The sequence below is a fragment of the Schistocerca cancellata genome, chromosome 3 (genome assembly GCF_023864275.1).
Source record: "Schistocerca cancellata isolate TAMUIC-IGC-003103 chromosome 3, iqSchCanc2.1, whole genome shotgun sequence".
Taxonomy (NCBI): Eukaryota; Metazoa; Arthropoda; class Insecta; order Orthoptera; family Acrididae; genus Schistocerca; species Schistocerca cancellata.
Genome location: NC_064628.1, coordinates 141,405,588 through 141,477,676, shown reverse-complemented (window position 1 = coordinate 141,477,676; position 72,089 = coordinate 141,405,588).

Genomic DNA, 72,089 nt, shown 5'->3' with positions numbered 1-72,089 from the left:
TCCAACTGAACGAACTGCTGTTACAGCTACTGCGAAACCAACAAGTCTGGAACCGCAGCATCATCGACCCCCGATGCGCCAATTATTCGCCTGCTACAAAGAGGCTAACTAAAGTAGAGAGGTTTATTTACCTCTTTTCTTCACAGTAACGCACGTCAAATAACTGACCCTAAATTTGTCTTCAAGTAATAAAACGCAAAAATACATCGAATCTATGGCTCCATTAGTTTGCGCTTTTCTGATGCTTTAAGTTTCCAGACTTTCTATTACGATCACCAAACCTACACAGATGCAGCTAGGTTCCAATTTAATCAACGCGTTAAACAGCATCAGTAGAAATACTTGTTGTGGACTGGCAAGACAGCCAATCCACTATGACAGGAAGCCGAAAGGCACGCGTTTAAGCTCACGCAGGCTGGCGTGAGGTCTGGAACTGGACAAGGAAATTAGACTTTAGCAAAAAAGGTCGTAGCTGTTGGAATACTTAATTTTAATCCATAATTGGTGAACATCGCTCTTGACGGTACATGTTTTACAGCATCAATAGCAACTGGTAGTGGCGCCTTGCTAGGTCGTAGCAAATGACGTAGCTGAAGTCTATGCTAACTATCGTCTCGGCAAATGAGAGCGTAATTTGTCAGTGAACCATCGCTAGCAAAGTCGGCTGTACAACGGGGGCGAGTGCTAGGAAGTCTCTCTAGACCTGCCGTGTGGCGACGATCGGTCTGCAATCACTGATGGTGGCGACACGCGGGTCCGACGTATACTAACGGACCGCGGCCGATTTAAAGGCTACCACCTAGCAAGTGTGGTGTCTGGCGGTGACACCACAATACTCATCACGGGATGGCTTACAAAGCTTAAAATGCTACTCATATCCTGTAAACACAGTGGCACATGATATACGGAATTACACTGATGTAAAAATCGCAGCACCAAGAAGGAGCTACGTGACATAGTCAAAGTTGATAAATGATGTCTATTCAAATTTCGCGCTGGTGGCATACGAAGAGGGCTAGTAGCGCCTCTATGAGTATGAAAATCGGATTAGTTGTAAATACACGCTGTAACGGTTGTGAGCATTATTTACCTATATGAGATTGGACGTGGTCAGTTGATGTTAGTCAAGAATGTCTTTAAGGCGACAAAGACACCATTATAAACACCTAAACACATAAACGAGGTAGTGTAATAGAGCTACGACAAGCAGGATGTTCTTTCTGCAATGCTGCAGGAAGACTTGACAGGAATGTGTAAGTAGGCTGTTTAGATTTTTATATTGGTAATGCCACGTAGCGCAACGCAATCTGACTTTCAAAAATCCCTACAAAAGAATGGCCCTGACTAACATTAACCTATACCTTTCACAAATCACTTACCTCACAAAAATCTTCGTTACTGGAACTACTGCAATACAGCGAGCGTCACTACTGCCAGCTAAATAAAAGATTCAAACTACTGAAGGCACTAACTACTGATAGGGATAGTTAGCAAATGAAAGATTTTAATAGAGAACAAACACTGTATTTACCATAATATCATCATATATATAGCAGTTCATGACAAATTACAAAACTCCGCCATCTCTCTCCCCACATCCACCACTGCTGGCGGCTCACCTCCAGCTGCGCAACGCTACGCGTTGTTCACATCCAGCTGCCGCTGCCTAATACTACAATGGCAGACAACAATGCAAACTAGCCACAGGCTGCACACAGCACAGCCAGAGCGCTACGTGGCATTACCAATATAAAAATCTAAACAGCCTACTTACAAATGTAGCCACTGTACACGACTGCTGGCAGCGGAGGTCACAGGAATGTACGGTCGCAAGAAGACCGGGCTGTAGATGGCCCCGTGGCCCTACCGAGAGGGAAGACCACTGTGTTCGGTGTATGGCTCTGGAGCATGGTAATGAATATTCATCAGCATTTTGAGCAGCAGTTGGCACCACAGTGAAACAACGAACTGCTACAAACCAGTTACCTAAAGGACCGCTCATAGGCAGACGCCCCGTAGCGTACATTAAACTAACCCCCAAACTACAGCCTTTAGTCAAGTCAGCGATGTCAAGCGGAAACTCATTGGAGGACAGGGTGCACATGTTGCTTTGATCTACTCGATCACCGTACGTGTCTCAAAACAAGCACATATGGAAGATCATCTGAGGTAAACTAGAGCTTCATCCACAACTGTCATTACACGACCAAATGCAACAGGCATGCAGGCGTGGAACTCCATCCTACAGACGTCCGGCACCACCACTCGATAATGCATGCACGTTTGTATGCTTGTATGCATCTTTCTGGCGGATACACCTGTTATTAATGTACTAGCGTTTCAGATTTTCAGTGCTATATCTCACGCTTATATTAACCTCTGATTTTGCAACGTTAATCACTTAAATATGTTACCGAGACAAATGTATTCTAGAGATCTCGTTACTCTGTATTAATGATTTTTGGCGTTGTGGTTTTTTTCCGTCAGTGTATGTTGTAGCTCCAGAAAGTGAAATCGGTGCGAAGGCCTTAGATCATGTAACGCAACAATGAGCGATGTGTTAAAAACGACCAAAGCTCGCGAAGTAACAGAATGTATGTCCGAAGGACTTCGCATTTGGCTGTACACACACTGCTCATTACATACACTCCTGGAAATTGAAATAAGAACACCGTGAATTCATTGTCCCAGGAAGGGGAAACTTTATTGACACATTCCTGGGGTCAGATACATCACATGATCACACTGACAGAACCACAGGCACATAGACACAGGCAACAGAGCATGCACAATGTCGGTACTAGTACAGTGTATATCCACCTTTCGCAGCAATGCAGGCTGCTATTCTCCCATGGAGACGATCGTAGAGATGCTGGATGTAGTCCTGTGGAACGGCTTGCCATGCCATTTCCACCTGGCGTCTCAGTTGGACCAGCGTTCGTGCTGGACGTGCAGACCGCGTGAGACGACGCTTCATCCAGTCCCAAACATGCTCAATGGGGGACAGATCCGGAGATCTTGCTGGCCAGGGTAGTTGACTTACACCTTCTAGAGCACGTTGGGTGGCACGGGATACATGCGGACGTGCATTGTCCTGTTGGAACAGCAGGTTCCCTTGCCGGTCTAGGAATGGTAGAACGATGGGTTCGATGACGGTTTGGATGTACCGTGCACTATTCAGTGTCCCCTCGACGATCACCAGTGGTGTACGGCCAGTGTAGGAGATCGCTCCCCACACCATGATGCCGGGTGTTGGCCCTGTCGTATGCAGTCCTGATTGTGGCGCTCACCTGCACGGCGCCAAACACGCATACGACTATCATTGGCACTAAGGCAGAAGCGACTCTCATCGCTGAAGACGACACGTCTCCATTCGTCCCTCCATTCACGCCTGTCGCGACACCACTGGAGGCGGGCTGCACGATGTTGGGGCGTGAGCGGAAGACGGCCTAACGGTGTGCGGGACCGTAGCCCAGCTTCATGGAGACGGTTGCGAATGGTCCTCGCCGATACTCCAGGAGCAACAGTGTCCCTAATTTGCTGGGAAGTGGCGGTGCGGTCCCCTACGGCACTGTGTAGGATCCTACGGTCTTGGCGTGCATCCGTGCGTCGCTGCGGTCCGGTCCCAGGTCGACGGGCACGTGCACCTTCCGCCGACCACTGGCGACAACATCGATGTACTGTGGAGACCTCACGCTCCACGTGTTGAGCAATTCGGCGGTACGTCCACCCGGCCTCCCGCATGCCCACTATACGCCCTCGCTCAAAGTCCGTCAACTGCACATACGGTTCACGTCCACGCTGTCGCGGCATGCTACCAGTGTTAAAGACTGCGACGGAGCTCCGTATGCCACTGCAAACTGGCTGACACTGACGGCGGCGGTGCACAAATGCTGCGCAGCTAGTGCCATTCGACGGCCAACACCGTGGTTCCTGGTGTGTCCGCTGTGCCGTGCGTGTGATCATTGCTTGTACAGCCCTCTCGCAGTGTCCGGAGCAAGTATGGTGGGTCTGACACACCGGTGTCAATGTGTTCTTTTATCCATTTCCAGGAGTGTATATTACCGACCTGTATTTCATGACGCAGCAAGACAAATGTCTCTCCCTCAGCGGGAATCATGGAATATTTCCGATCGTGGGTCGTAGACACTGTTACATTTCAAAGATTGTGTTGGTCTGGGCATTGGGTGGACGGAGGGGGGTAGGGGGGGTACAAAGAGGTTAAGGCAACCTCTCGCTTGTTATGCGTGATATCCTGTTTCAGGTCCCCGTCCGCTAAGGATTTGCATTTGTCACTAATCATTTGCGCAGCTCATGTGTGATCGTATTCGCAATTTGCGAATACATTTCGTTAAATTTCTTAGTAGTAATGGTCGCCGTTGTGTTCTAACAAGGAGACGGCACGACCGTGGGGTCCGGGATTTGTCCGAAATTATGTGTGGTGAAAGAGGATCTCTAACACCTCACGTGGTTAATATATTAGGACGCACTACTCGGAAAATCCCGAGACAAATCGATCCAAAGTTTCTTAGGTGCCTTATGAGTATAAAATGTTAGTCCGCTGCCGATCCGCCGTCTGGCCTATTCCCATAGCCTGCAAGCACCGATTGATGTGCGAAGGATTGATGCCCGTCTGCAGTATGTGAGGAACTTTTCCTCGAAGCAAGTTATCTTAGTGACGAAATACTAAGCAACACATGTATCACAGCGCGCGACATCATACTTCAAAGGAAGTTAGATGAGGGCACACTTGAAACGAAATTCCTAATTGTGACTGGAAAGCTGTATGGCGGAACATCAACTATGCCGGGCTATCTACAGACGCTATTTCCGCATGGTACGAAACAGTTAACAATGGCATCAGCACCAACGAGAGACTATATGGGATCGGCTTAAACCAGACACACCTTTGTGGAAAATGCAATCTGGTGGATACACTCATCCACAGATTCACCTGTCGTGGCAATGTGCATAACTGGAATTGGATCAGGCAACAAATCGCCTTTCTCACCAGATCCACGACGGACTATATAGCGCCATCGCTCCTCCTGAGACCAGACATGACATACTTTCCGAAATTAAAAACCAACGCCATTAGCTGGTTACTGGGAAAATATGTGAGTTATGTCATCCACGAACTTGGGTCGGACAACGAGATAGGGTTCCGCGTTTACATGAAGTGTGAATATGCAAACATCAGCACGTATCGCAACCACAAGAAGCACTACGGCAACATGCTGAAGATCATTTTTGAAAGAATGGGTGTTGGTTAATTATGTGGAACCACTACAACACCTTGAACGAGAACGAACAGAAGAAAATTAAAAGTCACTTTGTTTCTTAGTAAAAAAAATAAATAAATAAATGGTTAGCGGTCGGATCCTTACGCCAGAGGTCTCGGGTTCGATTCCTGCTCCGGCAATTTTTTTTTCTTCTGTTGCTTGCAAAATTGCAGCGCATTGTTACAGGAGAATCGTGAAATTAATTCCCGGGAAGACTGTATAAAAATTCATTTTATAATCCACCATCACTTATCGTCACCAATATTCCGAGACATGATTCAATATGCCTGGTTTGCCTCAAAATTATCAGAAACTCAAAAAATTTTCGTAAATATTAATGGGGAATATTTTTGTACAGATTTATTGCAAACGCCCAGTGATTGTAAATCCGCTTTTATATGTTGCGCAAGATGTGGCAAAAATTATTGCTTTTTTGTTTTTACGATAATTACCACTACGATTCTTGTTTATAATTATTATATGTACAAAAATTGAATGTTTCCCAATAGAATTTGTCATTCTGATTAAAAACCCAATGATTCTCCTTATATTCTTTACAATGAGAAATCGAAAACCCACCGCCATGAATTGTGTTGTTGGTCAAAAAGATAATAATTTTTATTCAATAATGTAACCAATTTGTTAATGATAATGTAGGTTTGGGAAACTTTCTGAATAATTGGTGGAATAACAAAGACTTCCGGTATAAGAAGTCAGCCTCATTCTGCCAACGGCCTTGTCAAAGAGGGCGGAGGAGCGGATAGAGGTTCAGGGCACTCTCTTGTCCTAGGGGTGGGAAATTGCCCCTAAAGGCGGAAGAATCAGCAATAATCAACGACATGAGGATGCAGAAGGCAATGGAAACCACTGCATTAAAGACACGTAACGTGTATCCACAGGACATGTGGCCTGTAATTGAAGAAGTGTCATGATGATGTCTCCATTGGCAAAAGATTCCGGAATAGTCCCCCATTCGGATCTCCGGGAGGGGACTGCCAAGGGCGAGGTTACCATGGGAAAAAGATTGAATAATAAACGAAAGGATAACGTTCTACGAGTCGGAGCATGGAATGTCAGAAGCTTGAACGCGGTAGTGAAACTAGAAAATCTGAAAAGGGAAATGAAAAAGCTCAATCCAGATATAGTAGGGGTCAGTGAAGTGAAGTGGATGGAAGACAAGGATTTCAGGTCAGATGAGTATCGGGTAATATCGACAGCAGCAGAAAATGGTATAACAGGTGAAAGATTCGTTATGAATAGGAAGGTAGGGCAGAGGGTCTGTTACTGTGAAGAGTTCAGTGACTGGGTTGTTCTAATCAGAATCGACAGCAGACCAACACCAACAACGATAGTTCAGGTATACATGCCGACGTCGCAAGCTGAAGATGAACAGATAGAGAAAGTGTATGAGGATATTGTAAGGGTAATGCAGCATGTAAAGGGGGACGAAAATCTAATAGTCATGGGCGACTGGAATGCAGTTGTAGGAGAAGGAGTAGAAGAAAAGGTTACAGGAGAATATGGGCTTGGGACAAGGAATGAAAGAGGAGAAAGACTAATTGAGTTCTGTAACAAGTTTCAGCTAGTAATAGCGAATACCCTGTTCAAGAATCACAAGAGGAGGAGGTATACTTGGAAAAGGCCGGGAGATACGGGAAGATTTCAATTAGATTACACCATGGTCAGACAGAGATTCCGAAATCAGATACTGGATTGTAAGGCGTACCCAGGAGCAGATATAGACTCAGATCACAATATACTAGTGATGAAGAGTAGGCTGAAGTTCAAGACATTAGTCAGGAAGGAGCAATACGCAAAGAAGTGAGATACGGAAGAACTAAGGAATGACGAGATACGTTTGAAATTCTCTAACGCTATAGATACAGCAATAAGGAATAGCGCAGCAGGCAGTACAGTTGAAGAGGAATGGACATCTCTAAAAAGGGCCATCACAGAATTGGGAAGGAAAACGTAGGTACAAAGAAGGTAGCTGCGAAGAAACCATGGGTAACAGAAGAAATACTTCAGTTGATTGATGAAAGGAGGAAGTACAAACATGTTCCGGGAAAATCAGGAATACAGAAATACAAGTCGCTGAGGAATGAAATAAGTAGGAAGTGTAGGGAAGCTAAGACGAAATGGCTGCAGGAAAAATGTGAAGACATCGAGAAAGATACGATTGTCGGAAGGACAGACTCAGCAGACAGGAAAGTCAAAAAACCTTTGGTGACACTAAAAGCAACAGTGGTAACATTAAGAGTGCAACGGGAATTCCACTGTTAAATGCAGGGGAGAGAGAAGATAGGTGGAAAGAATAAACTGAAAGCCTCTATGAGGGTGAAGATTTGTCTGATGTGATAGAAGAAGAAACAGGAGTCGATTTAGAAGAGATAGGGGATCCAGTATTAGAATCGGAATTTAAAAGAGCTTTGGAGGACTTACGGTCAAATAGGGCAGAAGGGATAGATAACATTCCATCAGAATTTCTAAAATCATTGGGGGAAGTGGCAACAAAACGACTATTCACGTTGGTGTGTAGAATATATGAGTTTGGCGATATACCATCTGACTTCCGGAAAAGCATCATCCACACAATTCCGAAGACGGCAAGAGCTGATAAGTGCGAGAATTATCGCACAATCAGCTTAACAGCTCATGCATCGAAGCTGCTTACAAGAATAATATACAGAAGAATGGAAAAGAAAATTGAGAATGCGCTAGGTGACGATCAGTTTGGCTTTAGGAAAAGTAAAGGGACGAGAGAGGCAATTCTGACGTTACGGCTAATAATGGAAGCAAGGCTAAAGAAAAATCAAGACACTTTCATAGGATTTGTCGACCTGGAAAAAGCAATCGGCAATATAAAATGGTGCAAGCTGTTCGAGATTCTGAAAAAAGTAGGGGTAAGCTATAGGGAGAGACGGGTCATATACAATATGTACAACAACCAAGAGGGAATAATAAGAGTGGACGATCAAGAACGAAGTGCTCGTATTAAGAAGCGTGTAAGACAAGGCTGTAGCCTTTCGCCCCTTCTCTTCAATCTGTACATCGAGGAAGCAATGATGGAAATAAAAGAAAGGTTCAGGAGTGGAATTAAAATACAAGGTGAACGGATATCAATGATACGATTCGCTGATGACATTGCTATCCTGAGTGAAAGTGAAGAAGAATTAAATGATCTGCTGAACGGAGTGAACAGTCTGATGAGTACACAGTACGGTTTGAGAGTAAATCGGAGAAAGACGAAGGTAAAGAGAAGTAGTAGAAATGACAACAGCGAGAAACTTAACATCAGGATTGATGGTCACGAAGTCAATGAAGTTAAGGAATTCTGCTACCTAGGCATTAAAGTAACCAATGACGGACGGAGCAAGGAGGACATCAAAAGCAGACTCGCTATGGCAAAAAAAAGCATTTCTGGCCAAGAGAAGTCTACTAATATCAAATACCGGCCTTAAGTTCAGGAAGAAATTACTGAGGATGTACGTCTGGAGTACAGCATTGTATGGTAGTGAAACATGGACTGTGGGAAAACCGGAACAGAAGAGAATCGAAGCATTTGAGATGTGGTGCTATAGACGAATGTTGAAAATTAGGTGGACTGATAAGGTAAGGAATGAGGAGGTTCTACGCAGAATCGGAGAGGAAAGGAATATGTGGAAAACACTGATAAGGAGAAGGGACAGGACGATAGGATATCTGCTAAGACATAAGGGAATGACTTCCATGGTACTAGAGGGAGCTGTAGAGGGCAAAAACTGTAGAGGAAGACAGAGATTGGAATACGTCAAGCAAATAATTGAGGACGTATGTTGCAAGTGCTACTCTGAGATGAAGAGGTTAGCACAGGAAAGGCATTCGTGGCGGGCCGCATCAAACCAGTCAGTAGACTGATGACCAAAAAAGAAAAGAAAGAAAATGAAACTGAATAAAAAAAAGTGCCAGAGGAGGAACAGAACCCGAGACCACTGACGTAAGGGTCCGAGCCCTAAACATCTATGCCAGACGGCGTCTCGGCAATGGATTAACGTTTTATACTCGTAAGGCACCTAAGAAACTTTGGACCGATTTTTCCCGGGATTTTCCGGGTAGTGCGTCTTAATATTTTACCCACGTGAGGTAGGGATCCTCTTCCACCACACAAAATTTTGGACAAATACCCGAACCCAGGCTCATGCCGTCTCCTTGTAAGATAAGGTGATGACAATCAGTCCACGCCATTTTCCGATTTAGAGAGCACCCAATCGTAAGGGTAGTCTAGGAAAGCGGGATTCAGTACTTCAAGCACAAATAGAAGTGCTTTGTTATCCAATAGTGTGTTCCAAAGCCAGCGGAATCTCATACAACAATTCCCACCGCGTTTCTGTCCTAGACTGACAGAAAAGTTAGTGCAATTAAATAATGTTCAGATTACGACCGAACTGTTTTACTAGCCGCAAACCGGGCCAGCCAGAAGGGCAGGTTGTAAGTAGGCTGTTTATGTTTTCTTTATGTAAGTAGGCTGTTTATATTTTCTTATTGGCAACGTTACGTAGGGCTCTGTATGAAAATCACTGGCTGTGCTGTGTGCAGCCTGTGGCTAGTTTGCATTGTTGTCTGCCATTGTAGTGTTGGGCAGCGGCAGCTGGATGTGAACAGCGTGTAGCGTTGCGCAGTGGGAGGTGAGCCGCCAGCAGTGGTGGATGTGGGGAGAGAGATGGCGGAGTTTTGTAATTTGTCATGAACTGCTATATATATTATGACTATTAAGGTAAATACATTGTTTGTTCTCTATTAATATCTTTCATTTGCTAACTATCCCTATCAGTAGTTAGTGCCTTCAGTAGTTTGAATCTTTTATTTAGCTGGCAGTAGTGGCGCTTGCTGTATTGCAGTAGTTCCAGTAGCGAAGATTTTTGTGAGGTAAGTGATTTGTGAAAGGTATAGGTTAATGTTAGTCAGGGCCATTCTTTTGTAGGGATTTTTGAAAGTCAGATAGCGTTGCGCTAAATAATATTGTGTGTCAGTTTAAGCACAGTCTTGTATATATTGTTCTAAGGGGACGTTTCATATGGCGACCCTTAGCCTAGGATACCTCACTGGAATCTTCTGATTTTTTCTTGTAGTTTGTGTATTTAGTGAAGCTTTTGTTTATTGCTAGCGCGTAATTATAGAGAGAATTTCCTTGGTAGTTGTGGTTTTTCATTGTTGCACAGTAAAACAGTTGTGGCATGCATGTAGATTTGCACCAAGTATTTCGCAGCTGTGCTTGCAATTAACTAGATTTATTTTCAGTTCTATGTTAATGTGTTCTCTTATTTTTGCTCTTTAAATTGTGTCTTTTTGTGTTGTCGTGTGAAATATTGTGACAATAATGGCGTGTGAAAAACGTAATACTAGGCTCCAAAGTAAACTGAGAAATGACAGTGAAGACGAAAGCAGTGTGTTAGCGCCACCGAGTAATGAATTAATTAATGTTGAAAGTAGTAATTTGGTAATTGTGCATAGGGAAATGGAGCGGGCGGCAAACAATGGTGTAGACAGTGAAACAATTAGTGAACAGGGAAGCATTATCGATCGATCGGTCTGCAACAGCTCCCCTCAGGAATCCGAAATGACAGAACACAATATTGCAAATACTGTAGACTTAGGTTTTGGGTCCTCACCGTTTTCTCAAATGAGCTAAGACACATTTTCTGCTTGTAAGAATGTGAATGTTGCTGGTGCAAATGCACTGCCGAAAAGCGTAGAGGAACAGATTCCAGACACTAATGCATTGTTATTACAATTAATGCAACAAATGGAACAAAATCTTCAAAAGTTAGACACAATGGAACAAAATCTTAAAAAGTTAGACACAGTGGAACAAAATCTTAAAAAGTTAGACACAATGGAACAAAATCTTAAAAAGTTAGACACCACACTTGAACAAACACGTGAATATTTAACTACTGAGTTACATAACATCGAATCGAAATGTCAAAAGGTCTGTAATGACGTAAAAACACAAATTTGTGAGCATTTTCAACCTATTTTTTCGCGTCATGAAAATGCATTACAGAATCACGAAGCAGCCATAAAAGAACTGCAAACTATTGTTCATGAAAATCATGAGACCTTGCAAGCTAAAATTGACTCAGTTGCATCTACCGATTCCGTTACGCAACTTGCAAAAACTCAGGAAAATTTAAAGGACACAGTAGATACGCTGAAAATTGGTTCAGAAAGACACATGGAGGAAATAAGTACACTATCAGAGAATATAGCCGAACTTTCGGATCAGGTCACTAACTTATCTACAAAGGTAGATGATGATCTGAATGACACAAGACCCGTAGCCTTCACTGACACAGAAGAGTATGAAGAAATAAGAAAATTCAAACAAAATCAAAATCAAATCAATACACAGTACAAAAGAGAAATCCGGGAAGTACAAGGTCAGCTGACACAGGTAATACAAGAATTACGTATGTCAGAGGACACTCGCGTCCCAATATGGGAAGAGGAACTTAGAAATACAGAACAGCCACAAAATAATAATTCAGGGCACTTTGGAAATTATGAAAGAAATTGACAAGGTACACCGAATTTTGAGATGGAACCGCCGACACGACGTAACAATGACCGATATGCTACTCGCCGACACGATGATTTAGACTATAAGCTGTTCATTACTACACGTAAATTCAAAACGTTTAAGAATTCTGCCAACGACATTCATCCACAAGCGTGGCTTCATCAATTCTCTCATTGTTTCCCTCCTAACTGGTCATTGGAGCACAGGTTAGAATTTATGTGTGGCTGCTTAGAGAATGAACCAGCTGTAAGAATGCGATCGGTCATTCACGATTGCCACAGTGAAGGAGAATTTTACCATGCTTTCCTCTCAGCATATTGGTCTCAAGCCACACAAGACCGAGTAAAACATGGCATCATAATGATGAAACATTTCGAACAATCTGAATTTTCCAGTCTTGTGAAATATTTTGAAGGCATGTTGCACAAGAATCAGTACCTGTCAAACCCATACAGCCCCTTAGAACTCATCCGCATTTGCTTAATCAAACTGCCTGAACATTTACGACATATTATTTTAGCAGGATGTTGCAAAGACGACATTGAAGCTTTTCAGGGACTGTTACAAGAACTAGAAATTGACACTGACAATCACGTAACGCGAAAACAGGAACACAACAACTACAGGTCACATCCGTCGCAATTCCGCGATGAAAGAAATAATAACTGGACATGACAAGACTATTCTCACAACACAAATCGTGACCAAAACAGACACCACCCGTATGACAACCACTGGCAGAGTAATAGTTACAGAGAAAGATCGCATTTCCGTAGTAATGAATATGACAGAGACAATCATAGAAACAGACAATTTGGCAACCAGAACTATTATTATCACGGGAGACAGAATAACTTCAGACGCAACGGTCCAGCGCGCAGTTACGATTCAGGGAGAAATTCTCCACCACGTGACTGACAAACAAGAAACTATGTAAACTACCGACAAAACGACAGACGTGAATTTCATCAGAACTGGCGGGGTTCTAACAGAGCAGAGCCCTCTCGGCAAGGCGAATTTGTAGAAGTTAGGCCTCCTAATCCCAATAACGACGCGCGCCAACAAAGGAACAGACAATGACTCGCACCGCAGGCAGCCACCTGCGCCCGCTGGCTCAGGGAAAAATAACATAGACGCTAACCTTGAGAAATATTTCAGTATTCTTTACCGACGTATACCACATGATAATTGCGTTGAAGTTGAAACTCTGCGTACTAGGAAGAGTAAAGGACTGCACCACATTTCACATGTAAAACCGTTTATTGAAAGATAATCTGCTTTTTAACTTTGTCTTTGCCATAAAACATTTCACTTTACGTTACTAGTATGCTTTAAAAACTGTTACCATGCAACAATGTTTGAAGTTAAATATCCAGTCAAGAACCAAGAGAACTTATTTAAACAGACATTACAAATGCATTGTTATTGCGAACAGACGACACAGTGTAATTGTGTGTGTACATTCTTGCTTGTTAGTTGCACGATTAGAACATTTACCAGTACTACTAATGAGATTTTAATGCAACATTTTCGTTTACTTGAAAATATATTCTGAATTAAAGTACTTTCTGAGAGATACCAGATGACACAGTGGTTAGTTTATGTGACAGCTACACGATTATATCACGACGTTACTAATGAGTGGCAATTTACAATGTTGCTTTTGCGGTGTATCTGTTTAATATCTGCACAGTATTTCTGAATTATTCTGGAAAGTAAAACATGTTTTAGTAGTAATTTTTGTGGTATACAGGGGGGTAGGGGGTACACGTTTACTTTGTGTACCATGTGTTTGGCAAGGACAAGGAGCCCTAGCTAATATGGTATTTGTTTATACAACTTTACACATCGGTACCATATTTCTCTAAAACACAAATTACACAGCTATCTGATCATTTAACTGAGAGAGACAAACTTTTTTACTATGGCAGTGACAGATGTTTACGTAATTACACCATTGTATAACTTCACACTTACGAAATTGTATTTTGTCTGTACTTTGTGAACTGTTCATATTTTTTTGGTACCATTGTGATACTATGAGAGCTTTGAATGATGTATTTGGTAAGGGAGCATGATTTTAAAGTACGTTTGAGGCAGATGACACTTTTGACATGAGCAGAGAATTTTTTTAGGTTTTGAAATTATTGCAGAAAGCTACGACGTTTTTGAGATTTGACTGAAGTGTTATGATGTTATTATTACGATGACGATGTGTATTATGCTGCTGAGGTATGTTTATGATTAATAGGCTGATGCTATATGAGTTATTTGATTATGCTACTTATCTGTTATGATGCAATATTGAAGAAGTGTCGACGAATAAGGTAAGGAGTAATGAATAGTGGTTAGGGACGCTGACTTGTGAAAAAGGATGTTGGAAACCAAGAATCGTACTTTAAGAGTTATGAAATGTGTGTAAATGCGTGAATGTATCACAATGCTGGCGAAAATTTTTTGGACAATGTTATATTCATAGGATTTTGTTTCTACACATTTGCAATGCAAATTCTTGACCTGTGAAATATTTTTATATGAGACTGTCACTGTAGCAGAAACTGCTGTCGTAAATATTTCCGTAAGAAAGTTAAGTGACCACCTGCACATAATGCGTCGTGTGCACCCAGGTGTGTCAGACGCCTGGAGAACAAGCCATTATTGTGAGTGCCTCGTCAGAAGCACAGGTAGAAAAAAAGAAAGGGGAGGCCATTGTCCTCACTATTGACATTTCCTTGTTGAAAGCATACTGTGGAGCTCGTAATTTATGATATTTACTGATTGCCTAATGAAACGATGAGAAACATTTCACGGCTATTGTCTTGCTAGTTGAGAAAAATGCCATATGGATTGCTTTATGTATTTATTTACACATTTTGTTTAATATCAAGTTTTTAGCTGCACTGCAGCATTGGTTAAAATAAAATTTAATATATGTACTAATATAGTTATTTTATGCCTACAGATCCAGTCAATAAGAAATTTATGATCTACTTCCAAGAAAACGAGGGCACATAAATAGACATTTCCCTTCACAGGAATTGCATAAATAATTTCTTTACGATTTGGTAACTTATCTGCTAGTGTAAGTTCTCGTAATGCATCACTCTGGTGTTAAGATGTGACATAGGTATTAGACATGGCCATTTTAGTGTAATATTTTTTCTGCTTAAGCTATGTCATGTTTAGGTATAAGTTACTGCTGTTTGCCAGGCATTGTGTTACTGAATTTGACTTTGTGTTACTCTTCTAAGCTAGTTTTACTACTGTTTCATTTTTCTTGTTTTCTGCACAGTGCCTTATATTAGTTGTAATATTACAATTGCTTTGCTAATTTCTTAATGCTGCTTGCTTCGCAAATCTGCGTTTTTTTCATTGCTGTTTATATTAATTGTTTTATGTGATGCTGCATTGCCTCGTCCCTTGGTATATATATCTGAGCTCAGTAGATTTAACTTAGCTTAAGAGGGGTAGACTATATAAGAAACTAACTATGATGACTTGGAAGAAATGTATTGAGAAGCTATATGAAAATAGTTTGGGAAAAAAAAGGATACTGTACAGTGGAGAAAAACTATTTTTGACAGAGTATGTGAACAGAATACAGAAAGCAGGCTTAGATAGGACTTTTGGGAATAATGATGAACGAAGGGAGATCTCCATGCAAAATACTGCAGTTAAACAAACCCTGTCCTTTCCTTTTGTGTTATCCCACTATGTGTTTGTGTACCCTTGTGTATTTGTTTTCTTCCTGTCTCTGTGTAGTTTCATAGATTTTCTTCTTCTTCTAATACTAAGCTATATTCACTATGATGAGGAATACTGTTATCCTCAAATATAATTGGCATTAATAATATGTTATTTACCTTGTAAAGATGCTTAGACATTATTTATTGTGTTTTGTTTTAATGCTCATGTGTAAAGTTGTTGTTTCAAAAATTATTCTGATCGTTTATGTATTTACTTATGTCATAATTCCTGTAACACTGATGTATATGTTTATTTCTATTCTGTTGTAAAGCCTGTACTACAAATGTTATCTGTATTGTTATGTTCTTTAATGATGTATTTTGTACCTTTGTAATTGTATTCTCATGTTATAAAATGGTAATTGACACCAGTTCATCATATTAGTAACTTGTAAGTTACATTTCACTGCACACGTTTCCGTTGGTCATAGTATATGGACAATATGTGAGAAGTAGGGAGTGTTAGTGTTAGCACGTGTGTTAATAATTCAGCAAGGGACTGGATAACAGCATTGCTGGTTCTAAGGACTATTCCAAAAACTTAGTGAGTGCACAAGTGGTGGTTTATGGACTTGCTATATTATCTGCAAGACTCTTCAATGGCGATTGTGCACCTGCACAGTCACAACAGATGGCTGCTGGCTATCTCTACAAGGAGTACAGTGGGTCTGCATCATTGATGGCCCACCAATACCATTATTTCTACAAGGACTGCAGTGGGTCTGCGCCTCTGGTGGCCCACCAATACCATACTCTCTACCAGGACTACAGTGGGTCTGCTCTGTGATGACCTACCTACCAATATTCTTCAAAAGTTCGAATGACTCTGCTGTGGGTTTGCTCTGTTGTGGCCCATTACCTGTCTGCATGTCAAGAGTCAGCACTGTCTTTCCGTTGGAAGGACAACACTACTTCTTCAAGACTGCATGGAAATCCACTACTTCTGTGTGCAATTTCTTTTACTAATGAGACTTTGTGAAAAACAAAAACTGTAATTACTATTATGATGAATGATCAGGACTGTCTTTATGGACTTTGAGCAAATTTTAGCTTTTGACCAACATTGTATCAATAAGTGTGTGCATTGGATATCTTTGTTATTGTAATTATGAAAAATTTTTTTTCAAATCATTATTGGCCACTGCCCAAAAATATTTTGTAAAATTTTTTGTGGGGAGCATGGGGGCTATGTAAGTAGGCTGATTATGTTTTCTTTATGTAAGTAGGCTGTTTATGTTTTCTTTATGTAAGTAGGCTGTTTATGTTTTCTTTATGTAAGTAGGCTGTTTATATTTTCTTATTGGCAACGTTATGTAGCGCTCTGTATGAAAATCACTGGCTGTGCTGTGTGCAGCCTGTGGCTAAGGCTGTCTATGTTTTCTTTATGTAAGTAGGCTGTTTACATTTTCTTATTGGCAACGTTACATAGCGCTCTGTATGAAAATCACTGGCTGTGCTGTGTGCAGCCTGTGGCTAGTTTGCATTGTTGTCTGCCATTGTAGTGTTGGGCAGCGGCAGCTGGATGTGAACAGCGTGTAGCGTTGCGCAGTGGGAGGTGAGCCGCCAGCAGTGGTGGATGTGGGGAGAGAGATGGCGGAGTTTTGTAATTTGTCATGAACTGCTATATATATTATGACTATTAAGGTAAATACATTGTTTGTTCTCTATTAATATCTTTCATTTGCTAACTATCCATATCAGTAGTTAGTGCCTTCAGTAGTTTGAATCTTTTATTTAGCTGGCAGTAGTGGCGCTTGCTGTATTGCAGTAGTTCCAGTAGCGAAGATTTTTGTGAGGTAAGTGATTTGTGAAAGGTATAGGTTAATGTTAGTCAGGGCCATTCTTTTGTAGGGATTTTTGAAAGTCAGATAGCGTTGCGCTAAATAATATTGTGTGTCATTTTAAGCACAGTCTTGTATAAATTGTTCTAAGGGGACGTTTCAAGGTGACCGCCTCGGCCAGCTGGCGACACGAGCGACAGCCACCAGCGCGCTGCACGATTGCTTCCCGGAGCCAGTGGTAGCAGGGAATGTAATGCCTGGCTGGAAATTTACGGCGCGGTGCTAGAATTCCGGCTGGACACAGGCGCGTCAGTGTCCGTGATTAACGTGGACGCGTTCCTGCACGTCGGCTCCTCACAGCCGCAGTTTCCCCAGCGCAGAGGGGTCGCCTACAGAGGAGAGTCGATCAGGTTGCGGGGTTAGATCTTGACCGAAACTAAGTACAAAACTGTCTCTCAGCAACTAAACCTGCTGGGAGAAAACTCTTGGAAGACAACTACAATTTTTGGTTTAGGCGCTCCTGTACATTTTCGTTTCCACATTAAAGGCCAAGTGAATCTACTCTCAATCGTGATTCCACCTATAAAACATTATGTGCACGATATAAGTAATTCTTGGAACCCACATTGGGTTGTGAAAGGTGCATCCAAGCCTACGTATTCTTAAATTAATGATTAGGGCTCAGAATTTGTAGAGCACGTCCAGTGCCTTCCCTCACAGGCCATCAAATTAAAGCGGAATTAGACTGCAACGCATGGGAGCAACATCTGCAGTATCGTCTAGCCACGGGAAAACGCTCTTGGTAGTAGTTAAGAAACAAAATGCAGGTATTCGAATTATTGGTGACTTTAAACCCACCGTTAACACTCGGACAATTCTGTATCCAGTTCCTACGTCAGAGCGATTGTTGACAAAATAGGCTGGGCGCCGTTATTATTTCAGTGTGATACCTGCTTTCTGCTGCCTGCTACTGATTAGACTAGTTATTAGTGATCAACATACATTCGCTATATATCACTCTCAATGGTACCCATCTGGGGGCACAAGGCCCTGAGAAACTCATCCCAGATATTTACAATTATTTTAATTATTTAGATGACTTTTTGATTACTGAGGCCACGCAGCAACAGCATCTCCAAAATCGACAGAAGTTGCTCGAGCGGCGTCAGTCCAATGGTCTGCATCGTCGCCTCGACATCATATAAGCGACTCAGGCATGCAGTCCCATGAGTTCAAAAATGGTTCAGATGGCTCTGAGCACTATGGGACTCAACATCTTAGGTCATAAGTCCCCTAGAACTTAGAACTACTTAAACCTAACTAACCTAAGGACATCACACACATCCATGCCCGCGGCAGGATTCGAACCTGCGACCGTAGCAGTCCCGCGGTTCCGGACTGCAGCGCCAGAACCGCTAGACCACCGCGCCCGGCCCCATGAGTTCGGTAGGGAAGTGCATGAGTCATAGTTTGCGCCGGCACCATATACGGACGTCGTTCTTTCATGGCTTTTGCGACTAATTTAAGGGCTGTGCAGTAACGGAACACGATATGCCACAATGTTGTCCAGCACTACTGTCAGAATAGATACTGACGGAAAAAGTCACAACACCAAAAATAGAAAATGTAGAGTATCGAAATTTCGAAGATACATTTGTCGACGTAACATATTTAAGTGATTAACATTGCAAGATCACAGGTTAACGTACACACGAGATAGTCATTGCAAATGTGAAATGCTGGTACATTAATAACGTGTGTAACCACCAGGAAATTGAATGCAGGCATGCAAACGCGCATGGATTGTGTTGTACAGGTGCCGGGTGTCGGTTTATGGGCTTGAGTTCCATGCCTGTTGCTCTTGGTCTGTCAATACAGGGACTGTAAATGCTGTCTGTGGAGGACGCCGGGGCTATCGTCCGATGATGACCAATATGTGCTCGATTGGAGACACATCTGGTGATCGAGCAAACCAAGGCAACTTATCGACACCCCGTACAGCATTTTGGGTTACAACAGCGGTACGTGGGCGAGCGTTATCCTATTGGAAAGCTCCCCCTTGAATGCTTTTCGGCAGCACAACAGGTCGAACCACCAGGTTGACGTACGCGTTTGCTGTCAGTGCGTGGAATAACAAAATGGTTCAAATGGCTCTGAGCACTATGGGACTCAACTGCTGCGGTCATAAGTCCCCTAGAACTTAGAACTACTTAAACCTAACTAACCTAAGGACAGCACACAACACCCAGCCATAACGAGGCAGAGAAAATCCCTGACCCCGCCGGGAATCGAACCCGGGAACCCGGGCGTGGGAAGCGAGAACGCTACCGCACGACCACAAGATGCGGGCGTGGAATAACAGCGGAAGTACTCCTGATGTCGCACGACATCGCACTCCAGGCCATAGCTCTAGGTACAGGTCCAGTGTTTCTAGCATGCAGACAGGTTGGTTGCAGGCCTACAACTGGCTTCCTTCTAACCAAATCATGGTCATCACTGGCATCGAGGCAGAACCAGCTTTCATCAAAAAACACAACAGTCCTTCACCCTGCCCTCCAATAAGCTCTCTCTTGACATCACTGATAAAGTGCGGTGGCTTAGGGTCAGTGTAATGCATGCTACAGTGTGTGTGGCTCGGAGCTGTTCTTGAAGTAACCGATTTGTACAATTACTTGTGTTACTGTGATTCCAACTGCTGCTCACATTGCTGATAGAGGTGGAGGACGATGCACCAAATACGTATTACGAATTCGATGGTCTTCCCTCTCGGTAGTGTCACGTGAGCGACCAGAGCCCGATCTTCTAGCGGCTGTATATTCCTGTTACCACCGCTGCCAGCAGTCATCAAGTACAGACCCTACACTCTTGGCAAGTCTTTCTGCGGTATCGCAGAAGGAACATCCGTCTTCCCGTAGCCTTACTACACAACCCCGTTGAAATTCAGTCAGGTATTGATAATGGCGTCTTAGTCACCCTCTAGCTATACTTCACTAACATCAACTCACCACGTCCAGTCTAAAACGCAACTAACGCTCACGAACGTTACAAAGCGTATTTAAAGCAAACGTGAGTTTCATTCTCATAGCGACGCACTCTTGTGCGACTGTCGCGAAATTTAAGTAGCCAACATCTTTCAGATGAAGAAACACTATAAAAACTTTCAATGTTTATAGTGTAAAACACTAAGATTGACGCGTTTCGGAAGTCAAGCTCCCATCAACAGAATAATAAAAAGTAAAAGAACCTGTTAAAACTCGCTAAAATGGAACATGCACCAAGCACAATGAAATTGATAATAAAATTAAAACATCGTGGCTACTTCCCTTGTTGCAGCCGTATCTTCCAAGGTACATCTCCACATAGTCGTCAAAATATAACAAACTCTAAAATGGTGTCGCCTATGGTGTTCAACATCTAACCACATGGCTCTCTCCTCTATCGTCGTAAACCGCCAGTGCGTTTTCGTTGATACCACACACCACGTAGCCAAACGCGACACTGAAACGCGAGTGAGCTCACACGCAAGTAAACACGGAAGTCACAGAGATGCCTATACAAACAGATAACGTATACATGTTCCAAGGACCTCATGAAATGATGGTATCCTGCCAATTGCTAAAAATGTAGTTACTAAAAGAAACCAGTGAAATGTTTTAAAAAGTTATTTGTATCACCAGTTACCTGTTCATTCAGTGTGTTCTGATTATCCACGCTATGTATCGTAATTTCCAGCAGTTCTAGTAGATCCAGCTTTTCCCCTTTGTCCTGTGTATGTAAAACAGCGAGATCCTGATCTATTCCCAACATAGGGTGTCCCGTTTTCCAAATTTTAATTAAAGCTTTAAATACGCTTTGTAACGTTCGTGAGCGTTAGTTGCCTTTTAGACTGGACGTGGTGAGTTGATGTTAGTGAAGAATAGCTTGAGGGTGACAAAGACGCCATTATCAATACCTGACTGAATTTCAACGTGGTCGTGTAGTAAGGCTACGAGAAAACAGATGTTCCTTCTGCGATACTGCAGAAAGACTTGCCAAGAGTGAGGGTCTGTACGTGATGACTGCTGGCAGCGGTGGTAACAGGAACATACAGCCGCTAGAAGATCGGGCTCTGGTCGCTCACGTGACACTCAAATAACATACTGTCAAAGTCACAGTTAGGATTTCTAAAGGGGTCTGATATTGAGAAGGCTATCTACACTTACAGTGAAAATGTGCTTAATTCATTAGATAAAAAATTGCAGGCAACTGGAATATTTTGTGATCTGTCAAAGGCATATGACTGTGTAAATCACAATATCCTTTTAAGCAAATTAGAATATTATAGTGTAACAGTAAATGCTGCAAAGTGGTTCAAATCTTATATCTCTGGCAGGAAACAAAGGGTGTTATTAGGAAAGAGAAATGTGTCAAGCTATCAGGCATCATCCAACTGGAAACTAATTACATGTGGGGTCCTACAAGGTTCCATTTTAGGGCCCTTACTTTTTCTTATGTATATCAATGACCCTTCATCAGTAACGTTACCAGATGCCAAGTTCGTTTTGTTTGCCGATGATACAAACATTGCAATAAATAGCAAATCAAGTGAAGTCTTAGGAAGATAAGCTAATAAAATATTTGTGGACATTAATCACTGGTTCCTAGCCAATTCTTTGTTACTACACTTTGAAAAAACACACTACAAGCAGTTCAGAACTTGTGAGGGATGTCCCACAAGTATATGCCTAACATACGATGACAAGCAGATAGAAGAAGTGGACAGTGTTAAATTCTTGGGATTACAGCTTGATAATAAATGCAACTGAGAAAAGCACACCACAGAACTGTTAAAGCGTCTTAACAAATCTCTATTTGCAATGCGAATTGTGTCAGACATAGGGGATATAAAAATCAAAAAGCTGTCATACTATGCTTACTTTCATTCCATAATGTCATATGGAATTATTTTCTGGGGTAATTCATCAAGCCAAACTTAAGTTTTCCAGGCACAAAAAGTGCAGTAAGAGTTATATGTGGTGTGAACTCAAGAACATCCTGCAGAAGCCTGTTTAGGGAACTAGGGATACTAACTACTGCTTCTGAATATATTTATTCCTTAATGAAATTTGTCATTAAAGATATATCACTTTTTCAAACCAACAGCGCAATTCATGGAATCAATACTAGAAATAAGAATAATCTTCACAAGGATTTAAAGTCACTTAGTCTTGTACAAAAAGGTGTGCATTATTCAGGAACACACATTTTCAATAACTTGCCATCTCCCATAAAAAGGTTAACAACCAAAGAAATTCAGTTGAAGAGAAGCCTAAAGGATTTATTGTGGCCAACTCCTTCTACTCCATTGATGAATTTCTCAGTAGAACCAACTGATTATATATATATATATATATATATATATATATATATATATATATATATATATATATCAGTTGGTTGCAATGAACCAACCAACTGGTTCTATTGAGAAATTCGTCAATGGAGTATATATATATATATATATATATAAGCACAATATAACTTCTGCACAATTTCAGTGCAGTAATGTGTTCATTGTAAATAAGTATTGTAGTAGTTGTAGTACACGCTTATTACATTATAAATAAATAAAAAAACTTTGGCATTAGTATTTGTAAAATGATCCTTTCATATAGTGTTCATTAAAAAATGACAATCATTCCACTTGGGACCTTTGGAATGATACGTTAGCTTATTTGTTTGAGTTGTAAATATTTGTCATGTATTGTTGTTGAAAGGTCCCCTCTGAAAAATTATATACGTGATTGTGCTTAAACTGACACACAATTTTTTTTTTTTTTAGCGCAACGCAATCTGACTTTCAATAATCCCTACAAAAGAATGGCCCTGACTAACATTAACCTATACCTTTCACAAATCACTTACCTCACAAAAATCTTCGTTACTCGAACTACAGCAATACAACGAGCGCCACTACTGCCAGCTAAATAACAGATTCAAACTACGGAAGGCACTAACTACTAGTAGGCATAGTTAGCAAATGAAAGATTTTAATAGAGAACAAACAATGTATTTACCTTAATAGTCATCAAAAGTCATAATGTATACAGCAGTTCATGACATCCATTTTTACAAATTTCAAAACTCCGCCATTTCTCTCCCCACATCCACCACTGCTGGCGGCTCACCTCCAACTGCGCAACGCTACGCGCTGTTCACATCCAGCTGCCCAACACTACAATGGCAGACAACAATGCAAACTAGCCACAGACTGCACAAAGCACAGCCAGTGATTTTCATACAGAGCGCTACGTGGCGTTAACGATATGAAAACCTAAACAGCCTACTTACATAGCCCCCATGCTCCCCACAAAAAATTTCACAAATTGTTTTGGGCACTGGCCAATACATATTTGCTAAAATTTTTTTTCTACAATTACAATAACAAAGAAATCAAATGCACACACGTACTGATACAATGTTGGTCAAAAGCTAAAATTTTCTCACAGTCCATAAAGACAGTCCTGATCATTCATCACAGTAAAATTGCAGTGTTTTTCTCAAAGTCTGAACAATAAAAGAAAATGCACACGCAGACAGCACACAGCACAGCCAGTGATTTTCATACAGAGCGCTACGTGGCGTTAACAATAAGAAAACTTAAACAGCCTACTTACATTGTTTATCTAACATGTTCTACGTCCTGGAGAACCTCCTCACTACGGATCAATTGGAATGAAAGTAAATCTAATCTAATGTAATCAAAACAGATGTAAGATTCGCAGTGTCTTCAAAACGTGTAGAAAACTATCTTTGTAATTCTTCCCATGCCTCAGTTTATTCTTCAAACCAAGCGTTATCTTTAACACCAGTGAAATTCGGGAACAGGAATGTTTCTGTCAGAATCTATCACTTTTTCAGTGCGATTTTCCTGTTTTTCACTTCGCAGTCTTAGTTGCGGCCAGTATTCAGTCACGACCATTGTCTGCAATCCATGTTTTAATTTTCACTCCTGAACTCCTTTTGCCTTCATAAATTCAACAAAAGCCGATATTAAATCGGAAAATCGTCCAGGCATGCCCCTCGAATGCTAATGCAGTAATATGTACAGCCTCCGTATTCTTCACTCATTTCCATCGAAAACTGTTACAACCGACTTCAGATATTTTACTGTTGATACCACTAGTACCTACATATGCTCAGTTTCTGAAAATTTAGCATAAATTGCTTCTTGAAGTACAGAGCAGTGAATCCTATCTGTCGATCGTTTAATTCTTTTCTTTAATTGTCAACTAAAGCCTTAACGTATGTCTATATGGTGTTGTAAGGTCGTTTCATACTAAACCTGTAATATCCGTCGATTATGTGACTGCATTAAACATATTGAGAATTGTCATCCATATCTCTGTCATTACCATTCATTTTCAATGGTTGGGATGATAGGTCGCTTCACTGCCTCTTTTAGTACTAACAGCCACTGCACCTGTCAGCGATCATCGCAATAGTAAATGAAACGCCGCGTGGTACCGAGTACTTCAGAGAAGGACCGAAAAAAAGAGAGGCTCTTCTCGGCCCACATGTGGCCTGCACATCCGGCTCGCTTGCTGTTTGACAATCAGTGTGCAGCCCTGGTCTACAGAGTTCAGCCTTGTGCAAAACACTGCTTTTAACGGACCTACAAATCTTTAAGGAAAACCACTTTTACAAGCACAAAATACATTGCTGCGACTTTATTTCAGAGTATTTCCTGAGTAATGTTCATGCTCCACTGCCAAAGAGAGCATCCGATAAACCGGATGAAGTTTCAAAAAACAAACAGCTGTCGAAGATTCAAAGAGTCGATTAAGGCGTTTCCTTTTAGAACTTTATAGCATTCTCAAATAAACGAAAATACTGACGGCACATTTTTCTCGACTGTTCCCTCACATTCTTTAAAATAAGAAATCTGAGTTAAGATCGACAATTTATTGATGGTTACTGGAGGCACAACTACTCCATTACACTTTGCAGTCGGATAAACTCTGTTTCTTCTTTTTGGGACCCGGCGGGCAAAGAAGCAAATGAAATTCGTTTGCTGGAAAATTTAATTAACAGAGATAACGGTCTGAACCTGAATAAATGAAGGAAGCTGAGCCTTTCTTCAAAAGACTCCCAAATACTTCGCTATAGTGCACCTAATAATTATACGTTGATAGCCCAGCATGGGTCGACCGCATAGTCACAGATTCAATTTATGCATACTCTTTATCATGAAGGCGTACGTTGTTTTGAAGCCTGAATGGCGACGGGGGGGAGTGGGGGACCTGCCGCCGTTTTAAGTAGTCCAAAATATTAGCTGACAGCTTACGACTGCTTTTTGTTCGTTCTTTCTGTCGTGTGCGCGCAACAGCTGTTTTAAATACTAATAATTATAGAGTTTACATGAATAACATAGTGTCAGGAAGGCAATTTAGAATTTTTTCTGTGCTTGAATGCGTATTTGCTCTAGTAATACCACACATTTGGTCTCCTTAACTTGTTTTTGTTGCTATATTTCGGATAACCAGAAACAGAAGGAAGTGTTATAAAACGCATGCTTTCGTAACCCATTTACTTTCACTTTTACTGTACTTGCATCGGTAGCAAATGAAACTGTAACTCCGAAATCAATGCTTGTTTGCTTACTGGTATCGGTACCGCTTCTTGTTCATTATATTTACATCTTTCAAATCGTACGCATAATATTTTTAGTATCGACGTTCTCAAAAAAAAAAAAAAAAAAAAAAAAAAACTTACTACCATTTACTTGGTAGCCCATAAACGTGTGCGATGAGGAAAGAAGCAAGGTATGGTATGGTATAGTGTGCATGTTAAAGAAGTGTATGATTATTGAAATGTCAAAGAAACAGAATTGTGTAGAGGTATACCTCCATGCAGAGTGCAGTTCTTATTTCATTGGATTGACAATGCAATAGTCTCCCTGTAGTTTACCTATCTTCTAATTTTGAAATCCTGCCTATGATCCATCATTCAGTGTGTGGCCCATAATAGCAACTTTCAGGGTAAGAACAGCGAAAGAATTTTTTAAACCTCAGCCAGCGTTGGGGATGGCTATAAATCTGATGAAGGGAATGATCTAAGACTTCTTAAAATTGATATTTTGCTTTAACAGGTTTGTGAGTAACCTTTTACTAATGATAGCCTAACCTGTGTAAGATCTGGCCTGTCTTTCCAACAGTAGCCTATTTGCTTCATTTTCCGGAATATTTCTCGCCAGTAACTCTGTCAGTTTTTCTGAAATAAGCAAACAATGCGTAATTGTAATATATGTCTACTTTCATCATCTTCTTGATATTACTGTTGAATTTCATTTAGACGATTTCAAAGTGTACAAGTCTACACCATGATTTGTTGTGTACCGATAGTTAGTTACCCAGTTACATGTTCTATGTATCAATTGCACCATAAATCGAAATAATATGGAACGAGTCATTATATGTTGACATCATTTTTTTTCTAATTATGCGTCCATGCTGCTCATTTACTAGTTTTTACGTTTTTTAATTAAAGTCAGATATACGTTAGTCAACAACTCCTACCCATCACCATTTACACATTAGAGTAATACATAATCTTCTGAGGAACCGGGGAGTTATCAAAGCGAAACATTTGCAGTTTCGCTTCTAATTTTACTTTGCTGTGTGTCACCGATTTTTTATCAATGGGTTAAGTGATCAAAACTTTTGGTGGCTGCATCATGAACCTCTGTTAGTGCTACAGACAACATTCATGTGGCGTAATGAAATAAGTTTTTTCTTCTGGTGTTGTAATTACGTACATCATTGTTCTGCTGAAGCGCTGTGGATTATTTACTACAAACCTCGTGAAGCAATAATCATACTGTTAAACGGATAAATTACTACTCAAAGTCCGAGCACAAAGGCAGGCACTACGAAAAGAGTGTTCACATAAATTTTCAGCCAAAGCCTTTCTCAGAAAGGAAGACCAGCACACACACACACACACACATTCATACAATCATACACACAAAACTCACTCACACATGGCATTCTTTGCAACCACATCGGATTTCTAGCCAGAGATACGAAACTTACTTGTAACGCATCGATTAATAAAATTTATTTGCCTACTGGTCAACCTTTTTTACGTCACTCAGCAGCAGATCCACATTTATATCCACTCCTTCGTTTTAAATTAATACCTCAGGAGGAATAAAGGAGCGATTATATCGAAACCGTTGTGAGTTTTGGACGAACTGTATTTGTTTAGGTTACTGTTATGTTTTTACTTTACAGCGATGTTTTTCAGTTTCGCAAGGCTTTGTCTCTCAGTTCCCGACTAAGCCCACACACGTTGCCAGATATACAAGTGGTGCAAAACAATTTATGAACATACAGTGCCAGCTTTCACGGCCGGTATTGTCTTCACTTAAAACTTCGGGCTGATAGGCCGTGGTTGATGTATGAAACTCTGCCCTGACGTTTCATCTCCGACTGCGGGAGACATCCTTAGAGGTAAAGCCTCCTTATTTCGGAGGATGTCTCTCGCAGTCGGAGACGAAACGTCAGGGGAGAGTTTTATACATCGACGTCGGTACAGATACGCCGTTTACGTCAACGAGTAAATGTGTTTGTTACGTTAGTGTACGTTGCGCAATAATTAAAATCTCGTCTCACTTGTCTGATTACTTTTACTTCCATGGATTTTTAAACTAGCTGTTTTTTAAGTTTATAGTTCAAACAGGCTGACTGAATAACTTCAGCTTCTACTTTTCTCACAAATTCTTCTTGTTTTGTCCCAGGTACCAACCACCAAGTGTAGAGGTGAAATTAATTACAGCTTAGAAGGTTCATTCTGAAAACAAGGTGAAACATAGCTTAGTTATTCGTTTCCAGGTACGTAGTCAAAGTTCATCTCGTGTATACAGGATCACAGTGATAGAGTCGCGACTGAGAGGAGACATAGTCGGTACTCCAGGAAGCCCGCCAGACGACTCCCCCCCCCCCCCCCCACTCCGGGCCACGACGACGCGACTTAATCACGTGGGGCTGCATCCTGATTGGCTCCGTCGATTCCAGCGGTATGACTGCTGCATCTCTTGTGGTGGCCCCACTGTGGGCTCTTTGATGTAGGCCTCGCTGCTGCCACTGGAGCGTTGGCACATGGAGCTCGAGAAGGCTGTGACCAGGTCTTAGGTGCGGCGTCCGCGCTGTATGAACGCATGGCACAACACTTTTGTTTTGAACTATTTTACCGTCATAAAAATTTTACTGAATCTTAGTTACAGGCTAAGGAAATCTGCTAATTCCTTATGGAATGAGTGACAAAATTCAGTCTTGGCCATACTTGACCGATGCTGTTCCAGGTGACGGACGTTCTCAGCGTGGCAATTTCGGGTTTACGAAAAAGTAACATGATTTGCGTTCCAGAATATAGATTATGGTACATAAAAGTTGAGGAAATACCAGCGAGGAAGGGTTATCGAAGATGTATTTACTGGCATACTTCAGATGCAATAAAAAGGGGAGAACGATTTTCTCTGGACAATATGGTCGTTTTCGTAAGTATCAGACCGATATTTGGCGTCGCTTCGCTATTTAGGTTGAGTCCACCACTTCATGCATTGAACGAACTGAAGTAGGGGGACATAATTAGCCCTGAACTCCACCACATTTGCCAGAAAGAACAAGGCCCGTGTTTGTTCAAATTCTTGTTATCTGTTACACGACAAAGTCGAAACCGCTGATTGTCAGAGACTAGGCAAGTCATCTTTAGCAGCTGGACACAAAATAACCACAAATATAATCATCTCCCATCGTAATAATTCCCTTGAGTTTTGTTTAATTCTTTTCATGTTATGTGGAACATATTCACAACAGTTCATCTTGATGTCTAACATGTTAGTAGGTTTACAAATGACATACGTTTTCCATGAGCAGACATGGCTACGTTTGAATCATTTACATACAACTTGATCCTGTATAACAGTAAGATTAAGTTGTGGATACTGGAGGATATTTTTGTTCCTAGTATTACATTTACAGACACTACAATTATTTTAAACTCGCGCTTAATTATTCACAAAAAAATTTATAAAGGAAAATAAATTCTATGGTTGTTGTTAGTATGCGTAATATTTCAGTTACCTGAATGAATGTCTGACATTAACGCCACATATTACTCCCACAGTCCGTGTCTATAAACTGAATACTTCGTGTCTGTGTGTAGAAAAGACTCACAGAATTATTCCATTTGATGTTAGTGAATGGCGATAAGCAGTTCAAACCGAAATTTCTAATTTTTTCATCACTAAAATCAGCAGTTACACCCAGAAAAAACATTGCTGAAGTCATAGTTTTCAGAAGATACATAACACGTGATGCCCAATTCCACTTGTGTGCAGTATGCACACCCAGTAATTTCAACAATCAGTTTTAAATATCTCCTTCTCTCTGTGATGTGTTGATGATGCATATCTTGCCTTGAATAGAAGTGAATAAACTGTTTCCTGAGTTATCTGACCATTTACAAAGAATCAGTTGCTGTTGTTGTTCTGGTCTTCAGTCCTGAGACTGGTTTGATGCAGCTCTCCGTGCTACTCTCTCCTGCGCAAGCTTCTTCATCTCCCAGTACCTACTGCAACCTACATTCTTCTGAATCTGCTTGGTGCATTCATCTCTTGGTCTCCCTCTACGATTTTTACCCTCCACGCTGCCCTCCAATACTAAATTGGTGATCCCTTGATGCCTCAGAACATGTCCTACCAACCGATCCCTTCTTCTAGTCAAGTTGTACCATAAACTTCTCCTCTCCCCAATCCTATTCAACACCTCCTCATTAGTTATGTGATCTACCCATCTAATCTTCAGCATTCTTCTGTAGCACCACATTTCGAAAGCTTCTATTCTCTTCTTGTCTAAACTATTTACCGTACATGTTTCACTTCCATACAGGGCTACACTCCATGCAAATACTTTCAGAAACGACTTCCTGACACTTAAATCTATACTCGATGTTAACGAATTTCTCTTCTTCAGAAACGCTTTCCTTGCCATTGCCAGTCTACATTTTATATGCTCTCTACTTCGATCATCGTCAGTTATTTTGCTCCCCAAATAGCAAAATTCCTTTACTACTTTAAGTGTCTCATTTCCTAATCTAATTCCCTCAGCATCACCCGACGTAATTCGACTACATTCCATTATCCTCGTTTTGCTTTTGTTGATGTTCATCTTATATCCTCCTTTCAAGACACTATCCATTCCGTTAAACTGCTCTTCCAAGTCCTTTGCTGTCTCTGACAGAATTACAGTATCATCGGCGAACCTCAAAGTTTTTATTTCTTCTCCATGGATTTTAATACCTACTCCGAATTTTTCTTTTGTTTCCTTCACTGCTTGCTCAATATACAGATTGAATAATATCGGGAAGAGGCTACAACCCTGTCTCACTCCCTTCCCAACTGCTGCTTCCCTTTCATGCCCCTCAACTCTTATAACTGCCATTTGGTTTCTATACAAATTGTAAACAGCCTTTCGCTCCCTGTGTTTTACCCCGCCACCTTCAAAATTTGAAAGAGAGTATTCCAATGAACATTGTCAAAAGCTTTCTCTAAGTCCACAAATGCTAGAAACGTAGGTTAGCCTTTCTTTAATCTAGCTTCTAAGATAAGTGGTTGGGTCAGTATTGCCTCACGTGTTCCAATATTTCTACGGAATCCAAACTGATCTTCCCCTAGGTCGCCTTCTACTAGTTTTTCCATTCGTCTGTAAAGAATTCGCGTTAGTATTTTGCAGCCGTGACTTATTAAACGGATAGTTCGGTAATTTTCACATCTGTCAACAACTGCTTTCTTTGGGATTGGAATTATTATATTCTTCTTGAAGTCTTAGGCTATTTCACCGTGTCTCATACATCTTGCTCACCAGATGGTAGAGTTTTGTCAGGACTAGCTCTCCCAAGGTCGTCAGTAGTTCTAATGGAATGTTGTCTACTCCCAGGGCCTTGTTTCGACTTAGGTCGTAAATAATGTTTTCTCAATATTTATGTTCGTTCTATTGTTGTAGCTCTGTCGGAACCGATAATGATGTTTGCGTCATCAACAAGATGGGACGCATTTTACGAGGTGCTGACAAGTTACGTTTTCATAGTCACCCTGACGACGAACGCATTTATCCAAACGAGAGATCATTTAGTTGACACCATCAATGCATAACGTTTGTCTTTGTCCACGTATCTATGACATAATCTCTGCTTCCACCGCTTCACCACTATCCGCGAAGGCGTTCTATGAGTTTTGGAAACAGATGGAAATCGAATGGGGCGAAGTCGAGACTGTAGGAAGATATGGAGAATGATCGATGACAGTGAACCCAAAGGGTCAGATTGTTGCAACTGTCGCAGCGCTCGTGTGTGGTCTGGTTTTATTGTGTTGAAGGAGAGGATGCACCATGTGTGGACGACCATTTCGAATTCGAAACTCTACTACAGTACTGTGTTTCTCATGCACTAACATGGTTACCTTACACACCACCATGTTACACGCTGCAATTTAGAGTCCTTTAGCGACAGAGAGCTGCATGTCTGTAGACATGAAGAATAAAGATGGACGGTAGAATGTTAATAATGTCTGTTTCGAAACTTCCTGGCATATTAAAACTGTGTGCCGGACCGAGACTCGAACTCGGCCTTTGCCTATCGCCGGCAAGTGGTCTACAATTTGAGCTATCCAAGCACGACTCACGATCCGTCCTCACAGCTTCAGTTCTTCCAGTACCTCGTCTCCTACCTTCCAAACTTCACAGAAGCTTTTCTGCGATCCTGCAGAGCTGGCACTCCTTAAAGAAAGGATATTGCGGGCACATGACTTAGCCACAGCCTGGGGCATGTGTCCAGAATGAGATTTTCACTCTGCAGCGGAGCGTGCGCTGATATCTGCCAGGAAATTCCGTATCAGCCCACATTCTGCTGCAGAGTAGAAATCTCATTCTAAAATGTCTGTTTCATTTAAGAAGTTTTAAGGATTTTCACATTAAAAAATTGGGAGGCATCCATTTTCAGCATGCCCTTGTACGTACATAAAAGGATCAGGAGTAGTTCCAGAACTGAATTCTGCGGAACTCAAGTAGTAATATGTCCCGAAACAAATATCACTATTATAGCTACATGAACAATCTAACATGGGCGCTAGCCTCAAACCCGTCAGTTTGTCCAAAAGAATTTTGTGACTTGCACAGTCGCAAGCCTTGGATAACCCCCCCCCCCCCCCCCCCAACCCTCACCGCAAAGAAAAGTGATTGTTGAAATCTTGTCATACAGAGATTTTGACAGACATACAGTGAAATCATCAGTATCATGCTCAATGGAGATGCCCGTTTGAACTCCAAATTTTGTAGTTACTAATATCTCTCCTACTACCTTTTGTGGAGAGTGGTCTAACAATGGTATACTTTGCTCAGGAAAGAGATATTGATGCATTAAATGTACCACTTGGTGCAGTATGGTAATAGAGAAACATACATTTAATATGTTGTTGCAAAATGTGAAGTGGCTTGTGAACCATGCCAGCCCATATCTGCGTATCGATATCTAAAAGTCTTACCGTGAGTGTGTTGTGGGTCTCATTCTCTGTGACCGAGACGGAAATGCAGAAGAGTCGTCTGGTGTTACCTCTCAATCAGGAGTCTTCCTACAAATGAGGGGAAAACATGGTACGCTGCAGTGCTATAGGTAGCAATCAGCTTGTGAAATGGAGTTCTGGCCATGACCACGAGCAATGAGGACAACCCTGAGTCGTGGCGCTGAGTGCAGGTTGTCTGCCACTTCCCGGTGGTGTGCAAGCAATACGGCACGCGACTGGATGTTGTGGTGTAACTGGCACTGAACGCAAGCTTTCTGCCTGCCATTACTTCGATGCCGTGTACCAAATACGATGTCCGCATGGACGCTGTAGACTCATTTGCAATGGGTGTAAGCTGCTACCTTGCCACTTTCCCTCTTGTGTGGTACGGCAGGTTACTACCACCAAGTTCTGTAAGGTTTTTTGCACCAGTTGCGCCAACGCTATGTGAAGACTTCGACGTGTGTTATGGTCTAACTGACTTTTTTATTCTCTGTAGTTTCTACATTAACATTTATTTTAAAGAGTTTGGTGATTGTTTGTAAACGCCTTTCACGACTCACAAGCTGAAATTATCGCTGTTTGTGAAGTTACATTTTATATATAATGTGCACGAGATATTACAGCTGACACATTTAGCTACCAGCTGTAAAGCTAGGTATTGATTTTCTTATGGTCAAATGTCATTAAGCGTATTTCGAGGCCGGCCTCTGTGGCCGAGCGGCTATTGGCGCTTCAGCACGGAACCGAGCGACCGCTGCAGTCGCAGGTTCGAATCCTGCCTCGGGCATGGTTGTGTGTGACGTCCTTCGGTTAGTTAGGTTTAAGTAGTTCTAAGTCTAGGGGACTGATGACCTCAGATGTTAAGTCCCATAGTGCTCAGGGCCGTTTTTGAACCATATTTCGACTTCAGGCTCTGTTGTTAACATTTCTTGAATGGCGACCAAATGTGATTAGCTGTACTTTGAGATCAATCTGTTTTGATCACCTAGGGTGACGTTCCTCTTATAATTATTTATAATGTTTAGATAGGTCTTTTATTAATAAACGATTAACTGAAATTTGTCCAGCGAAAACCACCAGCACTATCCACTATTCTACTGTCACGTTCCCTGCCGTGTCAGCTTCGTAGTCTCTAAAGTGTGTTGCGTTGTATGAATTTTGGTAGAAGAATTCTATTCACCAGATCTGGAACTCTCTCACTTACAGTTAATCCCACATTAAGAAGAAACTATTGCTGGTAAATGATTGAGCTTAATATGTGGCAGCTGAACATTTTACAACTCTCCTAAAATCGAAGTTCAGCCACGAAACGTATTGCAAAAATTTCTGACAAAGGGAAGTAGGAAAAAGGTCTCGTTCGTCCAAATAAATAAATCTCTCACTATCAGACGTCAGCTTATCTTTTGCAGCTGCAGTTCACAAAGGAATAACCTCCGCGTTTTGAACGTATGGTGCGACAGTAACCCGAAGTAATCTGTTGTATGTTATTTCCCGAAATAATTTAGACTGATAGAAGATGGGCTTATCAAAGATTATTACGTTAATGGCTTTCCCGCCAAAGAAGATTATTTACTACTCTATCTCGACAGATGAATTCTCAAAAGAGGAATAAGTCATTCGAGCGATGTTATTTTCGGTCGGACCTTCGAACAAAATGCTGCTCTAGGTTTAGTTTTCTGTCTATCTGTTGATAATTAATCGTTTATTTTCACATATATCGCATTAATTCTCACACATGGAGCATAGAATACTAAAACTAAATCACGAATCAAAGAAATACACATAGAATTATGAGTGCATGGAATATTTAAGTAGACTACCACTGGGCTTGTCGTCGCGGTGTGATACCCTACATGACTCCCCCACCCAGAGTCAACGGTTTCTAAGATTGAATAGGACATGCCGTTCCGCATGTGTTGTTACAGTTTTTCCGGGATCTGGTACCTTGTTGCTGAAATCGGTGGTACCATCGGTTTGTAAGGAAACTGTACTCGGCGTAATTTTGTTCATCACGGCACCCGTCTGTTGTATTTTGTTGGCGCTATGTTAGACACGTGTATCTTCAGGTACCTCATCTTTATGTTCACTGGTCATGGGGCCAGCTGTCTTCATTGAATCTTCTGGATCGCGGAAGGCAAGTTTGAGTCTGTCAGTGGTAGGCACACCCCTGATGTCTACCGCACAACTGTTGTTGCTTCTATAAAGTACTGTATACAACACTTCACATGGCAGTTGTGGTGGCTTGCGAACCATCAAATAACTTATTATCAAGAACACAGTTTGGATTTCTGAAGGGTTCTGATATCGAAAAGGCTATTTACCCCTACAGTGAAAATGTACTTAATTCATTATATAATAATTTACAAGCAGCAGGTATTTTCTGTGATTTGTCGAAGGTATTCGATTGTGTGAACCTCAACATCCTTTTAAATAAATTAGAATTATATGGTGTCACGGGCAGTTTTGCACAATCGTTCAAGTCATACCTAACAGGAAACAAAGGGTGTCAGTGCAAGAGAGTAGTGAATTAAGTCATCAGTCATCATCAGAATGGGAAGAAATTACATGTGGTGTCCCACAAAGATCCATCTTAGGGCCACTGCATTTTCTTGTGAACATAAATGATCTCTCATCAGTTACACTGCCAGAAGCAGAGTTCGTTTTGTTTGCAGATGACACAAGTATTGCAATAAATAGTATGTCGAGTGTAGTTCTAGAAAGATCTGCTAATAATATTTTTATGGATATTAATAAATGGTTTAAAGCCAACTCACTGACATTAAACTTGGAAAAGACTCACTATATGCAATTAAGAACCTGTAAGAGGTTTCCACCCAGCATATGCAAAAAGTATGAAGAAGAGCAAAAAGGTAGGAATTTAAGGAGATGGGACCTGTATAAAATGAAAGAACCAGAGTTTGTACAGAGTTTCAGGGAGAGCATAAGGGAACAATTGACAGGAATGGGGGAAAGAAATACAGCAGAAGAAGAATGGGTAGCTTTGAGGGATGAAGTAGTGAAGGCAGCAGAGGATCAAGTAGGTAAAAAGACGAAGGCTAGTAGAAATCCTTGGGTAACAGAAGAAATATTGAATTTAATTGATGAAAGGAGAAAATATAAAAATGCAGTAAATGAAGCAGGCAAAAAGGAATACAAACGTCTCAAAATTGAGATCGACAGGAAGTGCAGAATGGCTAAGCAGGGATGGCTAGAGGACAAATGTAAGGATGTAGAGGCTTATCTCACTAGGGGTAAGAAAGATACTGCCTACAGGAAAATTAAAGAGACCTTTGGAGATAAGAGAACCACTTGTATGAATGTCAAGAGCTCAGATGGAAACCCAGTTCTAAGCAAAGAAGGGAAAGCAGAAAGGTGGAAGGAGTATATAGAGGGTCTATACAAGGGCGATGTACTTGAGGACAATATTTTGGAAATGGAAGAGGATGTAGATGAAGATGGAATGGGAGATACGATACTGCGTGAAGAGTTTGACAGAGCACTGAAAGACCTGAGTCGAAACAAGGCCCCCAGAGTAGACAACATTCCATTTGAACTACTGACAACCTTGGGAGAGCCAGTCCTGACAAAACTCTACCATCTGGTGAGCAAGATGTATGAAACAGGCGAAATACCCTCAGACTTCAAGAAGAATATAATCATTCCAATCCCAAAGAAAGCAGGTGTTGACAGATGTGAAAATTACTGAACAATCAGTTTAATTAGCCACAGCTGCAAAATACTAACACGAATTCTTTACAGACGAATGGAAAAACTAGTAGAAGCCAACCTCGGGGAAGATCAGTTTGGATTCCGTAGAAATACTGGAACACGTGAGGCAATACTGACCTTACGACTTATCTTAGAAGAAAGATTAAGGAAAGGCAAACCTACGTTTCTAGCATTTGTAGTCTTACAGAAAGCTTTTGACAATGTAGTCTGGAATACTCTCTATCAAATTCTAAAGGTGGCAGGGGTAAAATACAGGGAGCGAAAGGCTATTTACAATTTGTACAGAAACCAGATGGCTGTTATAAGAGTCGAGGGGCATGAGAGGGAAGCAGCGGTTGGGAAGGGAGTGAGACAGGGTTGTAGCGTCTCCCCAATGTTATTCAATCTGTATATTGAGCAAGCAGTAAAGGAAACAAAAGAAAAATTTGGAGTAGGTATTAAAATCCATGGAGAAGAAATAAAAACTTTGAGGTTCGCCGATGACATTGTAATTCTGTCAGAGACAGCAAAGGACTTGGAAGAGCAGTTGAACGGAATGGATGGTGTCTTGAAGGGAGGATATAAGATGAACATCAACAAAAGCAAAACGAGGATAATGGAATGTAGTCGAATCAAGTCGGGTGGTGCTGAGGGTATTAGATCAGGAAATGAGACACTTAAAGTAGTAAAGGGGTTTTGCTATTTAGGGAGTAAAATAACCGATGATGGTCGAAGTAGAGAGGATATAAAATGTAGACTGGCAATGGCAAGGAAAGCGTTTCTCAAGAAGAGAAATTTGTTAACATCGAATATAGATTTAGGTGTCAGGAAGTCGTTTCTGAAAGTATTTGTATGGAGTGTAGCCATGTATGGAAGTGAAACATGGACGGTAAATAGTTTGGACAAGAAGAGAATACAAGCTTTTGAAATGTGGTGCTACAGAAGAATGCTGAAGATTAGATGGGTAGATCACATAACTAATGAGGAAGTATTGAATAGGGTTGGGGAGAAGAGAAGTTTGTGGCACAACTTGACCAGAAGAAGGGATCGGTTGGTAGGACATGTTCTGAGGCATCAAGGGATCACAAATTTAGTATTGGAATGCAGCGTGGAGGGTAAAAATCATAGGGGGAGAGCAAGAGATGAATACACTAAGCAGATTCAGAAGGATGTAGGTTGCAGTTGGTACTGGGAGATGAAGAAGCTTGCACAGGATAGAGTAGCATGGAGAGCTGCATCAAACCAGTCTCAGGACTGAAGACAACAACAACAACATGAAGAAGAGCAGATAGAAGAGGCTGACAGTCTTAACTTCCTGGGATTACAACTTGATAATAAATTCAGTTGGGAGGAGCACACTACAGAACTGCAGAAACGCCTTAACAAATCTGTATTTGCAATTCGAGTGTTAGCAGACATAGGCGACATAAAAATGAAAAAGCTTGCTTACTTTGCCTACTTTCATTCCATAATGTCATTTGGTATAATATTTTGGGGTAATTCTTCAAGTCAAACAAAAGTTCTCAGAGTCCAAAAGCGTGTAATACGTATTATTTGTGGAGTAAATTCACGGACATCCTGTAGTAACCTCTTCAAAGAACTGGGTATACTAACTACTGCCTCTCAGTATATTTACTCCTTAATTAAATTTGTCCTAAATAATATATCTCTTTTTCCAACAAACAGCTCAGTTCATACATACAATGCCAGGAACAAAAATGATCTGCACAAGGATTTAAAAGCACTTACTTTAGTTCAAAAAGTGGTCCATACTCAGGAATACTCATCTTCAATAATTTGCCAGCAAACATAAAAAATTTTGTTACAAATAAAGATCAATTTAAAAGGAGACTTACTAGTGGCCAACTCCTTCTACTCCATTGATGAATTTTTTTAATATAAACAAATGATGTATTATATATATTCATAATATTAGTATTTTATTTCAGCTTAAAAAAAAACAAACAAAAAAAACCTCACACCAGGCTGCATACAACGTAACTACTCTAAGAATCAGGAGAAGGTCTTAATTTTGAATGAAAGGTGGAAATATTGGCCAAGATTCGGTATATTCTGAAGTCGACAACTACGCGTTCACTGCCAAGCCCTTGCTAATCCTAATACAGTCATGCACAAACCCTTTTATTCACGTTAGCAAGTTTATGGTAACATATTTCCCGAAATCTGAACAGCTACTAAGCATGGATCGCTCTTAAATGAAAGTGCTCGCCATACTATTTAGTTTATCGGTGTCTAATGTACTCAAGTCTTTAGTCATCGATCTACTGTCTTTTCTAATACACAAAATTACTTTAAAAATCCGTGCTTTCTATAAAAAAATACCACTGTGATGCCTTCATTTAAAGCACTTTTGAAGCATGGAGTATAACTAAAATTGGCAAATTATAACTTCCTTCGGAGCTCATACGACCTTATCATTCAAAGTCTGGGCTCCAACTCTTTAGACTTCTGTAAGCATTCTGTATCACCAAGAGCAAAGACGTGAGGAGAATACTCCATTCTCATTGGTCAATTTTTCTTTAAGGCCAATAGAAAAAGTTTATTCTCCCGCGTTAGACCGCGCTTTTCATGACTAACTAATCAACAAATAACACACTTTCAAACTGTATTTTTTCCGGATACAAATATTTAACATTCTGATGTTTTCTTTATACTTTACGTTATTAACTACTTTCATTTGCACTCTCATTAGCTTTCCTTTACCAGTAAACTGACATAACATATTATGATACAAAATTCCCCATCGTGCAGCATTCATCAGTAGAACAATGATCTACATATTTACTTTAGACAACAATCGCGTATCATTCACACCACTAAAAGCATATGCAACACTGTACGAACATAAATAAACAAAAAAGCCTTCATGAAATAAACAGAACAATTCACAATAACATTCTCTTGGCCTGTTTCTTGAATAACTCTCTGTGCACTACTGTCCTCTAGCAGATGAAAATGAGAACTATCGGTTGAACCTGTCTCAGACCATCTGTTACCACGCACGCATGAATAATTCTCCTGATACACAGGTTATAGACAAGAGCTATATAAGACGCTACGCCTCAAGGTCCTCGAATACGAATGGGTATCGTCCACTTTGTTCTCTATGTGCCACTGGCCGGAGTTGTCGGATGTGCTATCTTACTCCGGTGACAAACTCTGGCGAATAGACTGTATCATTCGTCACATTATGCATGAACTCCCCTGGTAGGCCAAGTATTTGTCCATGCACTAATTCACCTGCTGTAGCTTTCAGGTCACTCTTAAATAAAATATGGAGAGCAAGGAGCACAATGGGTAATGTGTCCATCCAATTTTGTGTAGAGTGACACCGAAGCGCTGCTTGGTGTTGGCGATGAAAGCGTTCCAATATGCCGTTCGCTTTCGGATGATCAACAGCAGTGAGAATGCTTTGCATAAATATGCTTCGAACTGGCGTCTTTGATCTGTCGTAACGCATATCGGTACACCATACTGAGCGACCCATCTGCGGAAAAATGTTGTGCTACCGTCTCAGCTATAATGCCTTTCATAGGGAAAGCTTCAAGTCATCTTTGAAAATATATCCACGACCGTGAGGCAGTAGCTGACTTGGTGCTAGGAATGTGCATGACGTTGTCTTGACGTGCAGAGTTATTTTATTTTTCTGGGGCGATATGCATTAAGTGAAAAACGTCTTACAGTAGGCATCCATTCCTGGGCAACCGAAACTCTGTTTGTCTAATTTCACCGTTCCTCAGACCCCTGGATAGGCAGGATGTGCACGGATGCTTGTCAACGAAATTGGTGAGGTACGGACGGTCGTGTTTTTGCCCCACACATGTCACAGCACAATATGAAGTTTGTTGCTGGTACAGCCACGTCTTGTAACTTTAATCCCGCTGGGTGATCCTATAACTTGCGTAGCTCATCATCATGATGCTGCGACTGAGCGACGACCTCTTGATCAATTGCAGTGATTATAGCTCCAACACGTGAAAAATCTCTGCTGGTACATTCAGATTTCCTTGTATATAGACACTGGGAGTCGTAAACTGACTGATATAGAACAAATGCCGAAGTTGCCTCGGTGATGCTTTCACTGATTCATATTTGGAACTGTATGTCAAACTGGTTCAAATGGCTCTGAGCACTACGGGACTTAACTTCTCAGGTCATCAGTCCCCTAGAACTTAGAACTACTTAAACCTAACTAACCTAAGGACATCACACACATCCATGCCCGAGGCAGGATTCGAACCTACGACCGTAGCGGTCGCGCGGTTCCACACTGTAGCGCCTAGAACCGCTCGGCCACTCCGGCTGGCGAAAGTGTATGTCAGCGGTTTATGGTCCGTGTGTACGGTAAAGCGTCGACCTTCCAACGAGTTGCGGAACTTCCCAACCGCAGCATGAGCGGTGTACATTTCTCGATAGTAGCTGTGACGGTGACAAGCTTGCTATTAAAGAACGTGAGTGGCTGTCAACTACTTTCAGCTTGTTGCTGAAGTTTAGCGCCAACAGTGGACTCTGTGTCATTGGGTGAGCTAATTTTGCAGCCTTTGGTAATGCAGTTTTTGCAGCTTGGAAATCAGTATCTGTTTCGTTTGTCCATTCAGTTTCGATGCACCCTTCCGAAGCTCATTGCCCAATTGTATATGATTCTTTAATAAAAATTAATGATGCCGAGAAAACGACGAAGCTCCATAAATGAAACGGGGTGAGAATACTTGACTATGGCTTCCACCTTGTCTTCACGTCAGATGCCAAGGGCGTCGACTGTACATCCAAGAAACTGGACCTGTGTTGGCCCAAAGGTAAAATGTTTCAAATGGCTCTGAGCAGTATGGGTTCAAAAATTGGCTCTGAGCACTAAGGGACTTAACATCTGTGGTCATCAGTCCCCTAGAACTTAGAACTACTTAAACCTAACTAACCTAAGGACATCACACACATCCATGCCCGAGGCAGGTTCCACACTGTAGCGCCTAGAACCGCTCGGCCACTCCGGCCGGCCCAAAGGTAAACTTTGTACGGTTAATAACTAAGCATTGCATACGCAAACGATCCAATATCTTGGTTAAATGTTGTAGATGTTCCACTTCTAACGCAGACGTGACTACAATATCGTATCCGTAGACATAACATAAAACTGTGTGTGAGGATTTGTAACTGCGTCAGGTCTGTGTGTTTTCGCCGTTCTCCATGTTCGCTGTTTGTCTTAGTCCCTTCGCTGCATGTGTTCCTGTTTTTATGCGTTTGGGCGCTGATGACCACGCTGTTTAGCGCCCGTAAACTTCAAACACACAGACACACATAACATAAATCCAGACCTCTTGTGATTTCTTCAATAAGGCGTTGAAATGTCTATACTGCATTACACAGTCTGAAAGGTATTCTCACAACCTCAAAATCGACGAGGGGTATTGTTTGAACTGTCTTGTCTATGTCTTCTGGCGCAACAGAAACTTGATAGTATCCTCGCACTAAGTCAATAGCAGAGAATATTTCCTTACCGCGTCTGTTGAAACCAAAGTGTTGTGCGTGCGTCACCGAATACCGATCACGGATGCTCCTGGCGTTGAGTTGGCGGTAATCGCCACATGGGCGCCGTATGTTCTTCTTCTTCCGCACTACGTGTAACGGGACTGCTCAACTGCTACTGGAGGCTCGGCAGTTACCTTGTGTGAGCACGCCACAGAATTCCTGCTTCAGCACTATTCATTTTTCCGGTGATAGACGCCTAGGACTTGGGTGGGCTGGTGGCCCTCGTGCGGTAAGGATATCATATGCTATGGTATGCTTCACTGTGCTAGGACGTGCGGTTGTTTTGTGACCTTAAGCAACTTCCGTAACAGTTGTACGTACAGAGTATCGGCCTAAAACCGGGTGAGCTGTTACCAGAGTGAAACAACATACCTTTCCTCGACTATCCTGGTTAATGATAATAGTAAAAAGCTATAAGTCGCTGATGCCGTAGATCGGGGACAAGGCCGTAAAAGGGTAGCAAATCGGCTCCTAGAATGGACTGCAACACATCTACTACAGTGAACTGCATTCGAATCTGCGATGTAATCTGGGATTCAGTAATGGCGTCACGTGCCAGTATGTCGTGATCTTCGACTCGTTGACGGCAAATAGGTAGTAATTTTCTCAGTTGCGGCGTGGTAGTCGAGCTGACGGTACACTGACACCAAACATTGATTTTTCGTGTCACGGTTCGTAACGAAAACGTGAAGTATTCTATCGCCATAACGAGCTGCTGCCGATAAGGGTTCTGCTAAACGCTTTCACTTGCAGGGTGGCGTACATTTCCGGAAATCGTTGACGAACTTTTTTCGGTATCAGCAGATATTCGGCTTAGCATGTGATCGACTGCGTCTTTACGATGATCGACGACGTGCTTCGTTTGCAGTACAGTGACTTGTATACTCAGGTAACAGCGAGTGCAGGGATGAGTGAGTCATACGGGCAGGTAACCTTGTTCTAAGACTAATGTTGGCACACTATCGAAGGGGTACAGTTCCACACTTCTGTCTGCTGTCTGTGTTAGCGAGCGCAAATCACCGGCGTAAACCGTTAAAACGTGCGTCTACTTAGCCGCGTGGTAACGTGTTCGCCTCCCATGCAAGAGGACTTGAGTTCGATTCCTGGTCGGGTTGGAAATTTTTCCGCTCTGGGACTGGGTGTTGTGTTGTTCTCATCATCATTTCATCCTCATCACCGACGCACAAGTCGCCCAATGTGGCGGAAATAAGACTTGCACTTGGAGCCGAAGTTCCCCGGATGAGGCCTCCCTTCCAAGAATGCCATATTCTCATTTCATTTTACCGTTAAAATTTGGCGTATCGAGAGGTAGGCGAGGCAACCAAATATTTTGTAGTACGTCGTCCCTTACTGCATTACTCTCTGACGCCAGTAGACGTAGGAGAAGCTGCGATGGGATTCATAAAAAGTATCCAATCGCTTGGCCTCTGGTTGGGATAGGCGTTTCACTAAAGCGTTTTTGTTAGATGCATACCGTTCGGTGTTGGGCGCTCCGGCGAGGACGTCTTATACTTCAGCAGCTGTATGTACATTTAGTGCTACGACGACATAGCTGTATTTGGTTCCACCTGTTGGTATCTGTGTTAACACGCACTGGCCTTCAGATTGCGCAGACCGTTACACCGGGTCATGCTGCCAAAATGGTGGAGTTTTGATCGTGATTCTGCTGATCCCGACGCTTGCAGCGGAATCTATGGTTTCTGGTGAGACTCCCATTTCCAACGTGAAAACAGCGCTCCGCGGCTGTCGCGGAAGGAACTAGCATGTTGCGATGCAATACGGTTCGTCGGAGCCGGCACGGATCTGCTGACGAAATGTTACGTCGGTGTTCAGCAAATATATGGCTGTCTGTTGTTATTCATAATTTATTTCCACATATATTTCATTAATATTCGCAAGTTATGTTCTCTAATACGGATAACACTCGTTTCACAACATTTCCCGCATTCGCGACGTCATTTGAACGTCACGCGTAATATCGACGAACTCAGGAACTGCTATAGGCTTGCGTTACCGTCCGATCTGGGCCCATACAAGACTTCGTACAAGCGTATCGGGGAATTAAAAAAACAGTTAATTTTTGGAATTATTTATTATACATAATTATTGCTATAATTAAACTTCACATAATGAGTTATCTACGTATAGTGCGTTCATACAGAGTGACAGTTATTTATCTAATAATAAACGTAAATTAATTATAGACATTTTGTTCAACTTGTAAACGTCACTACAAAGATTCAGAGTTAGGTTCCGACTTGTTCAATATGTCCGCCATCTTGGGGGTGATGTGGCCGCAAACGAATATCGAAATTCTCCATGACCCGCTGCAGTGTCGATGACCTCCTGAACGGCTGTTTCAGCTCAGCAATAGTTTTGGGGATATTGCTGTACATCTTGTCTTTAATATAGCCCTGCAAAAAGGAGTCGCATGTGTTCAGATACGGAGAATATTGCGGCAAATCGAGGCCAATGTCAGTGGCCCTTGGGTACCCCAGAGCCATAATGTGGTCCCCAAAGTGATCCTCCAGGACATGAAACACTCTCCTGCTTCGATGGGGCAGAGATTCGTCTTCCATGAACCACAACTTACCGAAATCAGGGTCACTTTGGATAATGGGTATGTAATCACCTTCGCCGGCCGCGGTGGCCGTGCGGTTCTAGGCGCTTCAGTCCGGAACCGCGAGACTGCTACGGTCGCAGGTTCGAATCCTGCCCCGGGCATGGATGTGTGTGATGTCCTTAGGTTAGTTAGGTTTAAGTAGTTCTAAGCGCTAGGGGACTGATGACCTCAGATGTTAAGTCCCATAGTGCTCAGAGCCATTTGAACCATTTGAACTCACCTTCCAAAACTTTCACGTACCATTCGGCAGTCACCTTGCAATCAAGAAATACCACACCGATTATTCCGTGACTGGACATGATATTGCACTCCAAGACAGTCACCCGCTGGGGGTGGAGAGAGTTTTCGATCGCGAAATACGGTTCTCGGTCCCCGGCATGCGCCACTTTTGCATAGTGACGAATACTAATTCTCATCACGCCCCGAGACAACCGTGCAGTTTTAACGCCCCAGCGCAAACAGTTCAGAAATTATGACGATTTTATTTCATAGAGTTCAATAATTGTCGCCATGCATACCCGTGCTCTATCAGGAGCGAGTCGTTATCGTCAAGAATTTAAAAATCAGGCATGAAACACTCTTCTATTATAATTTGCAGTATAACGTTTTAAGCTGACGGAGCTTCGGAAATTTATTAAAAACATTTCATCATTATCTCTAAACGTCAGTTAATAATGCATCAATAATACAAGCCTTCAAGGAATACTCTGATAATCAAGACGAGAGACAATTGTCACACGCGTAAGTGCTAGCATAATTTAAAAAAAAAGCGTATTGGGTAACGTTGTGGTTTCTGGAGTCGAAAGATGTGTTCTTTCATCTTGCTGCATCCAACTACTTTTCCTCCTTGTCAGTGTTGTAACACATTCTGGGACTTTCTTACTAATGTAATAAAGTCTGTTCTGTTATATTCGATGTTATTTAGATGTAGACCGCAGCTCGTGGTCTTGCGGTAGCGTTCTCGCGTCCCGCGCACGGGGTCACGGGTTCGATTCCCGGCGTGGTCAGGGATTTTCTCTAACTCGAGATGACTGGGTGTTGTTGTGTCGTCTTCATCATCATCATTCATCCCCAGTAAGGTCGGAGGATGGCAATGGCAAACCACCTCCGCTAGGACATTGCCTGGTACGGCGGTGCTGGTACTCCGCAACGTCCCCTCCGCTCCTGGAGTATGGTCATCATCATCATCATTTAGACATTCGTCTGATATAAAAAAAAGAATGAAATAAATATTAAGCGATTTCCGAGTGTCTGGTTAGGCAAGAACCTAAGAGCACAGCTTAAATTGCTACGAGTGAAATGAAGAGCAATAACACTGACATTGTCCCTTATCACAAAATCGATAACCGATCGCCTGTCGTCGATATTGTGCGTGGCGTCAAAATGACGTAACGTATGCGGGATGTGTTGTGAAACGAATGCCGCTTCTCAGTTATATGGAGCACGGAACACTAAAACTAAATCAAGAGCCAAAGAGTAACACACAGAATCAATGAGTGTCATGAAATATCTTTGTACACTGCCGCTGTGCTTGTCGTCGCCGTGTGATACCCTACAGGTTCTTTCGTCGTCGAAAATATTTCTGTTTTCTTTTATTTATTGTATATGAGGGTGGTTCCATTAATCCTCGTGAAGTATCTGTATAAATACAAACCAAAAAAAGGAGGAATTCTTAGGAAGTCTGAGATAATACGGCGTCAGGAAAATGTGTTCGTTGTTTCTCCACTGCTATTTTCTCATCTGAAGCACTTGAAGGGCTGTCAGTGGGTTTTATTCACCGGCTTTATTAGAGAACGCGGTAGAGGAATTTTCTATTCCCGCGGCGCGTCCACAACGCTGAAAGTTTCCCAGAAACAGTCACTGAAAGATTAAAATTCATGCAGAACAAACGACGTCCTCACCTCGTGCCGCTGAAGCGAAAATACACTCCGCATGCAGAAAACAAAGCTTAATAAGCGCCCATCATGTGATCTGCATCGCTGAGAGAGCCGTCGTCGTGTGGATCTCATGAATACCAGAGAAACGGGAAGCTCTCCTCAGCAGTTCTTGGGCCTACCAATTAGAGAAGCGCTTTCAGCAGATCCGGCATCCCACGCAGCAATCTCGAGCTGCAGGCAGTCTCCTACACAGACACTCAGTCTCAGTGAATCAACTATATTAGGTGTTTTATCAAAACTCTCTTCAACAGAATAGAGTTAATAAACAAGGAAATCGTAAAGGTAATTATTTCCTCTTTGTCCTGCAGCTTTCTGTCGTATAGTTTGAAGTTTCAGTGACATGTACTGAATTAGCGAAGTACATTATTATATGAGTGTATGACGTGGGATGAGATTTGTAGTATTCAGAAAAATAATTTTTAGAAGCAGAACTTAGTTTTTCGTAACTTACAGCTATAAGCCCTAGAAACTGATCTATTTGTACTGTAGTAAAGAAGATTCATACCTGTGAAATGTAATATTTCTGCTCAGAGGCGAAATGCTTTTCATTGTTTACTTTTTCGGCTGATCAACTGTATTGTCCGGCACGTGGCTTCCACTCTGGTAATTCAAAAATAATTTACTTTCAGTAGCTTTATCAATTTTTAGCGAATCTGCATAGAAATATACGCAGAAGCTGTATACAGTAAGAGTATGGTAACCATAGCACAGTAGTTCCACTGGATGTATCATTTTATGTTAACTTCATTTGTTCTACTGCGATTCGTAGTCACAGTAGTTCATCTCGTTGCCTCGTAAACGGGGCTGGATTTAAAAGAAGGTGCTCCCAGGAGTCCCACAGATTTCAGTCTTTGGTGATTTCCTTCCTGTATATAGCTGATAGGTTGATAGTGTCTCTGTACTGGATTCTTCTATTTATCACTCATATGCCTATGTACTTAGACTGTATCATTGTGCTGGTCTTATGAATTTGTGATCATCGTTTTAATGGTTAGATGTATTTTCGTTCTGCTAGATCCAGAATGAGGAGATCTTCGAGAAGATAGAATGCGTCAGAGAAAGAACCATAGGATAATTCTTACGCTATTGTAGTCATGCATCTTTAAATAGAAAATACACTTTACAATAGTTAACTAAAATGATCGCATTACTGCACAGAAATTTGTACAAAAGTAAGATTGTACAGATACTCGCATTATTTTACATTATTGGTAATATATAAACTTGTCGCACGGCTCGTGACAAGGCGCCCTAGACCGCTCGGCTACACCACGCGGCAGATCTTGGCTACCATCAGTTACGGTGGACTCTGTACAATAATGAACTGTTACTACAGTGCTCAAAAAACACCACGAAAACCATGCGCGCTCCTTTTCGTCGTTCCCTTTGCGGGTAGAGCGACGTCTCACTCTTGTAGCGAAGGGGCGTCCCCGCAGAGAAACTAGGCCTCACAATTAGAATTCAGTGGACGAATCCCGACTAGACCCCCAGGCTGCCACGCTGACAACTGCTCATTCATGGCTGTGCGGGCCACGTGTCGTCTCTAGCTGGGCTGATCGCTAATGGTTGCGATACCTCCATTTGTCACTGCCTTAGAAAAAATTAACAAGAAATACGAATCATCGATTACCGAAATTGGTTATATCATGTTTTATTGTAATTAATTGTTGTCACTATTTCTTCGTCGTTCATTACGTGAAAGAACACGTGTGGATCCAACGCGTATTTCATTTCTTCATCGTCTGTCACAGTATATGATTGTCTGGTAAACACGGATATCTAAATAAACTAGACGGTGTGATCCTGAGTGACCGAAACGCTAAAAGCATGTAGGACCTACGAGATGAAAGTGCAACTTCTTCCTGTATGGTAAGCTTAGCAGAGTTCTCCAACTGTCAGCCCAGGAATTTTCTAGAAACGGTATTCCGTGGGAGACATGGAAAACAGAGCGTTAACAGAATTTTTGTCGGGGTTAGATTGTCGATAAACAAAAGGACAACTACCACTGTAGTTGCGTATGTAGTGTCGCCGAACGAATGGAACCGACGTTCATAGTGTTCTTTTGACCTACTCTCCGAGTGAACAAGTTTCTGTCTTAAACTAAATGTCAGCTATCAAGTCACGCTTAATGTGTCAGCACTTGAACTATTAGACAATAGAAGGAACAGTTACTCGAACGAAGTACATGAGTTGGGAGAGATAATTGTGAATATAAAACTCTTGACTAACATTCCACATCAGAGTAGAATAAAATCTCAAGCTTTCGCAGTATAATTCCTATAACAGTGATTTCTTCTACATTTAGTTACCTGCTTCTTATTTAGACGAACGAATCAAAAGGAACTATCTACGACAGTGAGTAAACGCTTGTCGTCCAAGAGAAGCAAATTTAGAGACTGAGATTCTGAGGATGACACACCTAAGAACACCAGTGTGTTCTGAGTATGAAATGAGACTGTACCTAACGAAAGGAAAACCAGGAAGCGAGTTCCCTAATATGTTGCTTTCCTGGTCGATATTACGGTAGCATTGCTTTCCAAACTTTAATAGGTTGGATCGCAAAATTCCTCTAACAAGGGAACCTCCCCATCGCACCCCCCTCAGATTTAGATATACGTTGGCACAGTGGATAGGCCTTGAAAAACTGAACACAGATCAATCGAGAAAACAGAAAGACGTTGTGTTGAACTATGAAAAAAATAAGCAAAATATACAAACTGAGTAGTCCATGTTGCCTATCTTGCACGTGGACTACCCAGTTTGTATATTTTGCTTATTTCTTTCATAGTTCCACACAACATCTTCCTGTTTTCTCGATTGATCTGTGTTCAGTTTTTCAAGGCCTCTCCACTGTGCCAATTTATAACTAAATCGTGAGGGGGGTGCGATGGGGAGGTTCCCTTGTAAGTATATTTTGAGCAATTAGTCCAGGAGCTCTAACAAAGTGTAACTGATAGCAGTAACATACTAGACCTCTTAGCGACAAACAGTCCCCAGAAAATAGAGATATTCGTGACGGTTCTGTTGAAACGAGTTCACAGGTAGATGCAGGTAATGGACGAAAGGCACCGCGCCGCCGCACATTGTGCATCTGGACCGGAAAACAGTTAAAAAGCCGTAGTACATTGAATCCGTGCTAGAGAGAAATTTTTGTGAAACACCGTATAGTGAACGGATAATCAAAAATTTAGTAAACCGGTACACGCCCGCCCGGTTGGCCGTGCGGTCTAACGCACGGCTTTCTGGGCGTGAAGGAGCGCCTGGCCCCGGCACGAGTCGACCCGTCGGATTTATGTCGAGGTCCGGTGAACCGGCCAGTCTGTGGATGGTTTTTAGGCGGTTTTCCATCTGCCTCGGTGAATGCGGGCTGGTTCCTCTTATTCCGCCTCAGTTACACTATGTCGGCGATTGCTGCGCAAACAAGTTCTCCACGTACGCGTACACCACCATTACTCTACCACGCAAACATAAGGGTTACACTCGGCTGGTGTGAGACGTTACCGGGGGAATCCACCGAGGGCCGAACTGCACAATAACCCTGGGTTCGGTGTGGGGCGGCGGAGGGGTGAAGCGGACTGCGGTAGTCGTCGTGGGGTTGTGGACCACTGCGGCTGCGGCGGGGACGGAGCCTCTCCGTCGTTTCTAGGTCCCCGGTTAAAATACAATACAATAGAATACAAACCGATGCACGCGGAATTTTGAACGGAACCCGTTTAGAGTCGCCAGAGAAACTTCCAAGAACGAAGAAGGTGTTAAACAGTGCCGGCCAGAGTGGCCGTGCGGTTGTAGGCGCTGCAGTCTGGAGCCGAGCGACCGCTACGGTCGCAGGTTCGAATCCTGCCTCGGGCATGGATGTGTGTGATGTCCTTAGGTTAGTTAAGTTTAATTAGTTATAAGTTCTAGGGGACTGATGACCTCAGAAATTAAGTCGCATAGTGCTCAGAGCCATTTGAACCATTTTGTTAAACAGTCACAATAACAACGGGGACGCATCGAAGCAGCAGACGGCGTCATAGCGATATGAATGAGCAACTACAGTACGGTAGGGTAGCGCTGCCAACTTATAGGACGAGCGGGGATCCTGAAACTGGTACGGCAAATGAAGGAGGTCAGACTCACTGTTTCACCACGCCGAGGCTGCAGCATTCAACGAAAAGTAAGTTAAGTTTGTTACATTTGTTGTGTGTCTGTGCGTGTTGAAGGTCTGAGTAACAAGTAAAGTGATAAAAATTTTGTAAATACGATAAAAGCGGATGAAGTCTCATTCACTGTAAGTGCTTTACGAATTAGTACGCCTGAACAGGTAGGAGGAGTAGATGTAAAGTAAAAGATGAGGTTTTTGACGTTATTTCTGTTTCATTTACGGACCGTGCAGTAGAATCTGCTTCAAGAATGTCAGTTAATGTAACTAATGGACGTAATACAAATCCTGAAAGTGATATTAAGCATGAAATCGGTAACATCAAATTGTGTGATGACAGCATTGTTAGTGTCTTACTGAATCAATTGTGTCAAACGTGGATACCAAATTTGGTATAATACCAGTGGAACAAAGAAACAGTAATGCAGAAAATAGAACCTGGAAGTATGCAACAAATGTTGGAAGCATTAATGGGTTCAATAGGAGATGGAAACAAACAACATACTAATTTGGGTTAAACAGTTGGTCAGAAAATTAGTAAACTTCATGACAAAATCGAAAATCAGACTGCTGTTTTAAAATACATGTGGAAAAATGGTTTTAAGTCGTTAGAAAGTAAAGCGGATTGCAAAATTTCTTGAGTTGAGAATAACTGCCTACAATTCTTTAAAGGTGCAAAAATTGAAGTAACAGATGCATTGAAAAATGTTGCTATTTGAAACAAACAAAGTGTAGATTTGATAAAAGAAAGTGTGCAGGAAGTAGAGGTCAAAATAGCGGCGTCAGAGTCTGTATGTGTAAATGATCACAAACTATTAGATAGTAAAATCAGTTCTGAATATTCTAAGTGTTTGAATAAAGTAAAAAGTGGGTATGACCGAACTGGTGAGTCTGAAGAAAATGTTCTTCTGCTAACTAACCAGGTAAAATAAGTTGAAAATAAGTTGGATGAGCATAGCTGGAGATTATGCCAAGTTGAAACTAACTGCAGATGTGTAACTAACAGTATTAGGTGCAGTTTTGAAGCATAATCGTTTGAAACATCAGATGTCGCCAACAGGCTGATTTACGTTTTGATCGTACAGCAAACGTACATCCAAAAGAATTTTTGAATGACTCTGAAGGTGTTCTATCTAGTTTGTGGTCAGACAGACAAAAAATCGGATTTTTTACGTCTAAATTTTTGGGAGAGGCTAAAACGTAGGGGGTTATAGCTGCGGAGCATTACGATACTCTAGATGAATTTAAAGAGGCGTTTTCAAGAACATTGGAGCAAGCAAAAACAAATAGAGTTGCTAAATAGCTTCTGGGATGGGCAAAAGTTTAATTCTAGAAAGGAAAGAGTAAGAAAGTACGCATTAAAGTGTATGGCAAATTTTTCATATTTAAACAATAAAGTCGAGCCAGAACAAATTGTTATGGGCTTGGAAGGTAAACAGCCCATGAACTGGCAAAACAGAATTATTGGAGCTCCGAGGGATGACGTTTATAAATTCATTAGTTATTTGGAGAGAGTTGAGAAGATGTGACATGAGGAGGAACATGCAAATCGTAGTATCAGAACCGCGGCAGAATGTAAACGTTAACACAACCGGAGTGTTTAGCGGATATAGCAGGAGCAGAGGTGCCGGGAGGTGACGCTATCCAGCAAATGATAGGCGAAATGATGGGGAGCAGGTGCACAGTTATTGATCGTATTCTCCGGTGCGAGAGGATGATGTTCGCCAAGGCGACAGCAAATGGGGGTAAATGTAAGATTTGGTACAGAATCCTAGAATGCATTAAACTAAATTCTGTATGCGAAACGATAGCGTTTACAAGACGGGAAGTAGTATTTCGAACCCACTAGCAAAACCCTTTGTAAGTGTTAGCACTAAACCGACAGGGATTATAAGTGAGGATCAGAAGAAGGTAGTAACAACAGACAAAACGAGATACATAAAAATTTGTACATTTAACCGATGTTTAGGGGATTTTTTGAACAGTCATAAACAAAATAAGCACTGTATTGCAGAAGAAATGGGTGATATCTTAGCGGGAAATGTGACAGAACCTGATTGCCAGAAAGTCTTCAGGAACCAAATTGAAGTCGAGTCTTGTGCTGGGGAAGGAGAAAGTACAGAAGCTACAGAATTAAAGGAGATTAGTGATGTCAGTGTAGAAGAAATACTAGCGTCTATAAGTGACGATAAAATGGGGGTCAGTCAATTAATTGTGGAAAAAGGAAGAGAAAGAGGAAAGGAAGATGGCGAAACGCCGGAAAAAAATTTTGAGCTGCCATCAGTGGACAGAATAGTTAGTATGGGAGAGAAAAGTGATGAGGGTAATTCTGCAAAAATATGTGTACTATCTTGAAACAGGGAAGGTATCGATAGAAGGGAGGTTGTGAACGATTTGTTGGAGGAGGCTTCTGACACTAACAATGAAACGTAGGTATTGAATTAGCCAGTAATTAGTCTCCAAATATGTAACGAAGAAGTACAGTGTTTAAAAGATAGTGGTGGTGATTTATATGCTGTGAGTGAAAGTTAGAATCGTTGCCTAACAGAAATAAACTTGTAATAATGCCAGTAATAAGTGTGCAGATAATTTTACCTACAGTAAAAGTTAAAAAACCTGTTAAATACGACGTTTTGTTGACAGTCAAAATAAATGGTGTGCAACTACTCCATAATATCCTTATAATATCTGATCTATGTATAAAAAGGCTAACTGGCGTAGATTTATTTAACCAGTACAAAGGGAGATTAAATTTTAATGACAATTTTGAAGTAAATGGGAAAGATGTGGTTGTACCATATTTTAGAAAAAATAATTTGACCAAAGAAGAAGTAGCCAGTATATCAATGGGAGATGTAGAGGGCTCAATGAATGTGAGGATTATGTGAGGGTGGACTCTGAGGAAATGAATGTCGTACAAGAGAAAATATAACTCGTACTAGTCAAAACAAGGGAAAAGTAAAAAAGTATTACTGCAGTAACGAAAACGTTTACGGACGAATATATGGGTCGATTTAGGATTACTGAGAAACAACACCCTAAAGCATATAGATTACTATACTGGATCTCGGGGAAACCATTAGTCTAAAGAAATGTTATCGATTTGAAAAGATACATTAGTCCAGAGTTAGATGTGAACTAAGCTTGGAGGCCTCAGAGGGCGTTGCAACCCATGCAATGCTAGGTGTTTGACGAAAACTAGGTGCTCGAGTTAGTTTGTTTCTTTTCGTATTGTCAGTCTTCCTCTTCTGTCTATCTGAGTTGAATCTATCATCTTTACTTTTCTTCTCTATCAGTGAACGTAAAGTGTTTGAGAGCCTCAGAGGAAAGCATGGTGTCTTCTGACAAAATAAGTTTTATGGTGAGAGAAACGGGCGTCAAATTGCAATGGAGTGAAGTGACGACATAAGTATGGTGACTTAGGAAAGTAATTAAGGTACGAAGGCAAAGTAGAAAAAGGATGCATGGTCCTGCTGAAAGCTGACAGTATGGATTGACTTTAGTAATAGGAGAAGTTATTCCATGGTATGTGGAAATGTATGGAAGCATCAATGTATCAGTTAAAATAATTGCAAATAGTATGTAATATACTGTTCGCATATATAAAAATAAATTGGGGGCTGAGTGAAATGGAGGGAAATAAGAGTAACCAGATATCACAAGTGCATTTAATAAAGGAAATGTTGATGATGAACACTAACGTGTTTTGGTCAAGAAAGGTCGTGTTGTAATGAAGGAAAGGGATATACAGTGGCCACATAGGTAAAGGAAAAAATACCTGAATAAAGATGAAGAACATTCAGAATTAAATATTCGCTCTGCAGCGGAGTGTGCGCTGATATAATACTTCATGGCAGATTAAGACTGTGTGCCAGACCGAGACTCGAACAAACAGGAAGCAAATTTTATTGTATATATATATATATATATATATATATATATATATATATATATATATATATATATATATATATATATATATATATATATGTGTGTGTGTGTGTGTGTGTGTGTGTGTGTGTGTGTGTAGCAGATTTGATGTTGCTGATTAAAGTAAAATAAAGAAGCAACACTCTGTTAACTCACTTTCATTTGAAGTCAAGTTAAACGAAATATAAACATTGTAAATAATTTCTTGTAAATGATTGCATATTAGAATTTATGTAAAGAAAGTGGTATTAGCCAGAAGTATGGTTTCAGGGACAATGTTGCATGTAAACCCAGGACGGGCAGATACTCGTATATAGAGAACGGAGGAATGTTATGGACGCTATAATACAAAGGTGACATATTCAAAAACCAGGGAAATGTAGGTGAAGAAAAGACGATAGTGATATACTGGTGCTAAGGTAGGATAAAATACCATTATTAAATGGGAGGACACAAATTGCAGTGCCTTTAAATGAAAAAGTGAACAAGTAGTTAACTTCAAATGACTTTCATGAAACATGGATTTAAAAATGTTAAAAAGTTATTAAAATGTTGAAAATTTGTTTTGAAAATTTGCATCAGTTTTGTCAAGTAATAAATGATTTTTCAAAAAGAAATTAAAAGATTAGGCTAGGTTAGTTGTAGACTGCCAAGTGGGGGTGGGGTAACAAATGTGTAATTTTAGTTTATAAGAATGAGAATTTTTTGAAGAATTTAAAATTTTAAGCCAGGATCGATAATTTGTACAATTGTAAAATTTTTGAAAAAAAACATTATAATCATAGGGAGTGTGAGGCGGGCGTCTTATATCGCTCCTGTCTAGAGCCTGTGTACAGGGAGAATGACTCACTCGTGCAATGTGACTGATGGTCTGAAGCGGGTTCAGTCGAGTACGTGGTTCTAATTTTTATCTGCTAAAAGACAGCAGCGGATACCAACATTCAAGAGGCAGGTCAAGAGAATGTTTTTGTGAATTGTTCTGCTTATTTCTTGAAGGCTTTTTGTTTATTTCTGTTTGTACTGTTTTTATACGCTTTTGGTAGTGTGAATGATGCGTGAATGTGGTCTAAAGTAAATATGTAGGTCACTGTTCTACTGATGTACGAACTAGTGTAAGAAAGTTTTAAGACCGTGTGAAAGCAGACGACGGGGAATTCTGTATCATAATATTTTAAGTATGTTTATGGTAAAAGGAGAGCTAGTTCGAGTGCAAATGAAAGTAGTTAATGACGTATAAACAAAATATCAGAACATTAAATATTTATTTCGTGAAAATGTGCAGTTCGAAGGTGTGTTATTTGTCGTTTGGTTAGTCATGAAATGCGTGGACTAACCCAGGAGAATGTTTTTCTATGGGCCTTAAAGAAAACTGACCAATGAGATATGATTATTCTTCAAGTGTCTTTTCACTTGGAGATATAGAATGCTTACCGCAGTCTAAAGTGGTCGGAACCCAGCCTTTCAATGATACGGTCGTGTGTAGTATAAGCTCCGAAGGTAGCTGTAATTTGCCGGTTTTAGCTGTGCTTCATGCTTCCAAAGGAGCTTTAAAATGAAAGCATATTCATCCCGGTGCGTGTTTTAGTAAGTATGGATTTCTTAAGTAATTCTGTATATGAGAAAAGACAGTAATTCCACGTGGCATATTGAGAAGGTCGGTAACTAAAACCTTGAGTGCATTAGACACCGATAAACTTAATAGTATGACGAGCATTTTCATTTAAGAAGAATCCGTCATTAGTAGCTGTTCAGATTTCGCGAAATACGTTACCATAAACTTGCTAAAATGAATAAAAGGGAGTGTGCATGACTGTGTTAAAATTAGCACGTGAATGTGTACATTACCAAAGTTAAGAATATACGGAAGTTTTGCCAGTATTTCCACCTTTCATTCAAAATTAAGACCTTTTCCCGATTCCTGGAATAGTTACTTTGTATGCAGCCTTGTGCGAGATGCAGTACAGTAGGTTCCTGCTCGGCTTTCCTACCGGCGATCTGCTGCAACGAGTTCACAGGCAGCTGCAGATAATGGACAAAAGAACCGCTCTGCTGCCACGCCAACAGACAAGAAAGGAAATAGAAATTAAATGACATTGTCAGATGGAGAGTGAGCTCTTTATCAGTGTCTAAAAGCTTCTGCAATAGAAGTGCTACTTCCAAAGTCCTCAGATGGTCGGACCCAATGGGTGGCTCATTTCCATCTAGCCACTGAGAACATAAACTCACAGAAAAGTCACTGCCATGCAACGCTAAGTACACTAAAATAAAAGCCGTAACTGTCTCAGCAAGAGACAGAAGTATTAGATGCATCAGACAGAGCACATCCAATGCTATCAGATGTGTATATGTTGATAACCGGTGCCATACGCCATGTCTAAATAATTTTCCAATTCATTTTCATATTCGGATAACTTTACTGTACTGTAAACGACAGCATCGTCTGCAAACAATAGAAGACAGTTGTTGAGATCGTGTCCTAAATCGTTTTTACAAATTATGAATAACAAAGGGCTCATAGCTCTGCCTTGGAGACCACGACATCACTTCGGTTTCACTAGATGACAACATCTGTCCTTTCTCATGGAAAATCACGAAATAAAATCACGCAAATGTCATAATACTCCATACCCATGCACTCTGCTTAGAATAACCTTGTGAGGAACTGTATCATAAGCCTTCTGCAAATTTAGAAAGTCTAGCAAACTGAAATCATACCTCGATTCCAAGCCTATAGCTTCCGTCACGTCTTCTGCAGAACCAGTTGTGTTTCACAAGAACGATATTTTCAGAGTGTGTAAGGGTTATTTGTCGATAAATAGATTTCCTCTAGGTATTTCGGAATCTTGTAAAATATTTTCTGAGTGCTTGCTGGTTATTTTATAATGAGTTGCTTTCTTCAAGGAAATTCATAGGGTCAGGTCAAAGTTTATCCTGCTGCAATTCGATGTCACTGATATCAGCCTATAGTTCAACGAATTACTTTCAACGAATTACTTTTATTTCAGTGCAAAAAACCTTCCGAAATAGAAGTTTTATTGCCCAGATCGCACTTGATGCACACCGGAACACTAGTTTCAGCAAAGTTATATTGCCATCCTGAGATTATCAGATACCTGAATTATACAAATCCCCAAATACGAAATGGAAAGTGATTTACACAAACAATCTGCGTGGTGCGATAAGTGGCGGTTTACCCAAAACAATAAAAAGAGTAACGTTCGCCAAATAATTACTGCAAAAATTCCATTGCATTTCAGTGGCACGATAACACAAACATGAAGACTGATGGTTTTGCTAAACACCTAGGGATTACACTTAAATACAACTTAAATTGAAATCAGCAGAAAGAAACGTCGTGGGGAAAACGAATCAAGATTGCGTTTTATTCTCAGAACACGTAGAAGATATGGTAAATCCACTAAAGAGACAGCCTACACAATGCCTGTAAGTCGTTATCTGGAGTAGTGCTGCGCAGTATGGGCTCCATATCATATAGAATTGACGGAGGAAATCGAAAAAGTTCGAAAAATGGCATGTCATTCTGTATTATAAGGAGTTTGTAACGAAGATGATACCATGTTGGGACCTCAGTCTTTAAAAGAAAGGCGTTCCTCGTTGCACACAACTTTAATCACCATCATTATCCCCCGGATGGGAAAATTTTCTTGCTTGCCACGTGCATTGCGAGAAAAGACCGTAGTGATAATATACGAGAAATCAGGGTTCGCTTGAAAAGACTTTGATGTTTATTTCCCCACTTCCTATTCCAGAACGGAAAGGGCTAGAAATAGTCTGAAAGTGGTTCTATGAGCCCTCTCGCAGGTACTGACGTGTTTGCAGACCGTAATAATTTGTGGTTTCAGAAAAAGAGAGGGCAATAAGTTGTACAAAAAGGAATTATATTCTACTTTTACGCTATTATTTAATTAGGTTGCCACCAAGATTTTTATTGTAAAATTACAAGATGTTGTTTCATGTAATACAGTATGAATAAATAATTTTATTTTGAGGACGTATGTCATGCACAGAGCTTGTACTAAACGAGAATTTCCTGCTTGTGCCTTCTTGACACACTTGCCTAGATCAGATATTTTGTGGTAGATGCCCACATAGTGAATGTCTTTTTAAATGGATTTCGTTAAATCACTTGTATGGAAGTGTGAAGTACATGTGAGGGCTCGCGATATGGCAAAGCAGTTCTTGAGTTGTTGAGAATGTGTCCAAAATCGTTTTTATAGATTAAGAACACCAAAGCTCTCACAATATTTATGTTCAAGAAGGTATTTATTGTGCTGTTTCCATATTTTGGCAAAGCTTTTACATGGTATGGGCTATGGAGATACAGAGACACTGCACAAGGAGTGTGTGCTATGCCCTGGGCCTGGCCATGGCACATGAGGTACAGACCAGCCATGCTGGATGGGCTGACAGGTCAACCCAATGTCAAGTTAGACTGCCATGCGTCAGTGGGCTGCCAGCCTGGCAGGCTAGCAGGCTGACAGTTTGGTGGGTTAGTGGACTGGTGGGCTGGTGTACTGCACTGGTTGTGCAGCCCTGTGTCGAGATAGACTGACACAGCATGGTGGCTTGCAGGTGCTTGTTAGTGTGGGAGTTCCACAGGCTTTTGGGCTGGTGGGCTGGTGGGACAGTTCCGTGTTGAGGCATGTCTGATGCAGGCTGGCAGGCTGGAGGGATGTTGGGCTGGTGCACCAGCCTGGTGTTGAGGCCAGATTGATGGGTGGCAGTTGGGCCAACAAATGGTCATCGCCTCCTCCCCCCTCCCTCCCTCCCCCTCGCACCCGAAACAAGTACAGTGGGCTTGGAGTCTGCAGTCATGGCTCTTGTCATGGATGCTTAGTTTGGTAGATCTTGCCAAAGCCATAGCTCTCGTACCTGGGGTGGTATGTTGCTTGTGCGAGACACCAAGAATTAATTATAACCATTTCTTCATTATCTGTCTCCTCCTAGTATAGTTACTGGATTTAGCTCCACAATGAATTCAGTAAACCGATAGTAAAAATCTTTCTAGTTCAGCTTCCTCATAGCCCATGTGCTTCTCGTGTATACAACGCTTCGTAAATTAGGATACCAATACTTTGCTTGGAGTTTCATTAAAATTCACATGCTGTTATTGTATTCGCTTCTCGGCAGCACATTTAGTAACTCTTTGGGAATTTGTTACGTTGAAATGCGTGGTATGCTAGTAATTTCTTGCAAAGGTAATTATTGGTAAGGAAGAGATTTAGTGTACCATGTGGTGGCTAGTGAGCCTCAAAGACGTTGTCTTATCAGGTAGTGATTACTGAGGCCAGATCTGTGCGGTGTTAACGAGATCATTTTCTCTCTAATCATAATGGAAGTTATGGCTATCTGTGAATCAGCTTCGTTGCGTTTTTATTCTACTTTGTTGACTCTGGAAGAGAGAGATTTTCGTGCTGAGTATGTGTAGGCTGGAACAGTGCCTGAATACGTGCCTTGTAGTATAATCTATATATTACGTATTGTTAATTCCATTTCTTGAACATATAACCGAAATAAAAGTAGACTTCATGAGCTTTTCTATGAGTTTTCCACTGTTCCTGAATGCTTTGTCCTAGGGCAACTATGTGTGACGGATGATGAACATGCGTGTCTTTAGATCGAAGTGTTTCGGTTATAAATTTTGCTATGTGCGAAAATTATAGTGGACGATTGTGTTTTATTAAAATATTTTGAAAATTAGTTTCGCACTTGTCATCACGAGCCGCATATGTGCCTGAGAAAGGAAAAGGCTAGAAGATGCGAAATTTCCGTTAACCGTGTACGCAGGACCAAGTTAATCTATTGCACGATTACTTTTTACAAGGCATAACACAGCACGCCTTTTTTTCACCTTTATGTTCCGGTATGGATCACGCTGTTCTCGCAATGCAAAAATGTTTCATCTCGGTAAGATACAAAACAATGCAGCAACAGCAAGGATTGTTATTAATGCAGACAGAAACGTTGCAGTTAAGTGAACTTTTAAGTAAGCGAATTAATTCCTATATTTTAATATACTTTTTATAGTATGATGTACATTCTTTATCTGTTTATTGCGCTTTTACGTTCATTGTCAGTTCGTTGCCCTTGCTTATTCAACATTAGTCACAGGTGATTAAATAATGAAGATTAGTAAGACGTGATTTTGTTGCACGTATCTGTCAATCTTTTTCTAAATAATCAGTCATTACTCAGATGGGCGAGAATAACAAACATAAACTGTTATAAATGCACATCGGTATGTTAACAATTCAACAGTGCAAAGAGCATAATCATTAGTTTTAACATTATCCTTACCAGTGTTGGTTGTCAATATTCGTGCTTTTTGCGGCTGGTTCAATTTTTTTCTCTTAGAGTCTATAACTGGGATTAATTCACGCTCGATAAGATCAGCAGCAGCTAAGGAATGCTTCGGAAGAGCAATCCTTTTTAATGGAGCGCTGAACGCCTCAAACTGCGAGTGGTCACCGGTGCGTAGCAGAAGCCCCAGGAATCTCGACAATGTTAAAGGCTCCCATTCCAGTGTCCCTTTGGGGAGCAGCAAGCGGTCACGGCTCACTTAATGGAACGCCACGAGGCACGAGGCATCGGGACCAGCGTGCCGGGGAGAATGGTATCCTGGAATGTGAGGACGGGGGTATGCGAGCCTGCTTTCTTGACTACGTCCAGGGAACAGGCTGAAGGCGATAACTGCTTGTACAGGAGGAAGCAGCGAAAAGATCTTCAGCAACTGCCTTAGTTTCGTATATTGTTTTTTTTTCTTTTGACCGCCACTAAAATGTACACCAAATTTCCATTAGACGCTTCATTGACATAAAGAAAAGGTTATAACTCTTCATATTCTAACGTCTTCTTTGTAAATCTGTAATGCCACCACACCCAAATCGATCCAGTCACAATGTGCGAGTGACCGCATTATTATTATTATAAATTGTTATCATTATTATTTATCGGTCTTCTGACTGGTTTCATGCGGCCCGCCACCAATTCATCTCTGATGCCAACCTCTTCATCTCAGATTAGTACTTGCAAACTATTTTTTCGATTATTTGTATGTGTTCCAGTTTCTGTCTTCTCTCACAGTTTCCTTCAGGTATCATGGAAGTCATATCTTAATGTCTCAACATATGTCCTATCATTGAGTACCTTGCTCTTGTCAGTTTTCCGTATGTTCCTTTCTTTTCCGATTTTACAGAGAATCCCCTCATCTAGTATTGTGTCACTCCACCTAGTTTTCATCATCCTTCAGTCACCAAATCTCAAACGCTTCGATTCTTTTCTTTTCCGATTTTTCCACAGACCATAATTTGCTATCGTACCATGTTAATCTCCAAACATACAATCCCAGGAAATTATTCCCCAAATTAGGTCATATGTTTGATACCAGAAGACTTCTTTTGTCCAAGAATGCCCTGACTGAAAGTACTATTCTGCTTGAAATTCGTTCCTTCATTTGTCCACCACCCGTTATTTTGTTTCCAAGAGAGCAGAATTGCTTAACATCTTTGCTTCGTGGGCATCAAGTTTGATAAGTTTATCACCAATCTTTTTTTTCCTACTTACTTTACGGCTATCAGACACTGATTTATTAACATCCACAATGCGTTTCGAACGCTGGAACTTCCACCATCAAGTGGATACCAATTACTTGAACCAATGATTCAACAAGTCACATTCAAATATACCACAACATGCACAGCCACAGCTCCTTCTGTAGCCCCAGTCCACAAAATGGTATCATTCCGTAATATGATCAACGGAGCTGTCCAACAGCCACTCTCTGAAGATAAATGTCAACACAAATTGAAATAATAAAACAAACAACCATTGCAAATTACTGCAGCAGCTCCATAGTAGACACCCTAAAACACTCTATAGTGGCAAAGCAATCACATCACAGAAAACAAAAAAGAAAGTGATACGTTTCGGTAATATTTCATGTCAGATTATCAGTGTCTTCAAACGGAAGGGCATAAACATATCCTTTACCAATGATAACAAAATAGGACAGAAGTCACTTCACAGCAGCGACAGACAGAATACGCTTCATCATATGAGTGGGTCCAAAACTGAATGTTGAGACTGTGGTTGTTTCTACATAGGCTAGACAGGTAGTGCATTTGAAATTAGATTCAAAGAACACATGGCAGAATTAAAGACAAAAAAACACCACACATTAGCAATAGCCACCACCTGCATGAAACAAAACACTATGTCAACAACAGAAGTATCACCATCATACACATCCAACCTAAAGCCCAAAAACTAGACATCCTTGAAACACTGTCCATGTACAACACCAAAGGAAACATCCATCTTAAATCACAAAAATGACAGCTTTTACAATTGTATTATCTCTGTTTCCAACAACAGCCTACACTCTTAAAACTGAAATGTGCTCGCATGCATGCGTGCGCACATCTTCATATTTATCATAAATAATTAGTTATGTTACCAAGAAGTTCCCAGACGAACAATGGAATAGGCTCGTTCACAAATATACAGTCACACCAAAAACTTGTACCCCCTATCAGCTTGAAATTATAAATACATCAACTAATAGCGTAAACTGTGTATCTACCTGCAACATTTTAAAGCATTTACCAACGTTTTATTCAAGCTTTACGTTGTCATTACACGTAACAGACAAAAATTTATTATGATCCCCCTATTCCAGAAAAGTTTCTCTCCTCCGGGCACTCCTTTTACCCAGCATTTGGATCTCTGTCTCTATCCTTTCATTTCTGTCTATGAGTAACAGCCAAAATTGTTATTTATGTATAGTTTACCACTGTTGGCAACATAACATGAGAGACCATTAAAATTTTCAACACGTCACCTGATTATATAATAGGGAAAGGATTTGTACACCCCCTGAAATAGTCAGCAGCTCAAATAAAGAATTCCACAGTTCTTCAAAACTTATTGCAGATAATGTTCTTACAATACATTTTCTTTGTACTTCGAAGTGATGTTTCTGCTTGGCTGTATTTTTTGCACCTAGTAATTTCAAGCCACCATTTTTGTTCACAAAATATAACATTTTATATGTGATATGTTACGACAGAGAAAGGAGCCTGTGGCCACTGGAGGTATTGCACTTTAATTTTTTTTATTTTCGCCTTTAGATATACGCTTAGTTCTTAGTAAAAAAACCTCCCCAGAACCCTGTTCTGAAAAAGATACTGTTTCTCCACTAGACAAATTACCCTTAATCGTACACAACACCCACATATGTCATATTAACACATGTAAATCCATCTGATGGAGGTTTAAACCTTCGAAACACTTTGTGGATATAAATAAATCAGTAAACTTGTTGTTTCATTTAATATCAATAACATTTTTGGTAAAGCCTAACCTGAAACGTTCGCATTGAAAGTTAACAACTGATTTAGTTAAGATGGTCATGTGGCCTTGTGTAGGTGAAAGATTGAAAATTTCGTTAAAACAATTTTGCTGCACCCAAAAACGCCTGACTACCGTTCCAACTAGCGAATCACATCTGTGGTAATCTCTCCTTCTTCCCCCGCCCCCACCCAGCAGCACGTAATTGATCCCAGATTCATTGACTAATTAATTAAATTGATCATGAGAGTCCCTTTGTATGGTGAGTAATTTTTTTCTGCAGTCGGATTACACTCACCAGCTAACCTTTTCTGACACTTCTGTGACGTCACTGGAGGCTTCACACAGGCTACGTGATCGCTTCCTCTGATACCAAAATGGCTGGTGATCATCGTCAAATAGCTGAAGACGTCGGAAGTTAATTAAATTGTGTCTGACGTCTGCCTTGTTTGTGGAAGCAAGTTCCTTAGGCATGTTGGTCCAATGGGGACGGTAGGATGCTTCTCCCCAACCCCGACCCTGCTACCGCCACCAGGCTAAGTGCAAACAGCTGCCACACCGTCCCTTCTGGGTCGCAAACCTCTACCCGCATATAGCGGCTGCACCTCTCCTTGCCCACAAGCCCCGATCGCCATGCCAGACCGCTGTTAATGATTCCAGACTCGCACAAGTCGTCCTGTCCTTCTCAGAAGAACTTGCAGCTTAACTGCGACTGGAGTAAATACTAAGATGTAGAACAATATGCTTCCCCTTCTCTCAGCTGCAAACTGAAACGTTCTGAGGTATGTTTCAGAAATATGCTGGAAAGGTTGACCACGTGACAATAGCAAAATACCTGTTTTCCTACCACGCCATCCCAAACTTGTATGAGCCTGTAGACCTGGGTTTCCCTCAGAATACAGCCCTGAAGAAGAATTCCTATTGGCTCCCGCCAAATTAGTGGGTGAATGTTTCCAGAACTCAAATAGGAATCCCTGGAGGGGAGGCGATGTTCATTCCGAGTTGCACTGTTGAGAGATTATAGAGAATTGATGGTTTAAACGTCGCAGAAATATTCTACTGCCACCAACATACACCTCGCATAAGGACCACGAAGATAAGGTACGAGAAATTAGCCCTCATGCGGAGGCACATAGATATTTTTTCCCTCGTTCTGTTTGCAGGTGGAACAGAAAGGAAATAACTAGTACTGATACAGGATACACTTCGCCACAAGCCGTACAACAGCCTGCGAAGTATGCATATAGGTATAGAAGCAAATTTAGTCTACCTATTAAGATGTCACTCCATCCATTTATAGCCACACGAAACTTAGGGAAGAATGTCTTCTCTTATTTATCGAGAAAACAAAAGATGAAGCTCCTGCTGCTGATTGTTTCTGGGTAAAATCCTTCGTATTATCTCCTAATTTTGTCATTGCAGTCACTTCGCAAGATGTATGTGAGAGATTGTAATATGGTGACTCACAACACTTAGAAGAAGCGTTACAGAGTTCACTTCTCAATTCCCCTTTCGTCAGAGTATCACTTACCTGCCACACGCTCACGAAACCTCCAGTTTTCGATATATAGCATTTGATACCAGGTAATTTCAGTGAGTAAGAGATGTCCCCTGCCAAGTTACAGACCCATACTGGTTCTCTCGAAATCCCATCACGTTTCCTTTCTATTAGTTAGAAGGTTGCCTAGGCCTCCTTCCATCACCAAGTAAGTAGAGCACTTTCGCAACAAGAAAAATAGGTACGCTAACGTACAAGAGGACAGTTACAACCATGCAGAGTATATGTCGACTGCACAAAGAAATTCAGAAAGATAACACCAACAGTTCATTGATATCCAATTATTGTCTATAAATATTCTCCTGAACATGTCGTGATCTCTTTTATCGAGTCCCTGTGATTACTACGGTACAGATACGACGATGTAATGGTGTCAGAGTATTCGTTTCATTAGAAATGAACACTTTTTTCCAAATGGAGCATGCCTTCATCATACGAATCGAATAATCATCTTGTGGTGTTACAGTTCTTACTGTTATGACCGTGCTTGCAACGAAATGGGAAGAGGAATTCCGGCTTATTCAAGACACCTTTTCTCAGAAAAAAAAGGTGTCTTGCGTAAGGCGGAATTTCCTCTTCCCAAATCGAGTACCATCACAGAGTTTCCAATACACTATCTTTTGAATCATTTACCTCAGTGCAACAGCGTCACCCTTCCACGCATAACGCAGGGCTACATCAAGAGCAGGGGTAGATTCAAGACTTCAGCGTAGAATTGCTCATTTTTTTGCCCTCACGTGCTGTATGGCAGTGGTCAGAGCATGACACTCACTCCGTTTACAGCAGACTATATCCACATAGGTAGTATGCATATATATAATGATTGTTCTTTGTTTAGAAGCAAACCTAGTGCCTACACGCTTATCTAACTATCATACACCAAGAGCCAATTAACCAACAACAAACCATACTAAATTAATGTCAATGTTTCCTCCAGCAACAGGTCTATAGGTGACATACTGACAGGATATGCGGTCACTCACCTGCTGCACCGTCAGATCTTGGTGGGAAGATCACATCCCTCTTAAAATCCATCCAGATGAGATGGAGCCTGAGATATTTTTCTGCCTTAGCTCACTGACATGTCAATTCTCAGTGTCTGGAATGCTTCCGGTAAGATTCCAGCAAATGAATCCGAACAAGACATGCTTTCTGCTTCAGCTCGCTCCAGATGCTTACTGCTAGGCATTTTGCCTCTGTTAACGCTTCTAATGACAGTAGACATGATTTCTGTCTTATTAATGTTCAATAGCTTTAGTTACATTCAGGTCAACTACCAACTCCACCAAGGGTCTCTCTCTCTCTCTCTCTCTCTCTCTCTCTCTCTCTGTACCCATTTCCTCCTTCCCACTTTCTTTGTCCATCTCATACTCACCTCCTCACCCCTCCTCTGTGTGTCCGTCCTCACCTACGTGTCACTCTATCTCTACATTTCGTTCTGTACCTTTTCTCTGTCCCCCTTGTCTTCTTTATCTTCCCTCTTCTTTCACTATCCACCTCCTGCTCCACCTCTCCCTCTCTCTCTCTTTTCTGTCTCTCTATGTCTATGATCATCCATGTCAATCACATATGCAGTCTCTACAAGGCATACTGATACTCCCCATACAACACGCTTCCTCGCATTTCTCTCTCTTCATCTCCTCCTTATTCCATCTCTGACCATTTACTTCTTCCCGGTTCTCACTGTCCATCCCTTCCTCCTCCCGCTGTCCTTCCCCTCTTTCCCTTCTTCCTTTCTGTCCATTAGGTCTTCCCATCTCTTTGGCAGTATGTATTTCCATCACCCTTCCTCTATCCACCACATCCTTGCCCCTCTCCCAACATCCTTTTACTCCCTTTCTGTCCAGGTGTGCCGATGTGCACATGGAGCCCTTGATTGGCAGGCCAACATTATACACACAACACGCCTCTCGTGCAGGGCAGCTTTTATCTCTCTAGTTGAAAACACTTTTTTGCGCGTATCTCTACTCCTATAGGAGTCAAGCTATTCTAACAGTGCTACTTCTCATATAGCATGCAGTTTCTTTTATTCATCAGTCTTATGACTGATTTCACATGGCCTACGACTAGTTCTTCTGCTGTGCCAACCTCTTCGTGTTCAATACGGATGTACTTCTTTTGGCAAGGAACGCCATCTTCGCCAGTGTTAGTCTCCTTCCCATTTTTTCCGTTTTTCTGTATGATATTTTTGTCAACAGTTTGGATGCCTGAACTGTGAAGCTGATTGCTCGAATAGTTCTCTCATTTATCTGCCCTCGCTACCTTTCGAAAATTTAAAAAACCAATATAGCTACTGATTCAGCTGATTTGATGTGTACAGGTCCACATAAACAGTGCAGAGTTATGCTATAGGTACGCACCTGCTTATTATAGCATGCTGGTTCACTGAAAGAGATTCAGACTGATTTTACACGTGACGAATGCTGGTACAAATAAACTGTTGAAGATTTTAACGGACACGATACCACGAGAGCGCTAAAAGCGTTGTTCACAAAAGATGCGATAAACTGAAACAAAATTCTCCGTATGTTGCAGAGACCAATCAAATTAGCATTGACATGTTTTTTATGTCATACTATTCTATCAGAGTGTACAATATGCAGGCATTGAATTCAAAAGAAGCTGGGCATTGAATTTATAAGAAGCTAGTCACCGCAGTGGTAAAGTATCTGTTACCTTTCGCGGTAGTGTTTCCTGCCCCTCTGAGTAAACTGTATTCAGCTTGGGCGTCTGGAAAGGAGAGTCTGAGAATTGGCCTCCTTCTGGAATATAGCTACAAGCTTTTTGTTTATAACAGAATTCTCAATCATTTCTATAAATGATTGTCTGCGATTACAATGGAACTAACTTAGAGCCGAGAGAGAAATATTGTCGATTTCACAATCAATATTCATGGTTTGATGTCTTTCACTGTCAAATGATATCTCGGTGTTGCGGTGGTTTCAAGACTATTATGCTGTCAAGAACTGAGCTGAAATAATGACTTCTTCATACAGCCGTTATCGAGTGCTGGTCAGAACGGGTCCAACAACACCACATGTACTTGTAGCTGGACAATATAATCATGGCAGCAGCATACGTGCCGTTCATCCACCTCATCACCTTCAAGGACACCTCTCCCCTTGATGCACAAAGCAATCACCGCAGTCATTTGTTCAGGCAAAAAAACAGCAGTGTTTGTTCATTAATTCTGTATTCAGTTTTACAGGCCAGTGTTACCGAAGTAGATTTTGAAGAACACGGCCTTGTAAGTGAGTAATCTATCGGTCCAAATGCATCAGTGAAAGAAAGAAAACACCATCTTCTGTCCCAGAAGAGAGAAAAAAACAGTGTGAATCTTCAAGTTTAAAATGATGTTTCCTCCAGGATAAAGCCTTCTCAAAGCGTGTAAACCATTGCCACAAGAAGACACAGATTGTGATTTCTGTAATCCAGTTTCATGGCTGCGCAGTAATGTGACTAAGTAGAGGGTCAAGGACCTCTGTGGCTTAGCCCTAGTCTGTCTAAAGATTTTTTTTTACTGGTTAATGCCTAAACGTGTTGGTTTTGGAAATTTTCCCGCAATTACCTAATCGTGTACTGGCCCTGTACTATAAGTAACGAAACAAACCAAAAAAAAAAAAAGCTTTGGAAACCGATGTTGCTCCCCTTGTTTATGCCAGTGGAAAAATAAAGCAATAAATCTATTAATCCTAGAATAGGCGGCTCGTATATCTATTTCTTGAACTTTGTAACGACGCAGATACATGCTAAATCAGCTAGTAAACTTCGCATCGCAGATCTTTCTATAAGACTTGGTTTCATGAGTTGCAAGAAAAATTGTTTAGAAAAGCTCGACGTCAATGCTTCTCTTTCGTTTCATTTTCTTGAAATAACACCTGCGCATTGATACGGGCCACGTTCAACAATGGTGTCACACAGCCATACCCTCCTTCTTGTCATTCACGTTACTGTGTATTTATTGCACATTTCATCAAAAGAATCTACCCCACCCTTCGCCTTAATATAATCTAATCTAATGTGAGGTTTTTCAGTGACCTCTCCTACAGTTCCTTCATTGTGCATTGTGGAGTACAACAGATCTGTTACGTTTAGGCACATACGATACTGTAGTAATGTCTTTGTGGTATCCAAAAACTGCCGAACCGATTTCTGTGCTCTTTCTGGGCGAAAACTCAGGCGGTATTTCCTTTTTACCCTTTCTTAGGTTTCCTACACAAGTGATTTGGTTTTGGAGCAAAGTGAGAGAGCGCCAGTGGATAGCGAGTATACGAGTTATCTGTTGTCATTGTGAAGCCATATTTAGGTAGTTTGTTGGGAATGTGTCGTGAAGCGGCAACAACCTTTGAACGTTTCTCGATTCTCGTCGATAGTAAAAAATTTTCAAAGACTGTAAATGATCATGCAGTTTTCACAAATACAACCAGAAAGCTCCTAATCGCTAACTGATCTGTTTCACATCTCATACCTCCAGCTTCTTTATCATGAAATCTAATACATCAGAGAAGGAATAAAAATCTGGTGAAACATGCAACACATCAAAACAATCGTTCCTGTGCCGTGGTGGACTGCCTAATACTGCACAAATTTCATTACAATCTGTCAAATTAGCATCCCTATCTCTATAATAAGTTTCTTATTGCCTCATGCTTTGAGTGTATACATTCATAATGTGCACAGTTCTATCCATCGTATCAATACTGATGATTTTATGAAACGATTATGTTTTCTCTACAATACCTCGTGCTACCATTTTAGGGCCTGGAAATATGTTGATAATATTTCTTGTTGGCATACGTGATGTCTTTTTATGCTTGATCAGCTTTGATCAATTTTGTTTGTTTGTCCCTTCTAATAAATATATTGTATGCCGTACGAAACGAAGATAATCTTTCATCACATTCAACTTCAGACTCACCGTCATGATCACTCGTCTCTCCATCAGAAAACAAATCATCAATATCTCTGACGTCGTCTTCTTCCACGAGCGCTTCTAGAAGAGTCTTCCCTAATTCCTCCTGCAAATAGGAACATGAACTTATGTTGGCAGCTTAGGAATTATAATAATGAACATCTCTAAACTCGCTTTTTAGCACATTGCTTCGTGTAATTGTACAAAAGGTAACGCTGACTATTTAAAATCATACTTATAAGACTAGGCGCCTGTTTTATGCAGTACACCACTGATACTGTTGAAGGAATAAAATATCTTTGCCCTTGGCCTTCTGATACTGCAGTCACTCCGACACAATTAAAGATGAACTAAAGAGTAACTAGAAAGATACAAACAAATAGCTACAGCTCTTGACCTTTTTCCAGTAGAGGGAGAAAGCTGTGGCTCTTGCATAAAATACATCACTGCACACGTTCTAGGATAATGTGATCAGATGTGAACTTCTGCATCCGAACTAAGTACTGCAGATGGTGTTATGTGACTGTTTATTCCAGAGCTGTCCTGTGACTAATACTAAATCAAAAAATAAAAGTCCATCCCATCGGAATCATTAATCGAAACGGAGAAATGAAATGCGTATTACTACTAGAAATTGTCGGTAGTTAATTACTGTGACTTAAATTTTTATAGAGAACTGTATGACTACACTTGGAAGCACATTCTGATGAGCTGCCAGTGCTCGTGTGAGCAGATAGGTCATTTACCTAGACAATGAGACCACCTCTTAGGGGTATTCTAATCATTCTCATAGGGACTTTGCAGCAGAGGCACACACTTCAATGCCACTCGGTTGACCAGAATTTCCCCTGAGATGCCACAACTGGAATGCGGGTGCGCCACTTCATTATTTTTGACTCAAAGGTGGAAACATGAGAAAATTTTCAGCAAGGTCCAAGAAAGGCACTATTGTGAAAAAAACGTAGAAAGCTGTTTTTTTTTTTTGGGGGGGGGGGGGGGGGGAATGCACTGAACACCTCATACAGCATCTAGAAAATTGGATGAGAGCCTAAAGTTTGGGACATGTTTGTAATTTACACAACATAAGAACTGCGAGGGTTGGCCAATATTATTAAACTGGAAGTCTGAGAGGGAAAATCGATTGTGAAGCTGAGGCCTCACTTCTTTGCCACAGAACGAGAGTGAGATGCCTTTTTCTTTAGCACTGAATGGTAGGAAGTATGTTACTTGCTAACTACCTGAAGGAAAACTCAGAGAATTGGACCATCATCTTTAAGGTATCTCTTTACTGGCTAGTGCTCAGAATAAAGGTAGCCCAGCCAATCTGAAGAAAGTCCAGACGGCAAAACGTAGAATTACTAATCTTCTTCTTTAAGAATAAGTCGACACAAAATC